General features: G+C 40.6%; 3 protein-coding genes across 6 annotated transcripts in view; 2 read left to right on the top strand and 1 right to left on the bottom strand.

Annotated features, from left to right (window-relative positions):
• The first annotated feature begins 4,386 nt into the window (after positions 1-4,386).
• On the top strand, positions 4,387-24,707 carry LOC143856537 (putative cellulose synthase A catalytic subunit 8 [UDP-forming]). 4 transcript variants are annotated; one of them, XM_077366820.1, is made up of 14 exons: positions 4,387-4,648; positions 10,259-10,310; positions 10,382-10,579; positions 11,222-11,451; positions 11,617-11,734; positions 11,899-12,085; positions 15,391-15,657; positions 15,995-16,340; positions 20,397-20,534; positions 20,958-21,083; positions 21,175-21,387; positions 22,046-22,456; positions 23,139-23,489; positions 23,995-24,707. In XM_077366820.1, the coding sequence occupies exons 3-14, from the start codon at positions 10,402-10,404 to the stop codon at positions 24,571-24,573; spliced, it is 3,144 nt and encodes a 1,047-aa protein (XP_077222935.1). In that variant the 5' UTR covers positions 4,387-4,648; positions 10,259-10,310; positions 10,382-10,401; the 3' UTR covers positions 24,574-24,707. The 4 variants fall into 4 exon arrangements, with proteins under 4 accessions (XP_077222935.1, XP_077223043.1, XP_077223000.1 ...); XM_077366928.1 differs by lacking the exon at positions 15,391-15,657 and having other exon boundaries at positions 10,259-10,579; XM_077366885.1 differs by lacking the exons at positions 4,387-4,648; positions 10,259-10,310 and having other exon boundaries at positions 10,441-10,579; positions 11,140-11,451.
• A 2,784-nt stretch (positions 24,708-27,491) lies between these two features.
• Positions 27,492-29,650, bottom strand: LOC143856766 (transcription factor MYB61-like). Its single transcript, XM_077367074.1, has 3 exons — positions 29,158-29,650; positions 28,908-29,037; positions 27,492-28,797 (listed from the first exon to the last, which is right to left on the bottom strand). Exons 1-3 carry the CDS (start codon positions 29,288-29,290, stop codon positions 27,804-27,806), a joined length of 1,257 nt encoding a protein of 418 aa, XP_077223189.1. The 5' UTR covers positions 29,291-29,650; the 3' UTR covers positions 27,492-27,803.
• A 14,262-nt stretch (positions 29,651-43,912) lies between these two features.
• LOC143890354 (uncharacterized) overlaps positions 43,913-51,375 on the top strand; it is an 11,013-nt gene continuing 3,550 nt past the window's right edge. Inside the window, exon 1 of the mRNA XM_077395000.1 lies at positions 43,913-44,200. Within this exon, the coding sequence (XP_077251115.1) occupies positions 43,913-44,200 (288 nt within the window). The remainder of the gene's footprint in view (positions 44,201-51,375) is intronic.

Consider the following 51,375-nt stretch of genomic DNA (forward strand, 5'->3'; position numbering starts at 1 on the left):
TTTCTTTGAAATCTGCCATAATTGGAATGCATGAGACTGGAAAGCGATCCAACGAATGCAGAGACAATCAAATAATCAACTATCACTATTGGAGATGTCGAATATGCTGGTGGACCCGCTTGGGCATGTTTAGCCATTCCCCACTTTCTCCTGAATTTATGTCCTACAATTTGGGTTGCATAAAAAACTCAGAGAAAAAACAAAGAAGAAAAATGAATTATAGTTAAAAATATCAAACAACTAACCATGGGAAATCCAACTACATCAAATCAGTAAGGACTACATAGCCTGTCAGACATAAATTAGGCTGCACACACAAATTTATAACAGGAAATTGTTCATTGAATATAGAGTTTCTCAAGCTTATGAAAATTGTTCCAAAATATTTCCACATCCCATGGGAAATGTCATACCCCATCCATTTTACTATGACAACTATGATGATTATAAAGCTAAAAGTATGTAGTAATTAACCATTTTCCATTGTTTAGCATAAATATTTGAACTTGGTGGTATTCATTCAGCATGATGCAGTATAGCTGCATATTTTGGCACTGAATTTATCATTTAGTGTAAATTCAGTTGAATTAGCATGTACTATGAATTCATTGACGGTTTATATGAGTTTCAGTTGAGAGGGTCTAGATTGGTGGTAAATATTGAAAGGGATTTGCTAGCGTCCATCGCCAAAGGCATTTCGCGGATGGGCTGTTGCATGTGAGAGAAGCCACACAGGCTCACTTTTCAGCAGATTATGTCTTCATTCATGAGGTGGCTGCTCTCGCATGCAAAAGGCCATCCGCGAAATGCCTTCTGCGATGGAAGATTTGATGGTATTGGCACAATGACAATGGCACCAATTCATGGAGATAATGATAAATGGGGAATGTGGGTTTTAGACCATGAACTTGAGCCTATGGAAGAGACGGGTCCAAAGCTGAGGAACATGTACAGAGAAAAGGCAAGAAGTAAGTTTTGGACCATGAGCTTTGGCTCTTCTCTAATTCGATGAATGCCACTATGTGAACAGCTTTTGTTTTAAGACTTTAGTATTGGCTGTATCCAGTGGTGGAGCCAAGATTTATACATAAGGGGGGCAGGTTATACATTAGGGGCAGGCTTCAAATTTAAAAGGTGGCTGGGCCCAATTGAGTAGGGCCTGTTAAGGAGTTTGGCCCAACTCAACAGGAGCAGCTGCTCCCTTATGCTACATGTAGCTCCGCCCCTGGCTGTATCTTATGTTATGCTACTATTGTTCTATCTTGGGTCTCTCATTTTATTATTGGTCTTAGAGAGTATGGGTTTTGTTCAGAGAACAAAGAGCGCTCATTGCAATTCCATGGTGTTTCTAATTGCTGCAATTTCAGTTGATTCCGATTTGGCTCTTGAATGCCACTATGTGAATAGCTTCAAAAGATTGGTACTTTTAGCATAAATTTGATTGATTTTCGGACTTTTACCTTTATCAATATGGTTATCACAATCTTATTAATATTTATTTATTTATCACGCACACACATACATATATATATATGGGTGAATTTCCATGGTCATATTGGGGACCCTTTATGTTATTATTATTTGGATGGGTGTTACATAAATAATAAATGCGACACTATTTTGCGGTAACATACACACATATATTTGGGTGTTAATTTGGACCATGGTGACGGGAAGTAACCATTTTTCCTTCCATCTTTCGCCATTTTCTTGCTTTGAATTATCATTTTATAGGCTCTATTATGTCATGGTGATGTGTCTTGCCCATTTTTATGCTCTTTGGGTGGAAACTTCCTTCACTTCTTTTCTTTGTGGTCGAAATTAAAATTGCCAATGCATTTCTATTTTTTTTATAAAAAAAAAAAACAGTTTTAATGCCTACTTTTATAATCATTTACTCTTTTGGTCGCCCGTGCATCGAACAGGTTGCTTTGGGTACCTCTAAAAAATATTTCCAATTTTCAAACCGTGCGATGCACGGTTGGTCCCACTAGTTCCCAATTAAGATATTAAGGAAAAGGATAGGAAGAGGAAGGAGAAAAGTGAGAGAAGAGGATGAGGAAGCCATATGAGAGAATATACCCCTGAATGGGGTTGTAACTGGATGATATAAATAATAAAGGGTTTGGAAGGGGATTTGGATGGAGAAAATAAGGTTGGATGAGGTTCGAATTACGGGTGTCAATGGAACCAGACGGTCCGATGGATAGTCCGAATCCGAACCTTGATAGACAGGATCTAGGCACATTAGAAGGATCCATGGACATATTTTGGATCATCTTCGTAAGATCCGAAAATTTTTGGATCGTGATCTAGACATGGCAACAAAATCCGATGGATAGTCACGGTCCGAAGTCCTTTTACAAAAATACCCTCAAAATATTTCTTATATTGAATCTTAAAGGAGGGGTATTTTTATAAAAATGAACTAAATATTGCGTAGCTTGGGACTTTCAACTTCCCCCCTTTTCCAGACATCTTTTTCTCTTCCTTTCTTCAATCGGTTTTTCTTCCTATAAACTTGCCACTCACCCTCAACAAGGATTAGTTACTGGAAAGTTTTATTGTCATGCACCCTTGAACATTGGAGTTCTTTTCAACAATAAAATCCTATTCTTCATCAAAATCATGGGCTGTTATTAGATATAGTGACTAATTATTTTTTGAATTGAGGAAGTTTTGGAGTTCATTTCAGATGTACAAAGCTGGAATTTTTTGTTGTTTTGTAAGTATGACCTACTAAGACACTCCGATGGACGGTCCGATTTGAAATGGATCGTGACCGGGACACAAGAAGTAGGATCCGAAAAACACTCCAAATCCGATCCGACCGATAAGGGATCTGAATGGATCGTGACTAAGACATAGGTGGATCCAACCCGAAGTGGATCCGTTGACAACCCCCCTAGTTCGAATGGGTTGAAAATTTATTTTGGGATTGGAAAGGATGGAGTAGGGTGTCAAGGCATTTAAACAAACGGAGTGAGATGTATCTTATAATCAAAGGAATAGAAAGGGATGCTTAGATTTTCAAATGGTAAGAATAGACGTTTCCAGTCCCTCTATAGATTGGAGAGTTAGGATTATATTTTTGGGCTACAACCTAGTTATGATGTGGCCCGACAAATGAACGGTTTGAATCATCTTATGAACCGGGCCTTGAAAAATGATGGACGTTACGGCCACACAGCACATCAAATCTCAAATTCTACTTATTCTTTTAACAGTTTTATATGGTGCCGAGTGTAAGTCCAGGTAGGGGTACAACTCCGGTCAGGTTGGACTAGGGTTGGCCTCAACCCTAATCCAACCCGCGATAACATTCTCTCAACCTAACCCCTACACGGGACTTCACGCTCAACACCATATAAAACTCTTAAAAGAATACCTGAGATAACATTCTCTCAACCCTAACCCCTACCTGCACAGGACTTCACGCTTGGCACCATGTAAAACCCTACCCAACCCGATCCTTGGGTTGAGGATGGTCAACCCTAACCCAACCCCACTCTAAATCTCTCAACCCTAACCCAAATCCATCTAACCTGGGTCAGGTTGCCCAAGGCCTCTACCCTAACCTAACCCAAAATTAAATCGGGTTGCCTTTTCCCAACCTGAGCCAAAATCGAGTTGAACCCGTATGATTCGGGTTGAGCCCTTCTGGTTCAGTTTGAGCCCGACCCAAGTTATAGCCCCTATGTGCAGGCAGTACCGCCCTTGATATTTGATCCAACAACAACCCACTTTTTAAAGGCAGTGTTTACTTGGACAAACTCTTGTTAGCCATCGGGATTTTGAAGGAAAATCAAATCCAATTCCTCATTTGGTTGCCGACATTGGATTAAACCCTTGGAGACTCCTTAGTATGTTTCTAACATAATTATTGTATGTTTCCTGAGGTGGCATTCATGTCCCCTCTTTATAACTTTCAAACCCAATTCTACAAAACGAGAGATTTTTGGTTGAAAAATCTTTGGAATGTGCTTTATAACTTTCAAACCCAATTCTACAAAACGAGAGATTTTTGGTTGAAAAATCTTTGGAATGTGGGAAAAAATTTCATTTCTTTCTCCTTTTCTCTCTCTCTTTTTCTCTCTTTCTGCCTTCTCTCTCTCTTCACTCTCTATATTCTATATTGGTAATGTAACCCGTAAGTATTCCCCTAAAATAAGGACATTTTTGGTCATTTTGTTAGAACCCAAGTTGATATTTGAGAAAGGGGTGTAAATGCTATAGAGGAGGTGGAGATATCATGTCATTTAGGACATTTTGGTCAATTTATTATAATCCAAGTTGAGACAAACGAAAGTGGGTGGAATGCAATAATGCAATCAAAATTCAAAAGGGTGGAGGGGGTGGAGATATCATTTCCCTCTTCTGTCTCAGTTCAAAAAATCTAAGAAACAAGTAACAACCCTATGTTCATGCAACCGTTCCTCTTCCTTTGCAATTGCCTTGGACTCTGTCAATGGAATTCCCAATCTCTATAAGACCGATTCTTCTTCTTTCAAAACAAACAACACCCACATCTTTTTCTCCTCTCTACATTCCATATTATCCATTGCAAAATGCGAACCCTACGCCCCATGAATCGGAGGCTTGTCCTTTTCTTCTCCCTCTTGATTTTCGCTCTCTCATGGAAAACCCGGTAAGAAAAATTAAATCTTTTTTGTTTCTATAACATTTTCTCTATCCATTTGGATATGGGTTTTGCTCAAATCTTTCATTTCTGTGAAAGGATTTTTTTTCCTTCTTTTTCTTTGTCACTTTTGACTGTTCTTGTAGTAATATTTCTAGTGGTTGAATTGTCTGAACTATAGAGAGATGAGTTTTCTTTTATTCAAATTAATTATCTTTGAAAAGGAGCTGGAATAGCCATTTCATGGAAAAATAATAGTGTAAGAAAACCTACTGCCTTATATTATTTCCTAGTGTATTTCATGTGGGTATTTGAATTTTCAAGTCTTTTCTATTAGGGGTGCAACTTGCGTAGGGTCGAGTTGAGCATTTGCTAAAAAATGAATTGGAATCAACCCGAACCCGACCCAATTTTATAGTAAAAGCTCAACTCGAATTCCTAAAAAATCGAACCTAGAAAAGGGTTCTCTTCCTTTTCCTCGATTCTGGGTTATTTTTGTTGAAGTATAATGAGTAAATAATGTGAGAGAAGGAAGAATAGATAGGATTTAAAAGAATTTAGCTGAGCTAAATTATCTAGCTGAGTGGAAGGGTGGTAAAATGGTGAGATGGGTGGGGGATTGGTTTTGCTTAGCTTGCGCTTATTGTAATTTCAAATGGCAGCATTGTTACCAACGATGTAAGCAAAACAATCGAGATCACCCAACTGGAGTTATAACCTCATATCACGGAGGGGTTCGTGGAAAGGAAGAAACAGGGAGGAATCGGACCGGCGGCCTGGGGATTGGCGTTGCTTATCTTGCGACTACCTTAATTTCAGATGGAGGGGCAGATACCGGAGGTGCCATTTGGATAGAAAGAAAGGTACTTCCTTTTTTGGTGTGAATCATATCAATCCGAAGCCTCAGCGGCTAACACTAGTAAGGAAGTTGATCGATGGCCTGACTCTGGGATGATCTCTTCATCGATCGGGGTGGTATTCCGTCCTTAACTATTTCGGGTAAGGAGGTGGAAACGAGATTGGAAACCCTAAAAGCTTGCCTGATAGGGAAGAGGAATGACACGTCTGGGACCTTTAATAAACTTTGGTTGTGGGCTAAACGAACTTGGGATATCCCTTCCCTTTCTTGCCCATGTACCCTATCAAAGGATGAAGTTTTATTTATGTTTGAATCAGAGGAGGAGGCTGTCGAAACCCTGGCTAAAGGAAATGAGGTGTGGAGTAGTCAATTGTATTCTCTATCCACCTGGAGCAGAGAATATGTTCAAGACACAGATGTGCTCTGGGTTAATTTCTATCCCATCCCACGACATGTATGGGCCACATCAACGGTTGAAGCCCTAGGAAATTTATTCGGCTGAGTTCTGGAGGTGAAAATGGAAGGGGGCCATAATCAATGTATGAACTTTGTGTCCGCTAAAATTCTTGCTCCATGGTGGAAGTTATCCCCATCGCTTGTTCAGATTCGGATCTCGGGTCAGTGCTACACAGTCAGAGTTGAAGTCCAGAACATTAGACCTCAGCATAGCTCCAACATTGCTCACCGTGTGCCATCCCACTGTTCGGAGCTACTACCATCCCTGGAGAATGGACCTTCGAGGACAAAAAAAAACAAAAAATGAGCAATACAACTCTCACGGAGGAAGGAAATCAAACCACTCCAAACCTAAACGACTAACCCCCCTAGCCAACAAATCTGCCTCCCCATTAGCCGATCGCCGCACATGATTGAAAACTATAGCAGAGCCCGATATTAGATCTTCAATTTCATCAAAAATAGAAGAAAATCTCCACGGGGGCACCACCACCCCACTCAACCAACGAATGACATTAAATGAATCCCCCTCTACAATGGAACGATCCATACTTTCTTTATCAAGTCTTTTAATGCCGTAATATACGGCCTTCACTTCGGCCTCTGTCGGGTCACAAATCCCAAGAGGGCCGGAATAAGCCCGCACCACATTATTACAATCATCACGACACAAACCGCCAAAACCACCTAGTCCCGGGTTTCCAAGACTCGAGCCATCAAAGTTCATTTTGAGCATCCCATTGGGTGGAGCCTCCCACCTTTAAACAATCTGAGGCCTCACCTCCCACTAAAACAAACTTCCCTCCACCTCTCCCATAAATCAAAGGCTGATACATAGCGGAAAGCTGGGAGACATTTTGCCCAAGAAATAGAGAGAGCAATAATTTTCATTTAAAGCCAATACGGAGATTTGGTAATCCCCTCAAATACTCTAGAATTTCTCTCCTTCCAAATCACCCACCATGTAGCAAGCAAACAAATTTTCCACAGCAATTTACCTTTCCTTCTCCACGGAACATGACCCCATTGAAGCAGCAAGTCCGGCATAGAACAAGGAAAGACCCAAAGGATGTCGAACCTCAGAAGTATATAGCTCCATATTTGACGAGTGAAAGCACAATGCATTAAGAGATGACCCACAGATTCCCCATCCCTCAAGCAAAGAGGACAATGATCAACAAGCACATACCACGCTTGCGAAGGAAGTTAATCATTTGAATCCGATCACAACATGCCGCCCATCCGAAGATACAAACTCTAGGAGGGCAATGATATTTCCAAACCTTGGCTGAGATAGAGGATACACCACCGGCACCAAAAAACTATAGAAAGATTTGACAGAGAAGATACAAGAAGATTCCGCAGTCCATACTCTTTTGTCCAACCCAATCCTCTTGACATAACACCCATCTAGAAGCCTAAGAAACGAGAAACCGACTCTAACTCCCTATCAAAGAAATTCTAAAAACCGGGGACCACACTAAACCTCCTCCATTGCGAACAAAGCAATCGCAAACAAAATCTTCTTTTGAAGAAGCTACTCTATATAGATCTGGAAATAAAACCATAAGAGGTGCATCCAAACACCACACATCACTCCAAAATTTGATCCTATCCCCCACATAAACTTTAAACTTGATACTCAAATTTAACGCATGATACATTTTCAAAATGTCTTGCCACACCGTTAGACCTTGTTTTTTGAACCGATTATCAGATTCTCACTTCCCTGGCAAACAACCATACTTACTACTAATCACCCTCGCCCACATTTGACTTTGTTCTTCTCCAAATCTCCATAACCATATCCTCAACAAAGCATGGTTAAATTCCCGTACTCTTTTAATACCCAAACCTCCATCCTTGAAGGGTAGGCACACCTCTTCCCAACTCACTAAAGGAATACCTATCTTCTCTTCATTACCTCCCAAAGAAATCTACGTTGAATTTGTTCAATCCGCAATACAACACTAATCGAACATTTGAACAATGACAAAAAATAAATGAGAATATTAGCCAACACCGCTTTGACTAAACACAAGTCTACCCCCTCTGGAAACAAGATTCCGGCATTTTAAAAGTTTTGATTAAAGTATTCAATTTTTGGGGTTTTAATATATCATGGGAAGTCGAAAAGGTCTCTTTGAGTTGGGATGGATGGCAATGAGTACTGCGGCGCCATTGATGCCCATTTATGGCAGGATGAGATCTTTGTAGGCCCCAATGAGTGTGAGTTTGGACACCTGGTCTGTGGTCAGTGGTCATCCTGAGGCAGTGTATCACCAAAATAGGAAAAGCCACCTTCCTCGCCTCTTCGCTCTCCTTCTAAATAGTAATAGCAGAGTAAAAGTAAACACATAAGAATACCAGATGGAAAATTTGAATGATACATCCATTGCTCGACCCTCCTCCTCGAGTACTCTGGTGCTGGGTCGAAAGAGGAAACGGTCTGTGGATTTAATCGAGATGGAGGAAACGTTAAACAGGATAAAAGCTATGGTCTACAATGAAGAGTTAGCTTCCAAATTATTGCCAACACCGAGAGAATCATTAGGGACTTCTTGAGGAAACAATGGAAGCTTTTCAAAGAGGCGGCTAATAGAAGGCCAAAAGTATTTTTTTAGTGTAACTGGTTCGCGCAACGTTAAGGAAACTCACTCACCCATACATAAGCACCATTTCTTTACCATGGTGTTGGCGGATGAAAAGAACCTGAGGCTTCTATGGTGGGAAGAAGATAAAGCGTCGGGGATTCAGAAGTTGGAGGCTATGATCAATCAGAAAAAGGCATATGAAGAAAAGGAACCAAATGATGAGGAGCTCTCGGCTATCAAACTCGATGAGGAGGTCTTCGCATCTGAGATTGATCGGCTTCTGTTGAACTTATAAAAATGCTCAACTTAAAGGAAGCTTTCCCAAGATCTTTATTAGAAGGTTGTACAGATTTTGACAAGTATATATCAGGATTTTGAAAGGTCCTTCATGGGTGTTGGTATAGAGGTATTTTGTTCAGGTGGTAATAGTTTTCAAAGGATGTAACTTGATGGATGGGATGATGCTAAAGTGATTTTTTGGTTTTTCTTATGGCCGAGTGGTGATCCCCTGGATCCCAGACGTTGTAAATAAGAAAGGGACTTCTGGTCCCAAACCTCTGTAATTTTCGTTTGAGTTATAATATATGTCACTCTTCAAAAAAAAAGAATAGATAGGATTTGCAAGAGTTGAATGAGAGAGAAAGATCTTCTACTAATCTGCCCAACGCATGTTTGGTTGCAATTTTGCATTGAAACTCCCTTTGCAACGTCGATGATCTTCCACTAATTTGCCCAGTGCATGTTTGGTTGCCATTTTGCATTGAAACTCCCTTTGACTCCCAGACATCTTCTAGACATCATAATTATGTTTTTTCCTACGTGACACCAATGTGGCGGAAATGTTCCTTCCTCTAATCTTCTCCCCATCTTACATCATTTTGGTGGAATTTGAGTGAAAGAAGAGAAAATTCTTGTCTAATTCTTTTTTCTCTCTTCCACTCTCTATTTTGGTAATGACACCCCTACATCTTCCACTAATCTTCTCGAGGATTGTTGCGCAACCAAACACTACTTACCACCCTTTCACTATTCTTGTCCCCATCTTCCATGCTTGTCTACTTCCCTTTGACTTCTTCTTCTACTAATCTAACATGCACCTTTGAGCAACCGAATAGAGTCAGAAACCTACTATTGATGGAATTCTGCTTACCCATACGGTTTGCAGTGTTTCTATTATTTATAGATGGGGCTGCACTAATTTAGGTAGTTCCCGATCAAAGAATCTTTACAATAATTTTACAATAATTGAATATAGGATTTATAAAATCAATCAATTACTTTAATTACAGAGAATTACTCAAAGAGGCACATGCTTAAATAGATACCCATTGTAGGTTACTATTCAAGGACTATTCTTGATTGGAATGTCAAGATTCGTTTACCAATAACACCAACTCTAACAGCTTAAGCTTTTGAAGTAATTGGTTGTTTCACATTTTATAAGAGATATTGCCACACGGCAGGTCCTGGGTTCAAAACCCAGCAACTCTTTGATATTAAAAACCCACGTGTACTGCAAGCCCCAAAAAAGAGGGACCACACGTGCGGGGGAGTGTTGAAGTGTAAATGATTAAATAACATCAAAGAAGGCTTTTGGAGTAATTGGTTGTTTCACAATTTGCTAGGTATTTCATTCAATGCTAGAAAAATTGCTTCTTGAATTTTCAAAGAAGGCTTTATTTTGATACATGAATTTAATCTCCAATGCAGGCCGGAAGCAGTGAGAAAGTCCGTATTATTTTTCTCTCTTTATTCATTCCATGTGGGTATCATTTTTCAATCTTCTGTAGTTGGAGAAAGGTGGTTTCCTTTATTTTTCGAACTTAATTTCAGAGCTCACACCTTCAAACCAAATGTATGGTCGCTTTTGCAAAGTGTGTGGAAGTCAGCTGGGATTTCTTCACAATGGGAGAGTGTTTGTAGCTTGCAGTGAGTGTGCATTTCAAGTATGTAGAACCTGCTATGAGTTCATTCGCAAAGTTGGAAGCCAATCATGTCCCAAGTGCCACGCTCGCTATAAGAGACGCCCAGGTCAATTTTTCAGATAATTACGTTCTTTCATTGATTTTTAGTTTGTTCTCTAATGGATGATATTGTTGACATTGCTTCTTAGTGCACGTTTCGCTGCCGTGATTTTTTTTTCATGATAAACTGGTGTCTCCTAGTGGTGAGAGAGGAGTTTGGCGTATGAAGTGGCTAAAAGTCAGGAAACAAAATACATGAAACTAGCATCTCCAAGTGACAAGTGTGGCTAAAAATCAGGAAATAGCCGATCAAATTTTGGGTAGACTTTTTTGTTTCCTGATTTTTTGCCACTTCTCATCACCGGAGAGACACTAGTTTCCTGTTTTTTGTTTCCTGATTTTTAGCGCCTTCACCCTCATCTCCACCTGGAGACACCGAGTTACATTAAAAAAAATTCACGGTAGCCAAACGTGCCCTTAAGTGTAAATCAGTTGAGTTGCTTTCATGTTTCAAATTCTTCCTGTCGACAACTATTCTGTCTTGGTCCTCATAACTTACTAGGAAATGGCTCTAATGGGTATTCATTGTGTGACCAAACACTGTGGCCCTTATTGTCCTACCTGCAGGACTCTAGTAAGAATGATTTCAATGCTGAGTAGAATGAGAAGTGTGAAGAGATGTACTTGGGTTGCTGTATTTTTTTGACAGGGAGCCCTTCAGTGGCAGGCGACAAAAACCAATATACTGCCAATAATTGGGGATGTGATTCTAAGTATTTCAAGGTTTTTCCAAATTCAGAAGAACAAACATCGGGGGAAAGGTTGAAGTACTCTATGGGTTATCGGAGAGAACAAGATGGTGGCTTATCACAGTATTCTAGAAAGGTATCTGCTCCACTGGATATTCCTGCCCAGAGAAATTTGCAGAAGGATGGAAGGGTCAGTATTTAAGTTTCCAATTATATTGGGACCCTAGGTCGCCTTATTTATCTCGAATCTTGAGGGTCTAATTTAACCTATATCCTCAATTCAAAATGTGTGTGTGTGTGTGTGTGTGTGTGTGTGTCGAGGTTGACTAGCTAAGTGTTGACTTGGTCCCTGCAGGTTATTGTGGGACCACCCAAACATCCTATGAACAGGCGTGCATTTTCGTATCCATCTGCTGGTTTTTGGGGTGGGAAAAAAACTCACATTTTCTCTTTCTCTCTTCCCTCTAATCTAGGTATCAGCTCCAATGGGCATATCTCAAGTTTGACGTTTCTGCTCCTTTCTACTGCAAAATAGTTTTTTGCATTCATTTTGACATGCATCCCACATCTTTTGTATTCTTTTGAAGAGTGGGGACATTATTATGTAATATGAAGATTTTTTGCTTTCTGTGTACAGGTCGAGCAACTGAGATAAAGAGTCCTAAGGCATCATTGCCTTGGGGTTTCAAATCTCTTACTTGGAAGGAAAGGCTTCGGCAGTGGAAATTGACACAGCAAAAGTTTTCTTGGAAAAATAGAAAAAAATCACACGATGTGGATGCTTGTGCTTCTCCTAAAGAGGTGGAACTTGATCTAGTAGAAAAGTATGACGTTTTGCTTTACTAGCTTTTTGACTATCCATACCATCTCTTTTGTTCATTTGGTGGTAGAATTACTTTCATTGCGATTACTATATGTCCCTCTATAAAGTGCCAGCTAAGGTGGCGAAGTGAATAGAGAAAATGCAAAGAGACTTTCTTTGGGAAGGATATGATGGACACAAAAGATTAAAACATCTAATGAAGTGGGAAAAGGTTTGTAAATTGAAGAAGCGCGGGGGACTTGGAATAGGAAAAATAAGATTGCGAAATAAGGGTTTGCTGGGAAAATGGTTGTGGAGGTTTGGAGAAGAAAAGGAAGCTTTATGGCACAAAATTATTGGCGATAAATATGAGCGGGGATGGGGGGATTGGGAAAGTAGGAACCCTGTTATAGGCAGAGGTTTGGGTGCATGGAAGTCCATTTGCGTCTCCCGTGTCCACTTCGAGTCCATTGTTAGGTTTAGAGTGGGGAGGGGGAATGGGGTTCATTTTTGGGTAGATCATTGATTAGGGGAGTCCAATTTGTGCCATGCATTTCTGAACCTATTCCAGTTAGCGATCAATGGTGAGTCTAAAGTTTGTGACTATTTGGTTAGGGCAGCGGGTGAGGGGAATCTGACTTGGGAGTTGGGATATTAGGCTTAGAAGAAACCTCAAAGGTGATGAAATAATGAGTCTTTCCCCTTTGCTCAATACTCTCTGCTCTTGCTATTGTTCCCCCTTTGAGTCTAATTGTAGAGTGTGGACCCCAGACCCCCAAGGCATTTTTTCTGTCAAGTCTTTCTCTTACAGGTTGAACCAAGGAAGCAGGATTCTTCCCTGGGAGTGGGGACCCTCGATTCCCGGGTTCTCGAATCCGAAACGGAAATCTTCTCGAATCCCCAAAAACTGGCAATCCCGGTTCGGATTCGCCGGAAACCCAATTCCCACTTTTGAGAATCGTGGTTTATGATTCCCCGGAAACCCGATTCCTACTTTTGAGAACCCCGGTTTAAAATAATGTGAAACTCGATTTCCCGGTGATTCCCCGGAGATTCCTTGGCGATACCCAACTCCCCAGCGATTCCCCGGTGACTCCCCGGCGACTCTCCGGCGACTTCACGATTCCCGCTTCCGACCATCCCGGGAGCCTTCGATTCCCGCTCTGGCAACTTTGGGTTGAACGATGACATCAGGCGTAGTGGCCTTTTCTTGGACAGTTGTTCACAAGAGAATTAATTCATGTGATAGCCTCAACAAAAGAAAATTCTACTTCTCGAGCTGGTGCATCTTTTGCAAGGTGAAGAGGGAATCATTAGACCATTTATTGCTTCTTTGCCCCTACTCTCATCTTTTGCAAGATGGAGGAGGAATCATTTGACCATTTATTGCTACATTGCCCCCACTCCCGCAGGATTTGGATGCATATTCGAAAACCTTTTGGTGTTTCATGGACATTTCAGAGATCCATCAAAAAGGTCTTACTCCATTGGGTGGGAGGACCGTTTGGTAGTGTGGGTCTATCTATGTGGAAGTTAGTCCCTTATGCTCTGATATGTCAAATTTGGAAGGAGAGGAATAATAGGATATTTCAAGAAAAGGAAAAAGGGTGGGGCCATCTAGCTATTGATTTTAGGCTTGACATTATAGCTTGGGCAAGAGAAAAAGTGGACGCTAGCTATAGTGTTGGAGACATTTTAAGAAATTGGAACTCTAAAGTGGAAAAAAGAAGGAAGATGAGAATTACTCCAAAGTGGGAGCCGCCACTGTTGGGATGGTTCAAATGGAATTTTGATGGAAGTGCTAAAGGAAATCCGGGTCGTGTTGGCATTGGAGGCTAGGGCGATGTGTTGATGTCCTTCTCGGGTCCGGAGGATATGTGCAATGATGATGAGGCGGAAGCTAGGGCGTTGCTTTGGGGTCTAAGATGGATTGCAAATCATAAACTGGGCCCGTTTATTCCACAAATGTTTTGGCTTGGGCAACAAATAAGATTAGTATTATTGAAGGTGATTCTTCAAATGTTTTGGCTTGGGCAACAAAAAAGATTAGAAGACCGTGGAAGCTGGGAGCCTTAATAGCAGAAATTAGGACCTTGTTCGCTTAATTGGTCCTCATTTTCAACACAGGAGACAGTCTGCCTATGAATGTGCAGATAGGCTGGCGAAGGAATGTGCGGAGAGGACTATCATAGAGTCGATCCATGGCGCCGTTTAGAGGGCAAAAGGTGTTAGCCTTCTCATGTTATTCCGGGCATCTGTTTGACTCCGTGTGATGGTTGTTGCTGTTCTTTGAGGGCTCTCCCAGTTTATGCTCAGGGAGGTTGTGTTTTTTTATGCTCCTAGTCTAGGTTCTCTTCATGCTCCTATTCTCGGGCCTTTCTGTTATCCTGATTATGGTTGTATTTTAGAGGACACCTTGTCCCCTTTATGCATCTCTTCTTTGAAATTGGATTAAAACTGTCATCTTTAAAAAGAAAAAAATCAAATAGTAGGCCTACATGAATGCATGAAGTGAAGTTTAACCATGGAAACCGTGGAGTATCAGCTTCACTCCCTGATAATTTTTAACTTGAGGATATTTCATACTCAACTCCTCGTGAAGATCCCTATGAAGAAAAACTCCTCATGAAGATCCCTATGAAGAAGAGAATTATGTTTTTTAAGAACAAACAATCAACAAACGACCACTTTTATACAGCAAGAATCATAATGTCAGTGCTTGCAATGTTCATATTGAATGAAAGGGCACATGCCTTCTCATAATCCAAAGGACACTCCTATGCTTTCCTTAGCTGTGAGGAGGCATTCATGGCACTAGTCCTCTCATTAGGAAAGGTTTCAATCATTGTGTTCACAATACTTCATTAGTAAGAGGAAAGAGACAGGAATTCATGCTTTCTTCTTCTCAAAAAGAGTTCTTTCTTCACATCTTACTATTGGAAGCCATGAGCAGACTTGGGTTGGAGCAAGAAATTAGCTCTCGCAACAAAGACTTCGGAGCATCTGCTTACATACATATATTTAGCGTAATGTCATCGATAGGTATTACCTCAAAGATTTCTAGAATGAAATATGATTCAATTGTGTGCCTGAGTTATAGTCAAGATATCTATAATTATTTTATCCTACAACTAGACATTGGAAATACTATGAGAAGATAAAGGCTGCATGACTAAATTGAATGAACAATGAATTCTACCCAATTTTAGTGTCTCTTTTGATGAACTAAAGCACTTATTTGCACAGACTAAAATGGAAGGTTTTTTTTTCTTTTTTTTTATTTCATCAATGAATCCTTACATTTGTATTTATTTGTCCTGGTGCTAGGGATAGTGAACTTCGACAACCTCTTTCGAGAACGGTGCCAATACCTCCGTCAAGGATCAACCCTTATAGGGTCATTATCCTCCTCCGTCTTGTATTCTTGGCCTTCTTTTTCCAACATCGACTTTTCAATCCTGTCAAGAATGCATATGGGCTTTGGTTAACTTCAATTCTTTGTGAGTTTTGGTTTTCCATATCTTGGATTCTTGACCAACTCCCTAAGTGGCGTCCTATTAATAGGCAAACATACCTTGACCGTCTATATTTGAGGTGAAACAATATTTTTTTCAGGATACTTCCTTTCTGTTTATAGTAGTTACCAAGGTTTAAAGTTCGGTTTCGGCCGAAATTCGAAAAAAAAATGAATTACTTTTTTAATTCGAAATTTCGAAAAATTACTAATAATGTGAAAAAAATCATTTTTCTTCCGAAATTTCCAAAATTTGGGAGATTTCCAAAATTTCAGATTTTGTGGATTTCGGTTTCGGTCCCAACCGAAATCTGAAATTTCGGCTGTAATTTTGGTATTTCGGTCGAAATTTAAAACCTTAGTACTTACAAATTCACTTAAGTGCATTTCTGATGTCCACATTCTCCATTATTTCAGGTACAACCAAACAGGAAAACCATGCCAGCTGGCTTGCATTGATGTGTTTGTTAGTACTGTTGACCCTGTGAAAGAGCCACCACTTGTGACGGCAAACACTGTGCTTTCAATCCTTTCTGTGGATTACCCATCTGAGAAGGTTTCATGCTATGTCTCTGATGATGGGGCGGCTTTGCTGACACTTGAAACTCTTTTAGCAACTTGTGAGTTTGCAAGAAAATGGGTACCATTTTGCAAAAAGTTTAATATTGAGCCTAGGCTTCCAGAATGTTATTTCTCACAAAAGGTTGACAATTTGAAATACAACATATTTCCAACATTTGCGAAGGAAAGAAGAGCAATGAAGGTGGTACATTTTCTATGGTTGGATTTTATTTTTTTATTTTTTTTGCTTTTCTTGTTCATATACGTTAGATGCATTGTATGTACTTAAGGGCATTTTGGTCATTGTATTTGCAGAGACACTCTCTAACTCACATTCTTCTCATTCTTGTTCCTCATTCAACATGGTATCAGAGCCCTAGGGTTTATGGTGCCCTAGGGACCACCCTTGGAAGACAACCCTCTTCCATCTCTTCTTCCCATTCCTGTGTTGCCGCCCCCTCTCCATTCCTTGCCACCACTTCATCTCCTCCCTTTCCACCCATTGCCGCACCTCTAAACCCTAACACTTCATTTCTCCCTCCTCTCTTGCCGCCCTTTCATCCCCTCCCATTTCATCTTTTCCTATTGCCGCCCCATCTAAACCCTAACCCTACCCCTCAATTTCTTCTTCTCCTATTGTCGTCCCATCTAAAACCTAACCCTACGCCTCCATTTCTTCTTCTCCTATCTCCGCACCATCTAAACCCTAACCCTAACCCCTCATTCAAAAATATCGTCTTGTTGAAATGCAGGACTACTCTACTTGATTGTGTTGTCCACTACAGTTGGTAAATCGTCCATGGTTGCATGGCTTGTTTTTGCGTGCTTTTCCATATCGTAGTCTTTAAATGTTGAAATGCAGCACTACTTCTGTTCTTGATTTAGTTGTCCACATTAACAATTCTTGAAAGTTAAAATTGGTTGGATACAAGATAAAATATTATCTCAGATTGAGGGACTGGGTTGGGGTCAATATTATGACTTTGACCATAGTTGATAAGGAAGCAAATACTGAGTCATTGAGATAATTTTTTGTTTCTATTGTTCACTCTGGTCATGCTTGCGGTTGGGGCTTGAGAAATAGGATTTTGTTTCCTTTTAATCAAACAAATGGAAAATTAAGCACACACTATTTTTTCCTAACAGAACATTGTAATGCCTAGGAGTTAGATATATACAATAAATATGTGGAATGTAATTCTTCGAAATGCTAAGTAGACACCATACCATTTTGATTGGGTTATTTTTTGGACTGTTGTCCAAAGACCTGAGCAATAGTGACAAGTATAGACTGTATAGCAAGCTTTGGTCACAACCCTATATATATGCTTTTAGATCAACTCTAGCCTCACAACCCTATATATATGCTTTTAGATCAACTCTAGCCTCATGTGGAATTGATTCTCTTTGACTTTGCTTCTCATGTGATCTTGGATGGAAATTTAGTTCACTCTAGATTTATATTTATACCTCAATTGAATCGAAATGGTATTATGTTTTAGATGAATTACCCCTATGTTTGTTAACTACATATATTGCTTAAGAGATAATTGACAAAAAATGTAAGATATTTTTTTTTTTAAATGCAACTTATAATAAATGAAAGAAAAGAAGAAATTTCACATTCATGTGTCGCCTGTGCCTTAAACCTAATTCAGAAGATTCACCTTATCTCCCAACCTGTAAGTGAACCTAAAAACTGTTAGTTTTTTTTTTGAGATTTTTTCTTTTTATTTCGTACCTTTTTTATGATTTTAATATTGTAATTGTTTTGACGATTTTAAAATACCAATTCCAAATGGACTTGGAATTGCTCGATTCCACATTGAAATTGAAAGATTCAATATATCGGCCCCAACCATAGTTGCCAGTGTGGAAGGCGAAAGCGGGAAGCAAAGGCTCTTGGGAAGGCATGAACTGGGAAGCGTAAAGGGTTGCGGAGGCGTGACGTGACGTGAAGCGACTTGGAAATGTGAAAGGAAACGATGGGGAAGCACAAAGGGAAGCATGAAAAAATATTGAAAAAAAAAGTAAATTCAAGTTTCCTACCAATATAAGCAATTTGAATCCAACCATTTTAAATATTTGCACATGAATTCAAGTTTGAGAAGTGATAAACATCCTATATGCAAGCATACAAATCACTATGCCAAATCTTGGACCTTATTGCCGATAAGAATTAAGAGATAAAATCACTATAAAATAATTCCAAACAAAAAGAAAAAATGAAGTAACACAACTGGACACAAAAAAAAAAGCACAATCAGAATTGCTTATTAATATGAACCAGGTATCTACCACTTAATAGACATAACTGCAAACTGACAGATGTATTTCACACTTTCCATAACATGGTAAAAGCCCAACTTCAGTCAATCATTAAGACACTACATTCTAATTTCGAGAAAGAATACCTTTCTAATGATTTCACACAGTTGTTATGGGAGGATTGCATCTTATCCCATAAGAGTTGCCTTCAAACTCCTCGACAGAATTGGGTTGCTGAAAGGAAAAATATGAATCACCTATTTATGATTTATACACTTCTTGTTGAGTTCCATGCAGCACCTTTCCTTCAGAGTGAAACGACTCTTACCGTTGTTTATTTGATAAATTTACAAAACAGGTTTCCTTGCCACACTCTATTTGGGAAGCCTCCTGATTATTCCTTCACCTTTTTTTTCTGTGTCTGCTTTGTTCACCTTCCTTCCCATGAAAGAGAAAGTGTTGTAAAGTGTATTTTTGTTGGCTATGATGCGGGCAAAAAGGCTTTCGATGTTATGATCTTGGAAAGCAGCATATGCGCATCTCGCGTCACATTATCCTGGTGAAATTTTATTTCTATACCCTTGCTTCTCCTCCATCTACTATTTCGTTCTTACCTTCTTTTGATAATGATATTACTCCTATTGCTCATGAGATCCATAATCCTTGTATAACAAGGCCAGTGATTGCTTATCAGAAGAGAAAGAAGAATTCTTGCCAACTGTTGTTGTACAGTTGTACCAGATCCGTTACCGTGGCCAAGTTCAATTTCTTCTTCCTCTCCATTAGACTCTAATTCATCTTATTTTTATCTAGGGATTTGCTAGGGACCATCGCAGAAGGCATTTCGCGGGCGGCTGTTGCATGAGAGTGCAGCCACCTCAGATGAATTAAATGAATAAGACAAAATCTGTTGAAAAGTGAGCCTATGTAGCTGCACTCTCATGCAACGGGCGGCCGGTGAAATGCCTTCTGCGATGGTCCCTAGCAAATCCCTTGTATCTATTGTGTCATTCCAAGTGTCCTTTTCATCCTTTTAATCTTTTTTGTTTTTTTTTATCTCAAGCTTTGTTTGCTAATCTTGATAACCATTCTATTCCATCAGCGAAGCAAGATTGTTGGGAAAAGTCTATGGAAGAAGAGCTTTAAGCTCTTCTTGAAAGATACTTGGGATGTAGTTCTGTGTCCTTCAAATGTAGATGGAATTGAAGTATCTGTGTCTATTCTATCAAGGTTGTGAGAGTGATTTGGACTCCTTCCTCCAATTCCTGTAGTAGGGTTTAGTCTATTTTCTCCTCTTCTCCCCTAGTCTCTTCAATTAAAGCATAACTTGACATGTTGGAGCAAACTGGACTGTTGAAACCTCTATTTTATTCTCTTATTCTTCAAGATGGTAATTGGCAAACCCCCATAAAGATACAACGTTCAGTTGGTCTAAGGAAGCTGAAGCCAATAACAGCCACTGCAAACTCCTATTTATACTGGTGTAACAAAAGAATGGATTTGGAAGTTCATAACAAGTTACTTCCAATAATTTTTTTCCTTACTTCAATTCAAAAATAGAAACCAGCAAGAAGATGAATCACTTCATCTTTTCAAGCTTTGAGCGCTAAGATTATTGGGCGTTCTGGTTTATAGACTTCTTTGTGTATCATGGACACGTGAAATGAAAGAACTCAAAGGCTTGAAAGGCTTAAAGGCATTTTAAGCTTGGAGTAAGAGAACCCAAGTCACCTATTTGTCCAATATGGATTGGTAGGGTCTTATGGCTTCTAGGTAACCCTTTCCCAAATGATATTTGCTGCCAAAATTTTCAAGACAAGTTCAATAGTAAATTCAACGGGTTATCTGTTTTTGGAGCATAAACTTGTATCAAGATCGGATTCTCTTTCACGATATTTGTTTCAACATTTACTTAAACTCTGTAATCTATAAAGTAGATTTTGTTCATGATCTTTTAAAGTTTTTGGTCTTACATTCTTTCTGGTTACAGCGGCATTATGAGGAATTCAAAGTCTTGATCAATGCCCTTGTTGCTAAATTTCAAAATATCCCAAGTGAAGGATGGATTATGAAAGATGGCACTCCATGGCCTGGAAATAATACTCGAGATCATCCAGGGATGATACAGGTGTGTACCAGACATACATTATATGTAATGAATATCTATCTTTTTTGGGCCATGGTTGGTATCTTTGTCACAAATATCTTCGATATTTTCAAAATATCGAATTTTTATTGCGACATTTTGATTAGACGACAAAATCCTGAAATAATCCTGAGATTTTAAAAATATAGCGATATTTCATTTTTACCATAAAATATCGTGATAATATCCCAATATTTTTAGGATATTTTTATTTTATATTTTTCTTAATTTTTATATATTTTTTAAATAATTTTAATTTTATCGTTTCTTTCCCGATATAAAACCAAAAAATTTTAAAAAATTTAATATATCCCGAGATTTTCCCTCGCCGAGAAATTCCGAAGAACGATATTTGTGGCATAGGTTGGTGCATGATACATGCTGTATTGTGTTTATCTATTTCAGATATTATTGGGCCGTGATGGACCGTGTGGCACTGATGATAGCAAACTGCCACAATTAATATATGTATCCCGCGAAAAGCGTCCTGGTTTCCAGCACAACAGGAAGGCGGGAGCCATGAACTCTCTGGTACATTACAAAGTGTTGGATCACTGGTTGAGATAGTGTGAATATTGTGAATGGAAAAAAAAGTTAGGGGTCTAATTGTTTATATTTTCAGGTCCGAGTTTCTGCCGTTCTTACGAATGGGGCTTACGTTCTAAATCTTGATTGCAATCACTATATAAACAATAGCAAAGCTCTCTTGGAAGCAATGTGCTTTATGATGGACCCTGATATCACAGAGAAGGTTTGCTATGTTCAGTTTCCCCAGAGATTCGATGGTATTGATGCAAAAGACCGTTATGCAAACCATAATACAATCTTGTACAATGTGAGTCATCTCTTCTGTTTCAACCTCCATTAGCTACGCTCATGATTTCAGGTCCTTTATAAATTAGGGCTTTAATGTTTGTTACTTTGTTGAATAAAAGAAACACTACGGGGCCGTTTGGATACGCAGATTTTAGGATCTTGGATTTCCTCAAAATCCTGGATGGGAGATAAGAGGAGACCGACCGTTTCGCTTCTCTTTAGAATCTTGGATTTTAATAAGAAATCTAGGTTTTAGAAATCTCTCCCCCATCCAGACATTTCTAAAACCTGGAAACATGGGATGATCTCCTACTCTCTTGCTGACCGAAAGAAGGGAGAGAAATCAGAAAACGACGGCTGGTCTCCTCCTCTCGTCTCCCATCTACGATTTTGAGGAAATCCAAGATTCTAAAATCCGCGTATCCAAACGGCCCCTACATCTCAAAAAAGTTGTTTACAAACAATTAACATTCACTTCAAGTATATGAATGAAATGAATATACGTAATATGAATGTTTTTCAGCAAGATTACATCCAAAACTTTCATTCATATCCTATTTTTTTATGTTGTTTCTAATTTGATGACATGACAGTAGTTTTCTCCTTTTCTCTCTTGCTAAATTGCAACCATATCTGATTTTGGCGACTATGGCCTACTGATAAACCTTCATACGCAGATTAACTTGAAGGGTCTAGATGGAATACAAGGACCCATTTATGTTGGGACGGGCTGCGTCTTCAACAGGAAAGCTTTATATGGGTATGAGCCATTTCTAGAACGGAAATGGCATAGAATGAGGGGGTGTGGTCCTAGGAATAAGATTCCCAATGAAAGCAGTGGTTATTATCATATTATTAGCAAAGAGGACACAAGGTTACTTGGTATGGAACTATGCAGTCTTGAGAGAGAGTTCCCTTCTACCTTTCAGAACTTGGAGAAATGTTTTGGTCAGTCTAGATTTCTTCTTGCTTCTACCCTTGTCAATGACGATCGACTGTCTCAGTCCATTACTCCTCAAGATCTTTTAAAAGAAGCGATTCATGTAATAAGTTGTGATTACGAAGTTAACACAGCATGGGGCAGAGAGGTAAAATGATACTTCATCAGTTCATCCTATGGTCATTTTTTTCTACCTGGCATCTTTAATTTAATCAACTACCCAAATACCATCACTTACTATTGGACAACAACAATCCCATTCTGACATTGTTGAGGTCCAAGGTTTTAAATTTCGGCCGTAAAACAGAAATTTCAGATTTCAGTCCGGATAGACACCAAAAGGACAGAGATTCGGTATTGGTCCAGATTTTGGCTGAAATTTCGGTATTCCAAAATTTATACGAAAATTTCGGCCAAAATTTTACTTTTTTTACAAAACTTCCACCCTTTATCAGAAATTTCAGCCGAACTTTCGGAAATTTCGCTGGTAAAAATTTCTGAAAAACCCGAAATTTGTTTTTTACATAATTTCGGCTTCGGTTTCGGTTGTGGCCGAAACCGACATTTCAATCCTTCCCGCATGTGCTCGCGCACATGCACACACACAAAACGAGAGAGAACCAGAGTACCACACATTGTTTGCTTTCGTTTAGTCTCTTGGTGGTTACTATTTTGTCTTGGTGTTGGGAATCATTAGTACCCCCTCATTCACTGTTTTTTTTTCTTGCTTTTATTTGAGGAGTGACTCTTTCCAGACTGATATTCTGACAGTCATATTTTAATATGTATTAATTAGATTACTGTGATTTTGTGCTCCTTAATCTTCATAGATTGGCTGGATATATGGTTCTTTGACCAGTGATATTCTGACGGGTTTCAAGATGCATGCTCGAGGATGGAGATCAATATACTGCACACCACCCTATCCAGCATTCAGAGGATCTGCCCCCATTAACCTTACTGATCGTTTAAATCAGGTGCTCCGGTGGGCCCTTGGCTCTGTTGAGATTCTTTTCAGTCGACATTGTCCAATATGGTATGGATATGGTGGCAGACTCAAGTTTTTAGAGAGAATTGCTTATATCAATGCCACCATTTATCCGATTACTTCGATTCCCCTCGTAATTTACTGTACTCTACCTGCAATCTGCCTCTTCACTGGAAAATTCATCGTTCCAACGGTATGTATGACTAGGAGGGACATGTGAATATAAATGCATCACACATTCATACTGCATTTTACGAGGAATCTGTGAATATAAATGCATCATAAATTCATAATAAATGTTATGAGGATTCTGTGAATATAAAACATGTTATGTTCATGAATTTTTTTTCTTCCCTTTTGTGACTCTAGTTTTAAATTTCGTCAGCAATCTGAAATTTCAGCGGAAATATTTTGTTTGCGGTCCAAACTGGCGACACTGAAAGTACATTGAATCGGTTTTTTACGGGATTTCGACGAAATTTCGCCAAAATTTTGGGTTATTTACTAGATTTCCACTGAAATTTTGTAAATTTCCACCAAAATTTTTACCGAATTTTACATGATTTCGGCTGAAATTTCCACCGGAACCGAAATATTTCAATTTCGATGATGGCCGAGACCGAAACTGAAATTTAAATCCTTGTTTGTGACTATTAAAGGATTTGAAATGATTCTCTGCTTCTTACACATTTTTTCAGGCCAGTGATCTCACTAGCATTTGGCTTCCACTTATTTTCCTCTTGGTTTTGGCCGGTAGGGTTCTTGAAATGCAGTGGAGTGGGGTTGGATTTCAAGAACTGTGGAGAAATCAGCAGTTTTGGGTGATTTCCGGAGTGTCGTCCCATTTATTTGCTGTTTTTCAGGGATTGATGAAGGCTATGGTGAGGATAAATACAACTCAAGACGTCATGACCGAGGATTTTCATGAGGATTTCATGGAGTTTTATGCGTTCAAATGGTCGTCACTTCTTTTAATGCCTACAACATTAATTCTTATAAACTTATTCGCTATGATAGCTGGGATTTATTTTGCTATCTACACTGGTTATGGGTCTGGGTTCTCGCTGTTCATTAAGCTTTTCTTTGCATGGTGGGTACTAGTCCACCTTTATCCATTCTTGAAAGGGTTGTTAGTTCGCCAGCACCGGATACCAAGTCTTATCATTGTCTGGTCTTTTCTTCTATCTTTTTTGTTTTCCATGTTGTGGGTGAGGACTGATCCATTCACTTCTAGGTTCCATGGACCAGATATCAGTGAATGTGGCATTAACTGCTGATTTAGGTCTTCTTTCTCATCTCTTTTATTTTAATGTAGCCATTTTTTTCTTCTTTCTTGGGTCAATTCCTCTTGTAAAGACAAATGAGGGGGTATTTTTAGTTATTTTTGGTATAGAAGGGAACAGGTTGAATTTGTTTGTTGTTAGTGTCAAACTAAAAATGATAAGTTATATGATGCATGTGCATATTTTTCCTTGCACAATTAAGCAGGCAAAAAGTATAAGTAGGGGCCATTTGGTCAATGATTTGAAATATTTATTTGCTAGCCTTGCTATGGATAGACCATGCCCCAAAATCTACCCTTAGCTAAGCTAAGGCTCCAATTTGTGGCCTGTAAATGGATGGTTAGACTAGAAAACAATGTTCTATATTCATCACGAATCCACAACTCCAATGGTTGGACAGTTCTTGGGAAAAATTATGGGGGACCAGCCTAGCAGATAAATGGTTTGGATCATTGAACAAGTGGCTTTCACAATTTGGACAATTCAAAATATGTGCATGTTTGAAGCAAACACTAAGATTGATTATCATAAAGGTCTGTTTATACATATAGATAGATTGTATAAACTGTTGACTTATTGGATTGATATTTTTAGATGAATATACAGGTCTAAAATTCCACTTAAGCCTAAGATAATTGTCATTCTTTTTTACATTATAAAGGCCTAAAATTCCACTAAAGCCTAAGATAATTGTCATTCTTTTTACATTATAAAGGCCTAAAATTCCACTAAAACCTAATATACTTTACACACTTTACTAGTACTGATGTAAAGATTCCACTGGAAGCTTTCCAATGAACTCAATTCTGTGGTGAACCTATATCGATTGTATGAACTGAGGCCCTGTTTGGATTGCAAGAAAACATTGTGAGAGAGATAGAGGTGTGGTTGAAGGGGTTTTGGGATCTCTTGTTATCTTTTGCCATTCTTTCATACCATTGCTCAACCATGTAAACTGTTGTGTTCTTGTGTGAGTTGTGTTCGTTTTTTTTTTTTTTTTTTTTGGGTTTTATTTTATGCTCTTATCATGTGGGCTTAAGTAAAAATTTACGAAGTGATGTCAATGGAGTTTAGATGTGGAAGAGAAATTGGAAAGAAGTAGAGGGCAGAAGAGTTAATTTCTTCTGCAGATGTAGTAGGACAGAGGAGGCTAATCAAAATCCATTGATCAACTATCTGTATAAAAATCAATGCTTGGCAACCGTTGATCGACATTTAAGCTCACTTCAAGGGAAGGCATTGTTTGAGAAGGAAACGAAATTGTCCTTGATGGAAATTTAGGATGAGGAGAATTAAAGATGAAAATGGTTAGTGTAATTCATCTATGTCTTGAAGATGAGGTAATGTACAATGTTCTTAATTGCTTTTGATTTATGGAAGAAACTTGAAAGGCTGTCCATGATAAATTCCCTTAATAATAAAATATTTCTAAAGATATAATTGTATGGACATTAAATGGAAGTTTTGCTTCATGAGCCACCTAAACACTCTTAGCAGAATCACACTTAAATTGTTAAATTTGGAAGTGGAGATTGGGGAGGACGAAACCATGAACTCTCCACAAGGTTAAACTGTTATGTCCTAATCACTAGGGCATGATGGTCTAGCCCTTTGAAGATGCTGATTTCATCACCCTAAAAATGCCCTAGAAGTTTGTCTAGATCAAAGCCAACAAGTGGCTGAGTCAACTCTCCTTGTTTTGTATGCTTTTTCTTCATTTTTTCAATTCTTTTCTATTGTTTGATGAAGTCACACAGGCTTTGGAAGCATGGGACTAAACAAATGATCCCAATAATTATGCCCACATGCATCCCTCCTAGAAAAAACAAATATAGAAGAGAGTTTAAAGTCTGAATGAATAGAATAGTTTATAATCTAAGCCATGCCACACCTCTAAGGAATAAATTCCTTATGCAGAGAGAGAGAAAGAGAGAGATTTCACATTCAACATGGTGCCTTTTAATGCTTAATTTTCCTCTCTTTTTTTCTTAATCACTATTTACAATCCTAATGTAAGGAGCAATAGTTTTTTTTTTTTTTTTTCTTTCATTGTTTTTGGGAGGCATGTCCACTTTGCTGCTGGCTCTATACATTGAAAGAAAAACAAAGTAAAGAATAATTTGGAATGCTCCTTCAATGGAAAGATTCTTCTCTAGAATAGACACCAAGAACTTCCACAAGAGGCTCCCTCTCCTTTTTCTCCTTCAACTTCGTAAACCCATTTGAACAATCTGTTCAGACAAAAACATCCATATCAAGATTTTTTACATCACTTCCCTCCTAAAGTATCACCATCAAAGAGCTGTCTCAATAAGTTTACAGTTTTCCAAGTTTAGAACCACCCTAGTCCTCTACCCACGCCCTCGAAAATGCCAATCGCACAACGCCAATTGGACGGCTGAGCTTTCATAACCAGCTTAGCATAAACCCGGCCACCATTCTCATTCACCTTGTTACTTGCACACATGTTGAATGTTTTTCCTTGAATTGAAAGTCTCTTGCTTTCCAGGGTGCCTCTTAAGATAATCCCTGGTGACTTGAGGTGACTACATAACATAATACATATTGCCAATATCAGATTGAAAGTCACTATCCTTATATTTGCTAGCAGGTTGATGGCTCTCTTGTTCCTTTATTGGGAACTAATTTCCTTGCTTGGGAATAGTGTCTACCAGTCTTTCCACCAAAACCTCCAATTCAAGTAATGGGGATTGGTCATGCTTGAAGAGCATAATTCAGAGTTAGACAGATATAATTCACTCCTTTAAAGCCATTTACCATCCATGGAAGTGACTGTTAACAGTTGAAACCATGTGCATCTCTGGGAAAACACAGACAGCCATCTGAAAATTGGCTCCTAATTTCTACCCACAACATTGACTTTCATTGAAAAGAATGAAGAATGAATGAAATGAAAGAAAACCCAGAAAATCAAAGTAGAGATTCAGATAGAATTACAATCATTGAATGCAACACAATGAACAAGAAAAGAAAAGAGAAACAATGAAACAAGCATTATTTTGCACTTTGACTCACCCCAATAACAAGGTGAGAACAGCTTGTTTCTGCACAAATCTTCTATGATCATAAGCTGAGTAGCTGACTTATGTATCAGACCTATTTACATGAGAAAAATCTATGGCACACACCTCTGACTAGAAGCATATATTCAGAGGCACCAAATATATTCTGCCCAATGGAAATTTTTGGAGGAATTTTACAAGCTAAATTTGTTCGAACGCAGCCTCAATTCTCTGGAAATCTTTTCCGTATATATCGGATGATTGTAACTGTTGCTGTTGGGAATTATGCCAAGTATTCAGACTGTTTATACCAAACTGGCTCTCTGATTTAATCTCACTATATAAAGGCTGGGTTTGATTTTGAATTGCTGCGGTGAATGGGAATGGAGGATGGATATATTCAGTCCATTTGATATCGTCTGGTTCACCTTCAATTTGAATTTGAGCCTCTTTATCCGAAGTTATATCCGAGGATTCGACCCTGCAATCTGCCAATCCCCAAGGGAATATGCTGTTCTCGAATAATGAGCTGTTTCTCTGCAAATCTATACTGCTACTGCTCCCAGTAGTGCTACTACTGTACTGGACTCCATTCATATTAATAGAGCTCGCGGAAGGATTTTCAGAGACAGGCTTGAAAACCATATGAGGTGAAAGTATTGAGCTCGGCAAAGACGGTATAACGGTTGATATCGCATTGGAATTGAACTCAGAATTCATCTCAAAAGGCCTACAACTCTGGTTAAACCACAGAACTGGATTTGTGGCTGTCTGAGTACCACAATTGGATCCATAATTCAAGTGATGGGGAGAGAAATAAGCCATTGAATCTGAAGGCCTATCACTGCTAGAGCTCTCGTGGCTTGTTACGAACCTTTCTAGGAAAAATTCCTTTGTGGGTGTTGCAGAATTGGTGGTCTTACTGTTGATTTTGGAGCTCGGACCTTCAACTGGGTATCGGTCTGCGACAATTAATAGGGCATTTGGGTCTGGTGCCATTGGTTTTGAATTGTCCGCCAATTGAACTTTCTCATTGTTGGGTACCTTATTTTCTCCATTCTCAACCTCAGAGAATGGTTTATGTGTGTTTGGGTCAATACCCCTTTGCCTAAGCTTCTTCTTAATGCATGAGTTCCAGAGGTTCTTAATTTCATTATCTGTTCTTCCAGGCAATTGTGCAGCAATTTGTGACCATCTGATGAAGTTTCACAAAAGTTCAGCATTTTAAAGAATTCTGAGCTTCTTAAAAAGTGATGAACAGTAAAAGAATTTTATGGGTCTTTGAAATAGGAAAAGGAGTATTACCTGTTGCCCAAAACAGCATGGAGTTCAATTATTAGGTTCTCTTCTTGGTTTGAGAATGTGCCTCTTTTTAAATCAGGCCTCAAGTAGTTTATCCACCTCAACCTGCAACTCTTCCCACACCTCTGCAAACCTGCAAGATTTCCATAAAAAGAAACTGTCATTTAACAAACCCAACAGAGAACCAAACACAATTTCTCTTTCTTGTTGGTGTAGAGACTAAATTATAATTGCTAAAGGCCAAACACGGAACCTGCTTGTTTAGGCACAGAGCTCCAACAGCCATGACCATATTTAGTAATATGCCTTAAAAGCTTCTCATCTTCCTCTGGAGACCAGAGGCCTTTCCTCAGCTTTTGCTTGTAACAGCAAGAATGCCTCCCCATTTTAAGCAAAAAACCCCTGCAACGCCTTGAAAACTAGTCGAAAATGGCAAATTTGAGCTGAATTTAGGTAAAATGTCAGCAAAAGAAGAGATTTGAATGGATTTTGGGATATGGGTTTTGGTCCCAAGGTGGTGGAAATGTGACAGAGATGGTGGGAGGCTAAGAAAATGAAGTAACAGAGAGTGAAAGGGAATTGAATTAAGTGGGGAGGAGCTTAAAAGAGAGGTCACACTCAAGAGGGCGACTGAAGTTCGAGGTTTTTTTGAAGGTGAAGAGGAGATGGGTTAATAACTGAGTTGCAATGTTTCATCAAGCTACTGAGAATTAATGTCTGTAGCAGAAATGGTGGGGCAATTTCTTCTCATATAAGATATTTTAGTGAAGAGAAGAAAGAGGATTTTAAACCCATGCTTAAATCAAAAGTCAGTAAAAAGAATAACAAAAGAAAAGTCAAAAGAAAAAGGCAGGAGAAACATGGGAAATTTCACTGTGGGGTCCTCAAACTTTGTATTGTGTCTCAAGCAATCCATCTCTTTAAGATTCCAATACCAAAACTACCAAAAGATTGTAAAATGAGAAAATCAAAAGTAGGAATTTTTTCTTGCATATACCCCCATGTTTAGTTAAAGTTTTCCATTATGGTATACCATCCACATGGAAATATAACATCAATCCTTTTCCTGATGGGATTTTTTTTTTTTTCAAAATCATTATCACTTTGAAAAGTTTCATCATTGTGTGGAAAGATCAAAATTCTTTGGATCTTCTAAAAATAAGGGTATCTTTCTTTTTCCTGGAAAGATCATTGAAATCTTGGAAACCCCCTTAAACATGGACATTTTTCTACTTAGGAAAAAAAAAAAAAACTCATTATCTTTTTGGACTCAAGAAAATGCAAGAAACCTGTGGTGCACGTCTATGACCAAAAATAAAAGTGCTATAATTACAGAAAAATATACAACAAATCTGGCCTCTCACATCGAAGGGAAATTGAAGTAAAAAAAAAATCCAACTCTTCCATTTCCATGAAAATCGAATACGTGGAAAATTTAACCAAGATTGGTAGTCATATTTATGATTTTAAGAGCTGATAAAAAGATGAATTAAGATAGTAATCTTCATATCTAAGACCCTGTTTGGATTGCTAGAATTTTGTGGAAAAGTTTGGACGGGAAAAAAAAAATTTAATTGCCTAGTTTTTTTATCCAAGAAAAAAAAATAACTTGAGCCAACCTTGTTCAATTTTTATTTAGAGGGACCTTCAATTTATGATGATATTCTTCTAAACTAACGATAATCATATTATTTCCCTCTAAATTGTTGGAAGAAAAAAAAAATCCAGAGAAAAGATATTCCATCGGATATGTTTTTCTTGTACATTCATGAAATTTCATGGAATTAAAATTAAATCTGATGACTTTTTCTTTTATGGTTCCCTTCTTCTCTTGTCTCTTATCTACAATTTTGAAGAAATCCCTGATTCTAAAATCCGCATATCAAAACGGGTCCTTATTGTTTTTACTTTTTAGTTAATTTCTAAAGTCTAGCTGGAATTCTAGTAAGTTTCTGACAACACTATCTATTAAAAGCATCATGGGGATGAAAACCATGCTAGAAGAAAAAAGATTCTGTAATCTACAGAGTATTATTGGAATTACTTTATTTCCCTCAATGATTAGAAGTGTACAGTTTGCATGATTTCTTATGATTCTGAATCATTCATAACTTGAAGGAAAAAAACATATAAGTCATATAATAATATATCCTGACCAGGCATTTTGTGTGATTTTTATTGCATTGGACCCCATAAGAGATTACTGTTTCAACTTTCAACTCTTCAAATCCTTGCTGTTTCTAACTTTTCAAAATGAAGACAAAAAAATTTATAAAAAATCCAGTTAAAAAAATCTTTCCTTCTAATTGCACAAACCAATACAACAATTTCAACCAGTGAAATAGATTTTATTATTCCATTAAAAAATAGGAACGTTAGCTGTCTTGCCTGTGGCCACCTCGATTGGCGAAAAGCTCTCGAATCTCCTTCGAAAAAAATTATAAAAAAAATTACTTAAGAATTAGCATTAATAAAAGCATCTAATTTTCCATTGATTTTTGTAAAATAATATTCAATGGAAGAAATATTCATGCCTGCCAAACATGGCCTGAGGAGATTATACCAAAACTGAGTAGATGGTAAGAGGGATGATATGAAGTGGCTAAAATGCAAGGAAAAAATAATCAGTTTTGGGTCCAATAATTGGACTCAGATTTACATTGAGGCCCAGTTCGTATAAGTTTGCGACAACCTATTGGGAGTCCAAAACCAATTATTGGACACAAAATTAATTGGTGTTGGATTCACAATTGGTTGTCGTAATCTTAAACGAACAAGGCCTTAATTTTGAGTCCAGTAATAAGTTTTGGACTCACAATCGCTACAAAATCAAAACAAACCAGCCCTAAGGGTTGGGGCTCATGCCCTCTTCTTTATGGACCCAAGTATGGCAATGGTTTGACCCTTTGCCTTGGTGATGATGCTCCCAAGTGTAACTAAGGTCACTCAGGTTAGGGTTCTTAACCCTACCTACAACAGCAACAACAACAACAAAGTAGAATAAGGAGGGTTAGTCGCATTGGATTTTAGGGAACTCTTGAGGACTTGAGGAGTAGCACATTATGTTAGAGTAATTAGGTCAAGCAAGAGGTTGCTTGAAGCATTACACCCAAGGTATCTAATTTGAAATACCAAGTTTGTTGCCTCCAGCCCCTATATATATTAGATAGACTAGGGTTTTAATAGGTTAGTGGGCTCTAGCCCAAATAGGCCCACTACACGGGTCCATTATCTTATTGGGCTTATATTAGAACATACATGGGTTATATTATATACCCAACAATCTCTTCCTATGTTCTACAGATAGCACAATCTAATAGATAGATAGTGTAATGCTCAAAAACAAAATATTGAATCATCCACACCACCATATGGTCTATATCATAAAAAGATCTGTAACCCAACTGAAAACATGAATCCTTTTATGACAAACCAAGAGTTTTAGATATACAACAAGCTAAACTCAACCAAAAGGTAGTTTCACATATAAGTGAACCCCACTGATCTTAGATGAATTCATTCATGAGGTATGATTCTCATCGAGATCCAAAATAAAGTTCCACAAAAAGGTGAACTCTATGCATACTGAAATGCAAGCATAGTCTTTATGACTTTAGAAGATTTACTCATCAAGTAAGTCATCTTCATCAAAGTCCAAATCAAGACAAGCTCCTCCTTTTTCGCCAATCCCTGTGAATTATCAAATATGGATTTCATAAAAATGAATCCAACCAATATTATAAATATGAAAGTATCTAGTTCTACCTAAAGAAGAACTTAGTACAATTCCATAATTCACGAAAGTATCTAGTTCTACCTGAAGAAGAACTTAGTACAATTCTAAAATGGCTGAAAAAAGTATCAGTATCACTCTCACCATAAGTATCAATGTCAAGTTTCAATAAAGAACAAGACTTAAATAGCTTTTTTTGCAAAGAACCATTACTAATTGTCAAGTTCAATAAAGAACAAGACCAAATAGTGTCTTTTGCAAAGAACCATTTCATGTTTCTTTTTGGAATGTTACAGTCATCTTATCCATATTTGAGTTAAGATGTATCATCAAGTTTGGAATGTACAATCTTTCCCAAAAAGGACATGCCATCAAATGTGGAATGACATACAACAACTGTAAACATCATCGAAACATATCAAGTGCCTATCTTGGCCAAGAGAGGGAGATTCGAAAAATTCAAAATAAAAATGAATCCAACCAATATTATAAACATGAAAGTATCTAGTTCTACCTAAAGAAGAACTTAGTACAATTCCATAATTCACGAAAGTATCTAGTTCTACCTGAAGAAGAACTTAGTACAATTCTAAAATGGCTGAAAAAAGTATCAGTATCACTCTCACCATAAGCATCATTGTCAAGTTTCAATAAAGAACAAGACCTAAATAGCTTTTTTTGCAAAGAACCATTACTAATTGTCAAGTTCAATAAAGAACAAGACCAAATAGTGTCTTTTGCAAAGAACCATTTCATGTTTCTTTTTGGAATGTTACAGTCATCTTATCCATATTTAAGTTAAGATGTATCATCAAGTTTGGAATATACAACATTTCCCAAAAAGGACATGTCATCAAATGTGGAATGACATACAACAACTGTAAACATCATCGAAACATATCAAGTGCCTATCTTGGCCAAGAGAGGGAGATTCGAAAAATTCAAAATAACATTGATGTAGGTTAAGACATGTCTACACGGTCTTTAACCCCATCTCCCCGACAATTTTGAATATTCGATCTTTGGTCAGTCCCTTTTGTGAGAGCTTCGGCTTATTATCCTTCGATTTCGTATCAATCAAAGTGATAATCTCGTGTTCTTGAGATAATGCAGCATATGGCCTGTTTCAGCCTAAGATGTCTCCTCTTACCACTAAAGAGTAATTTCTTCACAACCATTGTTGTAGCTTGATTATCACAGAACACACATAAGGAACTAATCCTTAACCCACTAAGAACTAATCTTTAACCAGGTCAGTGGAATGCCATAACCATAATCAGATTCTTTATCCCTTAGCTTTCATCTATAGCTGAAGTTAGAGCATAAAGTTCCAATTCGACTTCCGCACAACAGCAATAAATTTGTTGTCCTCTGATTCTGAGCCCCATGATGCATCAGAATATCCGTCCAATACAGGAGGATGGCCACAATAACAAAGAGTATAATTTTGAGTACCCTTAAGGTATCGCATCAGCCTCATAAGGGCATCCCAGTGCTCATGGCCAGGAGTACTAGTGAAACGACTTGGCATGCCAACTGTAAAGGCTATGTCTGGCCTAGTGCAACACATAGCATACATGAGACTACCAATCAGTTTAGAATAATCTAACTGATTCACAATGTCTCCTTCATTAGAGATCAGCTTCTTGGTATAATCAAATGGTGTCTCAATCGGTTTGCACTCACTGCAGCCTCAAAAAGAAAGTAGTTTTTCATATAATGGGTTAGCCCAAAGGTGATTCCTTGCCTTTCAAAAACTTACATTCATACCAAGAATTGTGTTAACAACACCAAGGTCTTTGTATGTCGAAGTCTTTACCCAAGATTAGTTTCACAATACTCATCACAGAGAGAGATTGGAAATAAGAATCAACATCTACATACAAGCAAATAATCATGACCTTATTCGACACAAAACTATAGTAAAGGCATTTATCCGAGTAATTTGTCAGAAACACAAAGCTGTTTACTACTATGTCAAATTTCTGATGTCACAATTTAGGTGCTTGATTAAGACCATAATAAACTTTGTATAATCACATACAAATATCTACTTACAGCCCATAGTCTTAACTCCTTTTGGCAAATCGACTAGCTGCCAAGTTAGATTTTCTAACATAGAGCTCATTTCATCATGAATGGCTTATGCCCACAATATAGAGTCCCTAGATCTCATCACGTCCTGATAGGATGATGGATCATTCTCCAATTTGTAGGTCACAAAGTCCTCACCAAATTCTTGAGTACTCTATCTCTTGTAGAAACTCTTACAGGAACTGATTCAGAAATCAGATTGGGACAAGTGTCAGAAGTAACTGGTTCAGACTCAACCGGCAATTCTGTAACCATCTCTGTATCGCCTGGTATGGTCAAACCCTGATCTCTGATAAATTTATTCTCAAAGAAAAATTGCATCTCGAGATTCTATAACCATATTGGTTGATAGATCCAAAAATCGATCACCGGCACTATCTTCTACACCTCCTAGATAAACACAAGTGTTTGTTCTAGTTCCCACTTTAAATCTCCTAGGATCTGGTATCCTTACATAAGCAATACAGTCCCAAGTCTTAAGAGTAATTTGGTCAAGCAAGAAGTTGCTTAAAGCATTACACCCAAGGTATCTAATTTGGAATACCAAGTTTGTTGCCTCCAGCCCCTATATATATTAGATACACTAGGGTTTTAATAGGTTAGTGGGCTCTAGCCCAAATAGGCCCACTACACAGGTCCATTATCTGGGCTTATATTAGAACATACATGGGTTATATTATATACCGAACACATTAGTCCCACCCGACTTTTAGCTTCCACTATGAAAACCCAAGTTAGTTGGGAGGTCCAGGATTTAGCCTAGAAATTCCACCAAAATCCCATTCTCATGTTAAAACGCTCACCCGAGAATAAACTTGTGGTTATGATCTTAGATTTGTAACATCAAGATCATGGTTTTGATCCTGAAACCTGTATTGGGTTTCGACTCGCCGCACAAGAATCGTAGTATTCAACATCGACTTCTCATAAAATTACGCCAAAAAATAAAAATTCTAATCCTTAGTGAATTAATGAGGTCATGTAATTCAAAGTTATGTTTTTATTATTATGTAGTGTGTGAAATTTAATCAGTATTTTCATGTGCTCTTTTTTTAGAAAAGGACTCGAAAGAAAAATCAAAGGTATCCCTATCCATTTCAAAGGGGCCCTCATGAGCTGATTGGAATATTTTCTTTGTAACTTCCCCACCGACAGAAAAGCTGTGGGAGAAAAGGTCATCAATTCTTAGGTGAAAAGACTCGAATACCCTTTGTAAAAATCCACCGTCATTTTGAAAATAAAATAAAATAAAATTGAACCAGCCTAAGTTTTCTATATATTATGCAATGGAAATATTAAAATAGGGAAATGTTATCAGCACTACTGTATTTTGATGAGGGCACTCATCACTTTATTAAAAGTACGGTATGGCCTGCACCATAAGATGATCCAAACTGTCCATTAGATGGGCCACAACCTAAAGTCCATTAGATGGGCAACAACCTAAATAGGTTGTACCCCAAAAATCATTTCCATAGGTTGATCGTAACCCTCCGATCTGAACGTTAGAGGCTTGATCCTAACTCTCTATAGATCGAAGGGTTACGATCAACCTATGGAAATGATTTTTGGGGCACAACCTGTTTAAGTTGTGGCCCATCTAATGGACGGTTTGGATCATCTTATGGTGAGGGCCATACCGTACTTTTAATAAAGTCAGGAGTGCCCTCATCAAAATACAGTTGTGCTGATAACATTTCCCTTAAAATATTTCAAAGTTATTTCCAAGTTTCTTAAAATATAGGGATTTTTTGCTTATTAGTCCCTAAGAAAAGCATATTATCTTAGCAGTCATATTTTTAGAAAATATTTGCTAAAAAGTCCCTAAAACTCCCCTACGTCAATTTTCTCCGTTAAAAATTCTAAAATAGCAAATTTGCCCTCCAACCCCTTTAATCCGTTTTGGCGGATTTTGATTTCCCTTCCAATATTTTCGGAGAAAATTTAGGAAATAAGAAAAGGTAGTATCTTTTCCAATATTCTCTTCAAAAATCTTGTAAAATCCTTCAAACTTGTTAACGTTTTATCCCATTTTGACTTTCCCTTTGGCATTCTCCCTCTAAATTAATAGACATAATTCTCCTCTTAAATCATTGAAAAAAATTCCATAGAAATAATTTTCCATCAGAGATATTTTCTTGCAATCCAACCAAGATAGGAATTTCTTGGAAAAGTTTGAAACGAAAAATATTCCTAAAATTTCTTACTTTATTTATCCATGAAGAAAAGATAACTCAAACCGACCCTATTTAATTTATTTTAGAGGGATTTTCAATTTATTTAAAATGATTTTTTTGTTGAAGGATTTTTGACAAGAATATTGAAGGAGATAATATTTTTGCTTATTTCCTAGTTATTTTCCAAAAATATTGGAAGGGAAATCTAAATACGCTAAAACGGATTAAATGAGTTGCGGTTAAATTTGCCATTTTAATATTTTTAACGGAGAAAATTAACGTTGGTGAGTTTTAGGGACCTTTTAATTAGCAAATATTTTCTAAAAGTAGGACTACTAAGATAATATGCTTTTCTTAGGGACTAATAAGCAATTATTTTGCCATGTAGGGACTAATAAGCAAAAATCCCTAAAATATATACAGGTCCCTTTCCTGCATCTGGTGTTTAGGATTGATGAAATGCCTCTTAAGTCTTCTATTCTCACTAGATTTTAGTTATTAAATAGAAGACTTCTAGCTGATATGTTTCTTAAATCTTCCTAATACCTACTTCTTCAATGTTAACACACTTCAAAACATTAAATTGCTCTGGTGTGCCTCTTTGTTTGAGGTCCATGCATCTATAGGTAGCATTCACCTATTAACTAACTTATATTTCATATCAAAAACAAAAATATATAATTCATTACCAAGCTCTTAATCATCAAAAAATAGACTATGATATAAGATATATCATGGAACATAGCTTGGGACACTCCTTTTCTTTTCCTTTTAAATATTTTTTAATTTCTCATATATTTTATATGGGACTTGCTAGGCAATTTCGCGGACCACTTTTTTCAGGAGAGAACAGCTACCTTGTAGCAGATTTTGACTTATTCATTTAATTCATCTAACGTAGTTCTCTACTGAAAAAGTGAGCCGCAAAATGGCTTTCTGAGAAATTGCCTAGCAAATCCCATCTTATCTAAGCATGTTAATTGTTTTTGTTTTTCATTTTTTTTTTTTTTTAAATCAAGTCAAGGGTGACCTTCTAGAGTAGCCATCGAAATTGCGTAAATTAGTAAAGCAAAAAAATAAAAAAAAATGGATTGGAATATGAAAAAAATAATTTTCTATTGTCATTTTGAAATTAGAGAAATGACTATATATAATAGAAGATGCCTTTCATTAAACTATTTTTGCTTAAGTTAGGCTCAATGAAACACAAATATTCCATGCAAGGTGTGCATGGAATCCAGACAACAAAGCATACAAAGGGCTCCCACTTTTTAATTCTCTTTCTCCATATCAAAAACTAAGCCCAAACCCTTGAAAGGATATTAAAATCCTTCCTTTTTGGATTTATTTGTCCCCCATAAGTATTATTAGCCCTCCTTGACCTTAACAATGTTCCTAGTGCAAAGAATATATCCAAAAAATAGTAAGATTAAATTAAACTAAACAAAAGCAAAAAGATATTGCAATATTAATTGTTCATTGAAGTCAATTTTGGGCTATAGAATTTCTTAAAACTGTGATCAAGCACTGAACAACAAATCATAGTGCTTAAAACTTGATTAATGACTAATTACATTATTTACTTGGTTGTTTAGTTTGAGTTTGTGTTGTGGTCAGATGTAAGAACAATTGGCTGAAAGGCTTAGTCACAATAAGTTTATTGTGAATTTGTCATCAACCTGTTATATTTCTATAAATTGATAAATATAAATTCTTAATAATATATTAATGCAATAATCTAAAAATTATAAATATTAGTAAAATAGAACTTGAAATCGGCGCGGAATATATCGCAATAAAACAGATATAAAATCTCTCTCTCTCTCTCTCTCTCTCTCTCTCTTGCGCGCACATATCTACAAGAAATTAGGGTTTTACCGGTTGTCCTAACCGCCGTTATAAGTATATAAATCTGCCGGTAAAGGATATACCACGGAATCCACTGGCAATGTATTGTGATAAAACAGCTTTAAGGGACCACTTGTGAAAATCAGCGGTCATACATTTGCTAGTAAATGTAGCATCGGTAATTCGGTATAGCCTTTAGTGGAGAATAAATTATCTACTAGTAGAAGATACCTTCGACCGATTGTTATGATCACCACTACAATGATGTCTTTACTGGCACTTTATTTTTGCCACCTTTTGATTGCTTGTAAAAACTAAAAAGCGTAGTTATTGTTTAGTTATTTTTACATATCTTTACCGACGGTCATGACCATTTGTGAAAATAAAAAATATTAGTTGCAGTTATGACTGCCCGTAAATATTTTTTTAAAAATAAAATAAAATTTGAAAAATAATTCAAATCGGAAATGGGAAACCTGAAACGTGTTGATGGGGTGTGAAAACACCAGCCTCTCACAGGCTGCCACCTGTCCCAGAGTAGGTGAGATCCAGCCTCTCACGGGCTGCCACCTGTCCCAGAGTAGGTGAGATCCAGCCTCTCACAGACCACCACCTGTCCTGGACACCTGTCCAGGACACCTCAACAGATCTTCCCTATAAATAGGGGACTAAAGCTCAGACTAATGGGTAATGCGAAAATCCCTTCTCTCCCTAAAACTCTTAGACATCTCCCCTTCACTCCTGCTCATACTGACTTGAGTGTCGAAGGGCCTGTCCGGAGTAAAATCCGGTCTGGTCTTCTGACCTCGTTTGCCTTGTGCAGGACTAAGCACTCACCACAGGACTCATACTCAACCTCCCTCGTCACTCGCTCTCAGTTCTTACGCCACTGCTGTACCTGTTACCGATTTTAGGTCTAACAGATTGGCGCCATCCGTGGGACCAAGAACTAAAAGCTGTTCTTACATATCTCACTTACAAAAATGGCAGGGCGCAAGAGTGCGCGGTTAGCTTCTGCGCAGAACGACCAAGCCGCGCTACCTCGTAGGACCCGGAGCGGTCGAATCGCCTCGATGGTAGTGGCAGCATCTGCCGACCAAAGCCTTCCTCGCTCGGAGCATCACAATCCCGTGCCCACCTCGGAGCAGGTCCAAGCCCTCTTCCAGCAGATGACGGCCCTTGTTGGTCAGTACCAACAACTACTTCAAGCACCCCCTCCACCTCCTCCAGAGGCCCCGCGATCTGCCCAAGGAGTCCACAGGGGAGAGTCATCACGTCATGGGGAGGGCAGAACTCATCACTCCGCTAGACAAGTTCATCGCCCCATAGTGAGGCACGCCCAGACAGAACCTCATCACCGCGAAAGATCGCGGTCTCGCTCCACGCAGAGGCGCCGGCCTCACGAAGATCGTTTGCCACCGGCAAAATCTCGGCCTCGTCGTAGGAGTCCGGAAAGTCAGTCCGGTTCTGCGGCAAGCCCATTTGTGGGAAGAATCAGGTCCCCAGACCGCAGAACGGATCCGCTGCTACAGAGAATGGAGGAGATGAACCACCGAATAGAGGAATTGGCGAAGGATCAGAGCCGGCCCGCCTCCAGAGCGTTCTCAAGCAGAACGCCGTTCACTAGTGATGTCCTGAGTGCTCCAGCACCCAGAGGATTTAAAATGCCTGCCGTCCCTCAGTACGACGGCACTACCGATCCCGTGGATCATTTGGAGACATTTAGAACAATGATGCTCCTCCACGGCGCCTCCGACGGCTTCATCTGCAGAGCCTTCCCAACGACGCTCACTGGCGCGGCAAGAGACTGGTACTCCAGGATCAAACCAAACTCCATCAACAATTTCGATGATTTTGGAGAGGATCTGGTCCGCCATTTCATGAGTAGCCGTAGGCCGAAGAAAACGACTGCATCCCTGATGGCCTTGCGACAGGATGATAATGAACCCCTGAAGGTGTTCGTCCGCCGCTTCAACAGGGAGGCACTACAGGTGCCCAATTTAGATCCCTCAGCGGCTATGAACGCACTCCTCACCGGTGCAAGATCTGATGATTTTCGTCGAGCGGTGGCTCGGCAAAATCCGCACTCACTGGCGGATCTCATGGCCGGGGCAGAAGAGTACATAACAGTGGAAGAAACACTGGCAGCTCTTAATTCAAACCGGAGGATAACCTCTGAAGAGAAGAATCTGCCTAAACAGCGTAGGGAGGATAAACCTCCCAGGAAAGAGAAGTCTCCACCCCCTCAGAGAAGAGAAGAGAACTTCACACCTCTCAATACCTCTAGAAAGCACATACTGGCGGCAATCAGTGAGGAGGAGTTTGTGAAGTGGCCGCCCAGAATGATCTCCAAGGGAAACAGAAGAGATCCTTCAAAGTACTGTCGGTTTCACAAGGACCACGGCCATGACACAGAGGATTGCTGGCAGCTCAAGGGAGAAATTGAGCAGCTGATCAGCCGGGGTTATTTGAAAAAATACATCCAGAATGACGGCCGCACCCAAGAGCGCAAAGGAAAGAGTCCCCAGGGCCGTAGCCCTCGAAGATCACAGCAGCCCCCTCCTCAGGATAAGACTTCTCAGGTCACCGACGCGCAGCCTGAGGCACCCCGATCTCAACCAAGGGGGGTTATCAATACAATCATGGGCGGACCAGCCGCTGGGGGCACCTCCTCTGCTGCTCGAAAAGCATATGCACGGCAAGTTAACGCCGTTCACACAACCAGCAAAAAGTCAAGAACGGAGAATGAGATCTCCTTCTCGGACGCAGATCTGGACAGCCTTATTTTGCCCCACGACGATGCATTGGTGTTAACTATGCTCGTTGCTAACTGGGAGGTAAAGAAAATTCTTGTGGACAACGGGAGCTCAGCGGATATTCTATACTACCATGCCTTCGAGAAAATGATGATAGGCGACGACCGTCTAAGGCCGGCGAACTCAGATTTGTTCGGCTTCTCCGGAGAGGTCGTAAAAGTGGTAGGACAGATCGAGCTCCCTGTTCTTGTCGGAGATTCACCATGTCAAGCGTTCGCCATGGTTAACTTCCTGGTAGTGAAGGCCACCTCGGTCTATAATGCTATCTTGGGACGGCCTGGCCAGAATCTGATCCGAGCAGTCGCCTCAGCCTACCACCAAAAAATGAAATTCATAACCCCTAATGGCGTGGGGGAAGTTCGCGGAGATCAGCCTCAATCAAGGGAGTGCTATGCAATGGCACTGAAAGGAAAAAACGCAGTGGAATCACTGCCAATCGAACTGCTTGATGTAAGGGACGAACTCAGGGGTACTCAACCCGCTGAGGACCTACTCTCCATCCCACTGTGCCCGGAGGACGGTGAGAAAGTCGCTCTGATCGGTTCCTCCCTTAGTAGTAGCATTCAACATCAACTCACCGAGTTTCTCCAGGGCAATGCAGATGTCTTTGCATGGGTTCCTGCCGATATGCCCGGCATCGATCCAGAGATCAGCACTCATAGGCTTGGTGTCGATTCAACCTGCAGACCGGTGAAACAGAAAAGGAGACACTTTGCTTTTGAAAGGCGACAGGCAATAAAAGAAGAAGTGGAGAGGCTTCTGAAGGCTGACTTCATTCGCGAGATTCGATATCCGGACTGGCTAGCAAACGTAGTCCTAGTCAAGAAGACTAATGGAAAGTGGAGAACCTGCGTCGATTTTACTGATCTGAATAAGGCTTGTCCCAAGGACAGTTATCCGCTCCCGAAGATCGATCAGCTCATCGACGCCACAGCGGGTCATGAACTGTTGAGCTTCATGGACGCCTTCTCCGGATATAACCAGATCAGGATGTACGAATCGGATATACCAAAGACCTCATTCGTCACAGATCAAGGGACTTATTGCTACCGAGTCATGCCCTTCGGCCTCAAAAACGCTGGAGCTACTTACCAAAGGCTGGTGAACAGACTGTTTCAGAACCAGATCGGCCGAAACATGGAAGTTTATGTGGACGATATGCTGGTCAAAAGTCGAAGTGCACAAGACCACGTGTCTGATCTCAGAGAAACATTTCAGGTCCTAAAGAAGCACAACATGAAACTCAACCCCACCAAGTGCACTTTTGGTGTCAGTTCGGGGAAGTTCTTAGGATTTATGGTGAGCCAGCGAGGGATAGAAGCAAACCCAGAAAAGATCAGAGCCGTGATGGAGCTTATCGCCCCAAAAACCATCAGAGAAGTTCAGCGGCTCACGGGAATGATAGCGGTGTTGGGTCGCTTCATTTCCAAATCGGCGGAGAGATGCCTGCCTTTTTTCAGTGCGGTTAAGGGCCTCAAAACTGCGCCCTGGACGGAAGAATGCCAGATTGCCTTCGACGAGCTGAAAAGGTATCTGTCCTCCCCGCCATTATTAACAAAGCCGGAGCCAGGTGAGGAGTTATTTCTATATCTCTCCGTTAGCTCCACGGCACTGGCAGCTGTCCTCGTCCGCGAAGAGCACCGCCAGCAAAAACCAATCTATTATGTCAGCAAGGTTCTTCACGACGCAGAAACAAGGTACCAGCGGGTCGAGAAATTGGCTTACGCGCTGGTAATGGCTGCAAGAAAATTAAGACCGTACTTTCAAGCTCACACTGTAAAGGTCTTGACTGACCAGCCGCTTCGGCAAGTACTCCATCGACCAGATATCTCCGGACGACTTGTGAAATGGGCCGTAGAGCTGAGCGAGTTCGACATCCAGTACGCTCCAAGGCCAGCCATCAAGGCCCAAGTACTGGCAGATTTCGTAGCAGAGTGCACCATCCCCCAGCAGGTCGTCGACCCCGAAGCGGTACTACTCCCAGTTGCAGAGAAAGCGGTTCCTGACGAATGCATAGCAGAAACTCAGACAGAAATCTTGCAACCGCCGGCAGAGCAGGACTCCATGACCAGCACACCAACTTGGGAAGTATATGTCGACGGTTCTTCAAATAAAAACGGCTGTGGAGCAGGCCTCATCCTCACTGGGCCTGAGGGGTTCACTGCGGATTATGCTCTGAGATTCGGATTCCGTGCGTCCAACAATGAGGTAGAATATGAAGCCCTCCTTGCCGGAATGAACCTAGCAATTCAGACCGGCGCCTGGAAATTAAAAGCATACTGCGACTCACAGCTGGTAGCAAATCAGATCCAAGGGGTCTTCGAAGCACGAGATGAGCGTATGGTTAAGTATCTTGCCAAGGTTCATCAACTCTCCAGCCGGTTTGCCAGTTTCGAGGTCATCAGAGTACCACGAACAGAAAATGCCAAAGCAGATGTACTGTCGAAGCTGGCTGCTTCTGGATACACCACTCTTGGAAGCATACGTATGGAATTCCTACAAAGATCTAGCATCGAAAGAGAAGCCGCAGATATAATGCAGGTGGAGAACGAGCCGTGCTGGATGGATGAGATCATTCATTACTTACGGGACGCGAAACTTCCCGAAGATAAGAAGGAAGCCCGTAAGGTGATACAGAGAGCCGCCCGATTCTCCCTCAGCAGTGACATTTTGTATAAAAGGTCCTACACTCTCCCGTACCTGAAGTGTCTGGGACCAAGTAACGCCGCGTACGCATTGCAAGAGACTCATGAAGGAATCTGTGGAGAACATCTGGGGGGCAAAGCCCTGGCGATCAAGGTACTCCTCAGAGGATTGTATTGGCCCACCATACGACAAGACGCGCTGAATCTGGTTAAAAAGTGCGAGAGGTGCCAGAAATTCTCCCCCACCATCCACCAGCCTGCTGTGGCGATGGCCCCAATTATCAGTCCACTCCCTTTTGCAGTATGGGGGATGGACATTCTGGGTCCTTTTCCACCGGCTTCTGGAAAGCGCATATTCGTGGTAGTGGCGATCGACTACTTCACCAAGTGGGTGGAGGCAGAACCTCTAGCCCAGATCACTGAGCAGAATATACAGAATTTCTTCTGGAAGGCAGTGGTCTGCAGATTTGGGATTCCCCGTGCCTTAATCACAGATAACGGCAAACAGTTCGACTGCCGGAACTTTCGGAAGTTCTGCTATGACCTAAAGATTGAACAGAGATTCACTCCGGTTGCTCACCCCCAGACCAATGGGCAAACGGAAGTAACTAATAGGATCTTGCTTCAAGGGATAAAGAAGAGGCTGGATGAAAAAGCTGGCCGATGGGCAGATGAGCTCTACCATGTTCTGTGGGCTTACCGCACCACTCCTCGCACGACGACTGGTGAATCACCATTCAACCTCTCTTTTGGAACCGAAGCCGTGATACCTGTTGATATAGGCACCCCATCTCCCAGAGTCATCAGTTTCCATGAGCAACTGAACAGCGACGGACTCCGCGCCAATCTCGACTTACTAGAAGAAATCCGGGAGGAATCTCGAATCCGGGTCGCCGCTTATAAGCAGAAGGTGTCGAATTATCACGACTCCAAAATTCGCCCCAGAGAATTCAGGACAGGGGATCTGGTCCTGAGAAAGGCGGCCGTCTCCCAGCCGACGAAAGTAGGGAAACTTTCCCCAACTTGGGAGGGACCCTATCGAGTGAAGGAAGTTATCCGGCCAGGAAGCTATAAGCTAGAGACACTGGAGGAGCACCTATTACCCCACGCATGGAACTCCAAAAACCTCAGGAAATATTATCAGTAGTCGAATTATCCGGCGTGAAAAGGTGATCTTGTAAATTTGTATATTTGTTGTTATGAATAAATAATCTTCTTGCAAATTCAGTGTCACTTTTATATCTGAAAACCCAGTTCTTAAACTGGGTACGCACTGGAAACCCAGTTCTTAAACTCGGGTACGCACTGGAAACCCAGTTCACAAAACTTGGGTACACACTGGAAACCCAGTTCTTAAACTCGGGTACGCACTGGAAATCCAGTTCTTAAACTCGGGTACGCACTGGAAACCCAGTTCACAAAACTTGGGTACGCACTGGAAACCCAGTTCTTAAACTCGGGTACGCACTGGAAACCCAGTTCTTAAACTCGGGTACGCACTGGAAACCCAGTTCACAAAACTTGGGTACGCACTGGAAACCCAGTTCACAAAACTTGGGTACGCACTGGAAACCCAGTTCTTAAACTCGGGTACGCACTGGAAACCCAGTTCACAAAACTTGGGTACGCACTGGAAACCCAGTTCACAAAACTTGGGTACTCACTGGAAACCCTGTTCACAAAACTTGGGTACTTGGTCACAATTCGACTACCAACAGCCTCATTCCCAGGTTATCAAAATTAAAAAGACAAAGTCAAGCAAATCACTCGGTTAAGAAGTATCAGAGACAGACAAATGTGATTTCATTGATCAGAATATGTGGGGCCTCGAGGGCCATTACAAAATTCACTTTAAAAATGCTGGTAAGAGCTGTAGGGTCTCAAGGACCATTACAAAAAGAGGTCAAAACAAAACAAAAAAAAAAAAAAATTCTAAGCATCTGGAAGAGAGGTGATGTCAGCAGGAGCATCAGCAGGAGTATCTGGCTCCTCATCAGTAATCTTCGGCCTGGCAGGGAGAGTCATGTTCTGCATCAATAAGTTTGGATTGCAGGCCTGGAGCTCCTGGAGGCAGTCGTAGTATCCAAGACTATAAGCCTCGCTCGACAGGCTGAAAAGTTCAGCCTCCTTTGCCTCTGTGGCCTCTTTCACTGCCTTCTCCTGCCTTTCAGTAGCTCTTCCTCTTTGAGCCTCCATGGCTTCAGCAGCCTTGGCCAGTTTCCTCTTCTCTACGGCCAGATCCTCTTTCAACAACCTCCTCTCCTCCTCTATTCGCCCGATGCTCGTTTGAAGCTCCTGCACCTCAGCGGCCAACTTTCCGTTCACCTCTTCAGATGCAGTAATGGCTTGGGAGAACTTCTTACTCTTCTCCTTGAGGTCATTATAGTAGAGCAAGATCTGAAGAAAGAAACAGGCATCAGTATGGTGAAAGGAAGAAATGGGCAAAAAGTTAGCAAATCGAAGCACCACTTCCTTACCTGGTAAGCTGAGGATAACACAGCCTCCTCTCCTGTGGCTGGCGGCTCGTAAAGGATCTGTTGCTTGTCCTTCCGCAGCAAACACTTGCTCATGAGCTCTGCTGCTACTCGGCTCTCGCCTAGGGCAGTGTCATCCTTCAAAACGGCCCAATTGGGTCGAAAGACATGCTCACTAAGCCCCGTAGGAGGACGAGCCCCAGAACCGGTTCCGGTAGAAGCACCACCGGATTTAGAAGAGCCACCGCCCTGAGCAAAGGGGCCTATTAGCTTCACCGTAGTCTTGGGCCTCTGGGATGGGGGTGGAGTGCCCTGTGACGGGGCCGGACTCCCCAGTACAGTCGCCTTTCTCTTCTGGCGCTCCTGTTGTGCCTGTGCAGCACCCTCCTGTGCCCGTGGCTGGGCTCCTTGTCTTATCTTCTCGACGGTCGATTGTTTCTTCATTTCTGCCAGTCAAGCAAGCAGTCAGAAGCAAGCATATAAAAAATAAACAGATTGCAGACAAGTCTAGCTACATACGTTCTGGAGTCGCGGCACTCACGCCCAGCCCGACCAGAATCGCCTCTTCAGAAAACTCCTTACAACGGATGAGGCCCGATTGCTCGATCTCCTTCCGCATCAAGGCGAATGTTATCCTGTCCTCACCTTCGAGGAGCGGCTTTCGACTCAGTTTTGAGGTATCTGGAGTGTCCCACACTAGAGGGACGGACCAGGGCTCACTGGCCTCCTGATCCACAACATAGAAGAATCTATTCTTCCACGAGTGAATCGACGAAGGAATGCCAGTGATTATCTTCCGTTCAGGGCGCTGGCTAATGTAGATCCAGCCCCCTTCTTTATGCTTCTTCAGGTGTGCACAAGCACGGAACAGTGACAAGGTCACGCTCCTCTCTAACCGACCGTGGACGAGGTATAAAAACCCAACTAATAATCTCCATGAGTTCGGAGCTACCTGGGCCGGGGCTAGTCCGTAGTATCGTAGCACCGCTGAGAAAAAGGGGTGCAACGGAAATCGGAGTCCTGCCCTCAGTGACTCCTCATAAATACAGAGGTCCTGGCTCTCGTTGCAGGCTCTGTCTCCCTCTATAGCTGCCCTCAGTTCAAATCTCGGGGGCACACAGTATTTATCCCTGATATCTCCCAGCATAGACCTGGTGAGGTAGTTCTCCTCGACTAGAGCTCGCAAGTTGTATTTTGGATCGGCATCCATCCGCGCTCTAGCGATCACCTCCACCGCCCGGCCAGGAAGGAATGTTGTGGACGCTTCAGCAACGTCGCTCTCAACACTCCCTCCTGCTCGCGGGAGACTGCCAGTCAAGGGTGGAGTGGCATTCAGATCTAAGAACACTTCATCCCTATCCCCTCCGTCGTCACTATCTACAAGGTCTATCCTATCAGACGCCCTAGTCACTACAGGCTCCTGAGGCATCCTAAACTCCGAACTACTGCTAGTGGAGGACCCCGTACCGGACTCGGAATTGGAAGTACTACCAGACATAGTAAAAGGAAGGGCTGAGAGGAATACCGGTGAGTGGAGCTCGTAAAGATCTTGGAACGCGACTGCGAGCTACGGGCTGCGAACTGCGATCTGTGGACTGCGAGCTGCGAACTGAGAAGTGAAAACTCCCAGAGCAAGAAGAGGAAAAAGATGAAAAGTAAAAAGTAAAAACTGAAGGGGGGTAAACCTCCTTATATAGTTTTTAAGAGGCGGTGGGGCAATAAATGCGATGCACGCATCTCGAGGTCATCCGGATTGCGCCACGTGTCCCCTATTTATGACGGACACATTCTCCCACCATCAATACGATCAAGCACGCGCGTAAACATTCACGTCCCAAGAATGGATCTCCGCACTCCGCACTCCGCACTCCGTATTCAGTCCGGAAAAAACCGTACTGGATATAACGCGTTCTCACAAAACGACAAAAATCAGTTCGGTCCGCACCGAACTGGCCGCAAGACGACAAAACTCAGTCCGGAAAAAACCGTACTGGATATAACGCGTTCTCACAAAACGACAAAAATCAGTCCGGTCCGCACCGAACTGGCCGCAAGACGACAAAACTCAGTCCGAAAAAACCCGTACTGGATATAACGCGTTCTCACAAAACGACAAAAATCAGTCCGGTCCGCACCGAACTGGTCGCAAGACGACAAAACTCAGTCCGGAAAAAACCGTACTGGATATAACGCGTTCTCACAAAACGACAAAAATCAGTCCGGTCCGAACCGAACTGGCCGCAAGACGACAAAAAACAGTCCGGTTGAATCCATACTCCGAACTGCGGATTGCTATCTCCGTACTGCGACCTCCGGACTGGATACGGCGCACTCTGAAAAGCGTCAAGAGCCAGTCCGGTTGAATCCGTACTCCGAACTGCGGACTGCGATCTCCGAACTACGGACTGCTATCTCCGTACTGCGACCTCCGGACTGGATACGGCGCATTCTGAAAAGTGTCAAGAGCCAGTCCGGTTGAAGCCGTACTCCGAACTGCGGACTGCTATCTCCGTACTGCGGACTGCGGACTGGATACGGCGCACTCTGAAAAGCGTCAAGAGCCAGTCCGGTTGAATCCGTGCTCCGAACTGCGGACTGCGATCTCCGAACGGCGGACTGCGATCTCCGTACTGCGATCTCCGGACTGGATACGGCGCATTCTGAAAAGCGTCAAGAGCCAGTCCGGTTGAAGCCGTACTCCGAACTGCGGACTGCTATCTCCGTACTGCGGACTGCGGACTGGATACGGCGCATTCTGAAAAGCGTCAAGAGCCAGTCCGGTTGAAGCCGTACTCCGAACTGCGGACTGCGATCTCCGAGCTGCGAGCTCCGGACTGCGAACTCCAGGCTCTCCATTTCACCTCCGAACAGCATCCGCCCATCCAGAAAAACAACCGACTACACTTTCCCAAGTCCCTCCATGACTTGGAAAACTGGGGGGCAACTGATGGGGTGTGAAAACACCAGCCTCTCACAGGCTGCCACCTGTCCCAGAGTAGGTGAGATCCAGCCTCTCACAGGCTGCCACCTGTCCCAGAGTAGGTGAGATCCAGCCTCTCACGGGCTGCCACCTGTCCCAGAGTAGGTGAGATCCAGCCTCTCACAGACCACCACCTGTCCTGGACACCTGTCCAGGACACCTCAACAGATCTTCCCTATAAATAGGGGACTAAAGCTCAGACTAATGGGTAATGCGAAAATCCCTTCTCTCCCTAAAACTCTTAGACATCTCCCCTTCACTCCTGCTCATACTGACTTGAGTGTCGAAGGGCCTGTCCGGAGTAAAATCCGGTCTGGTCTTCTGACCTCGTTTGCCTTGTGCAGGACTAAGCACTCACCACAGGACTCATACTCAACCTCCCTCGTCACTCGCTCTCAGTTCTTACGCCACTGCTGTACCTGTTACCGATTTTAGGTCTAACACGTGTATACATTTATTTTCTTTAAATAAAGAACATAGACTTTCAAACAAAAAAGGGATTTGCTAGCCTCCTTTGCAGAAATCACCTACGCGCCCGTCCTTTGCATGTGATGAGAGCTTTCAAACAAACAGGATTTGCTAGCCTCCTGTTTGCATTCTGCATGCATTGACAGCTTTGTTTGCATTCTGCGCACATTGGTGCTTATCAAAAGTCGTTCACATTCTTCTTTTGTATTCGTGACATCCCAAATTTGGCTTCACGTCATTGTAAAAAAAAGTCATTTCCATCTGTGTAAGAGCATTAGAGTCAAAGGAAGAAGTGATGTTTCCCTCTTCTTCTCAATCGCCTGAAAATCTGAAATATAGAAACCTTAGACCTTGGCACAAAGCCCCACAAAAAGATGTAGCCCGCCTTTCTACAATTCTACTATCATGGCAGGGGACTTCTCATGGGTTAGAGACATAGCTTTATGTCTCATGGGATGATCCTATGCAGCTAATTTTTTGGGCACACCCAATCCATGTCAGGGCCTATGAAATGACTGCTTAGGATCACCCAAAAAATGTAGGCTCCCACTGTTTTTATGGCCGACGGACTAGATAACTTCTCTAGTCGGCCGACTAGAAACACTTTCCTCTTATCATATACATGTAACGTATTAATTTCAAAGATAAACCCATGTCACAAATGCCAATTATCAATTTTAATTCTCTAAGCAAACATGAGATTTCAATGCATAATTGATGCTTTAAAGCGATGCTTATCTTAGTTATAAGTTGTAGGCTATGGAATAGATTGCACAAAACCTATTTTGATGGAAAATGGTATCTTCACTCCTTCCTTTGACAATGACACAACAGAATTTATTAATCACTTTTTTAATTGGTTATTTGTAATTTTGGAGGAATTGTAATTGTAAGGCCTTATGTGGGCAATCATTGATCTTCGATAAACCGTCTAGGTTGATTAATTAGAATAAGTATGAAATTACTAGAGTTACCAATTGACCAAAGTGATCAAAAAGAGGTATGAGGTAGGTCTTATCATATTAAGACATGGATCTTTATTATAAAACTAAATTATCTACATCAGGGTTAGTAGTAAATTAAATTAATTAAACTAATTAGAGTTCTATTGTGGGTGGAACTCTAACAGGTACTTCTATAAATGAAGGGATTGGTCTCTCTTACCATCTAACTCACTAAAAGGAGATCTATACCTTTCAGTTTCTGATCACAACCTTTAATAGCTATTATTAAAAC

The sequence above is a fragment of the Tasmannia lanceolata genome, unplaced genomic scaffold, assembly GCF_043159265.1.
Source record: "Tasmannia lanceolata isolate RefF3 unplaced genomic scaffold, GAP_Taslan_0.1 ptg000002l, whole genome shotgun sequence".
Classification (NCBI taxonomy): domain Eukaryota; kingdom Viridiplantae; phylum Streptophyta; class Magnoliopsida; order Canellales; family Winteraceae; genus Tasmannia; species Tasmannia lanceolata.

Coding starts and splice junctions, on each gene's coding strand:
- LOC143856766 (XM_077367074.1), bottom strand. CDS start 29,290: ATGGGGAGGCATTCTTGCTGTTACAAGCAAAAGCTGAGGAAAGGCCTC. Junction 29,038..29,157: donor CTCTGTGCCTAAACAAGCAG/GTTCCGTGTTTG, acceptor GAAATCTTGCAG/GTTTGCAGAGGTGTGGGAAG. Junction 28,798..28,907: donor CATGCTGTTTTGGGCAACAG/GTAATACTCCTT, acceptor AAACTTCATCAG/ATGGTCACAAATTGCTGCAC.
- LOC143856537 (XM_077366820.1), top strand. CDS start 10,402: ATGTATGGTCGCTTTTGCAAAGTGTGTGGAAGTCAGCTGGGATTTCTT. Junction 21,084..21,174: donor CGGGAGCCATGAACTCTCTG/GTACATTACAAA, acceptor TTATATTTTCAG/GTCCGAGTTTCTGCCGTTCT. Junction 23,490..23,994: donor GAAAATTCATCGTTCCAACG/GTATGTATGACT, acceptor ACATTTTTTCAG/GCCAGTGATCTCACTAGCAT.